A 72,089-nucleotide genomic window follows, 5' to 3' on the forward strand; every position below is an offset into this window, starting at 1 on the left:
TTTCATGTGGCTGATTTTGCAAAATGTAGATTGTTTGGATTATGCTTATAGTCCATGTCTTCTGTACTTGATTGAAGGATCCGAGTCGTCTCTCCCATTCAAACAACGTATCCAAAAATTGTTTCATTCCGATCAAGAATGAAAGAAAACGAATAGGGTCAAGTTATTGGACAGGGTAACTTGTTTTCTACATCACACGGTTAATACAACCAGCTCAAATCTTTCAATTTTGGCATCCATTTGTTGGCTTGCTACACAATTTAGGATGCTTTGATTGGAATGCATCGATCAAGAGTAATCATCAATCAATTTTAAGATTCATGGAATTGTATAAGAGAAATTGAGCCAAAAAATTTTAAAGTTCTTTACAAAGGAGTTTTAAATTTATAGTTTTTTTAATTGATTGTGGCAATAAAAAACTGCTACTATGCTTTTTTATCATAAAGTTTGAACATGGAAGTTTGCTTACGAGATCTTGAGATAATTCTGGACACACATATATATACATTGAGGATTGATGTATAAACTTTTTTTACAGGAAAACAATTAATAACAATCATTAAATTATAATTAAAAATAATAGACTGTTGAGATTATTAAATTATTTAAAATTTTAAATTAAAATCTAATATAATTATTAAATCTCTAAAAGATTTATCAAACAAATTATTTCTTAAAATATCTTAATTATTGTTGACCCATCATCATGACTATCACTACCTTCGTTGACATGATCGTCATCACTGAATTGCAACCACCCCCACTGTTGTCATGACTGTCGTCATCGTTGTTGTCACCACCACTGGTGACAGCGATGACGACAATCATGGTGACAGAGGTAGTGATAGTGGATGACAGTGGTGGTGGCGCCGACAATTATAATGGTGGCTGCAACATTAGTTATGCTGGTGGTGATTGATAATGGTGGTGCTAGCGGCAATTATGGTGATGGTTGTAGTGGTGGTTAAAAATATGTATCACAATTTCTAATTGTTACTTACAATTAGTAAAACCTTTTCCTATATTTTTTTTAAAACAAGCACGTCAATCAGAAAAAGATAAACCTTTACATCGAATTAAAATAAATGCGAATATAAAATAACTTAGTCTTCATGCATGATTAATAATGTCAGTAATGTCACGGGAGAAATAATATAGATACAATCAATAATAGTATGAAAGTAAGCAAAATAAATTTTACATTCTTGTTACAACAAAATACATGCCCTTGGAGAAAACATCTCCTAAGATACATCAAAATCTATAAAAGAAACCTAGGACCAAAGCAGACTAATATCATGCTAGAAGTATTGAACTATCTAAGACTTGTCCTCAAAAGGATCATCACTATCCTCTTTAGATGTTAGCTCTAACTGCCATAGAAGTTCCATATACTCTTCGATTTCCTCGAACGAAATGTCTGAATGGTCTCCTCGATCCGTTCTAACTTCAACTGGGTGTATTGGCTCCACGTTATATCTGAGAACATTTCCCCGTCCATCATACTCCACCAAAGTTCATAGGAATTCCAAATCATGATGAAGCTCTTCCAATCCAAGATGCACACGAAAGTCGTCATAATAACTAAGCTCTAAGTGAGATGTAAATCCCCATGTGATATAGCAGGTTAACATGTGGTCTACAGTAACGAGCACTAGATTCAAAGTTTCTTATGGCACTAAGTGGACTTGGGTATGGCAAGTGTGACACGTAGTCCGCATTACTTGCACGACCATGCCCACTCTCTTTGCAAGCTACGCCAAGCCCATAGATGCCTCAGTGTCCTTGGCATCGTCAGTACTTGAAAGTTATTGGTTGTAGGGGTGAGCCCTCCACTCCTTAAATGCCACAAGCAAACAATAATCCAACAAAGCAAACATACAACCTAACTAACCATTACATGTTGGTTTTTCTAAGTAACCAACACTCTCAAGATCCTAAGCGCGTCACTAACGCACTTGTCACCTATTAAGGCCTAACCTATGCCACCAATCTTTCCGAGTCTTGATGGTCTTATACATTTATGTGGATAATAGTCGGGAGTGATCGCCACATACGGATACAACGTACACCAATCCCCAAGCTTCGAACTAAAAATGCATAGTCTCAGAGCCCGTCAGAAGTAACAAAGTGAGGCTTGTGAGCTACCCGTGCCAAATGAGTGCACCAAATGTCGGATAGTTACCACTCGCTAATTTCTCCAAGTTCTTGAACCTCTTCACCCAATATATCACAGTGTATATCTATCCATCATCCATTTTCTTAATGTAATATCACTTTCTCACAAAAGAAAATAGAATCTTTGATTCCTTACTCTCTCTTCTATCCTCTTGACTTTTGTCAATGCATCGCATTCGTAGCTCTCGTGCCAATACATCAACAAATGCGTACATTCAAACAAACACGAAAGAGAAACAAGGCTCGAGCCTACGTACTACTCTCAGGGAACCAATCATGACCCCTTAGGCGATAGAAACCACTTGTCACACAAACAATCAGACAACATAATGACTACGATCACAATCACATAACAAATAATTTGCCAAGAGTCGGACACCCCCAGACCCAAACCATTGCACATACAGATAAAATAACAATATACAAATATATATATATACATACATACATATACATACATACATATATATATATATATATATATATATATCAGAATGTAAATTCACACACCATATATATAATTTGTTGGAGTTCACACTTTGCCGGTCTTACCATTCTACAAGAATAAAATAGTATACATGCATCTCAGAATTTCTATCAACAGAAGATCAACACAATTCTGGAGCACACATCGGTCATCAGATTTTACAGTTTATTTCAACAATAACATTGCAATTAAATCAAGAGTTCTAGAATAAATAATCCTAAGATAAATTTGTCCAAAGGCACAAATTCCAATGTTAAGCTATTTACTATCTAAATTTACTCTGTCACTCGGTTTTATAAAGTTCTGCTCCTAAACTTATTTTCATGGTTCTCGGTGTTTTGGGAATCGGTTTTTCATGAATCTTATATGCTTCCCTACATTTTGACACCTAACAAACTCATTTTTGAGGTCAAAACTTTAATTAAAACAGTCCATACAGCTATAACAATAAGTTCAATTTTGTGACAGATTTTTATTCTACAAAATGTCCTTAAACTGGTTTTATTCATAACTTTTGCTAGAAAACTCTAATTTAAGTTAAATATAAGACTAACCCCAAGTTCTAACACCCAAAGAACTCATTATTAACCTTAAAACTTCATGAAAACACAATATTACACTATTTCAGTCATGGCAACAGATATGAAATTTTAACCATCAATACAACATGCAATGAACCCTAGCTAACAAGGTTAGGGTTCAAGAAGTGGAAAGACCCCCCCCCCCCCCTTCCCTCCCTTACCTTGAAAGAAGCTTCCACAAAAAGCTCAAAGGAACAAGGGCTCAAATTTTGAAGTCTCAAGCTTTAAAGAATGAAAAAGAAATTTTGGAACAAAAAATAAGAACTTTGCACGAAAATGATGGAGAAATAAGAAGAAAAGAGAGGTTTAAGAGCTTCTTGCCAAAGCTTTGAGAGAAGAAGTCACAAGAACACTAGTATAAAGCTTGGAAGAAGAAGAAAATAGTGGTATCTCCTCCCTTAAAGGTCTCGTGCAAGAGGAAGAAGAATAAGATTTCAAGTTTTTGATTTGTGAAAGAAATGATGAGTTAATGGCCTAAGGCTACTAATAAGCTCAATTGACAAGCATGAATGACCCCTTTGATGGTCAAGGTTAACGTGCAAAAGGGTGTCATAAATGGGTGTTTTTACTTTTGAATTTTTAACCAGAAATGGATAACGTAGACATAAGCAAAAATGGTAAAACCATTTTTCCAAAACTAGTAAATTTTATCTTAAACGTCTATATTAATGTGCTAACTTCCTATATTATTGTGTTAGTTTTTCTAGAAATACGTGTACTTAGAGTAGACCTCACACAAAGTCCACTCACACAGAGACAAATTACACTGCGACTCAGTGCACAATATAATTCTTGCACATATGAAAATCTAACTCAGAGAGTTTTTATTTCTTTGTCAAGCTTCACTAAACCAATCACATATATATGTATATGTGTGTGTGTGCGCGCGTGTGTCTATATATATATATATATATATATATATATATATATAAAGCAAGAAAATGATGATTAAAAAAACATATAATCACTACATTTAAATACATACATGCGATGATGACACAACACAGAGTTTTGTCAAATCGAGTTGTAATTTTTTTGTTAGGGTGTTACATTAGTTCTTTTATTTCTCAAAATTTTAATTAAATAATATTATTGTATTTTATTATTAAAAACTCAAATATAATATAACCATTAAATCTAAAAAATATTCACTAAAAAAATCATATCAATAAAAGATCTTAATCATCAATTCTTAAAATATCTTAATTAATTCATCACCATGACTGTTGCTACCACCGTTACAACCATCACCATGATCATCGCCATCATGACAACCAGCATTGTTTCCTCCACCATTGTCAGTGGTGATGGCTATGGCAACAATGACAGTCATGGCAACAACAATGGTGATGTGGTGACGACGGTCATGGCAACGACAATGGTGATAACAACAATCATGATGGTGGTGGTGGTGGTGATGATGATGTGTTAACGATATTCTTGAATAGTAAAGAAGAGTGATTGACAAGTGAAAGAAGAGAGAAAACTGTAGAAAAAAAAAGATAGGAGAGAAAAAAATTATTTTTTATATTAAACAATAAAGTATGTTAATATCCTTAAATTAAATTTTGAGAAACCAAAGAACTAAAAGTGTGTTTGGATCTCTAAGAATTTCAAATGCTTTAATTGAAATTCTTTTATTTTTAAAATTTTATGTTTGGATAAAGAAATTATTACATCTAAAGGAAGGTGATAGTTGTACATACATAACTCAACCAAAACGTGCTAGCTCTCCGCGCCGCCATCGGAAACTGGTGGAGACTGTGCGTCTCTATCGCTATTAGAGTTGTTATGTGTGTCCTTCGTCGACAGAAGTCGGTGATACGACAGGTTGTTGAATGACACAGTAATCATGAACACCATTCCTATGGCGAGGAGCCTCCTGGCGAAGAGTCCACTGATGATCTGCCCCTACGGTCTGGAAAAGGACATGACAAAGGCGTTTGGGATCACCTTCGGAGAACCGTGGTGGAGGAAGGTGGCAGACATGGAAAGGATATCGAAGTGGTCATGGAAAGTGACAGTGGCGCCGGCAAGAGTGAAAGAAGGTTGATGGAGAGTGACGTTGGCGACAATTTCAAAATCGATTAAAACGCATAGCTAGTGTTCTTTCTGGGACTGAAGCGGGCTAGGGAAGAGAAAGGTACGAGAGAATTTCAATTTCTCATATTTTAGAAGGAAATTAAAATTTCACATTTTTATCTGTTTAAAATTCCAAAAATTTAAATTTATCATAAAAAACATCCAAATAATAAATTAAAGATTAAAAAATTTTAAATTCTCTGATAAGTTACTCTCCTTAGTTAAAATTCTCTATCCAAACACTCTAAAAATAATTTTGGGAAAAACATTTAGTGTTGAGTGCTAATGCTCACCAACTAGGATGAATATTATCAACCCTTATATATATTGAATTTTAATCTCAATTTTTTAATATATATATATATATATATATATATATATATATATATATATATATATATATATAAACGTTGTAACACACATTGTTAATAGGTTATTATTATATTCACTTCCTTTTTAGTAACTACTCTCCCCTTTTCTTTTTTTAAAATCAAATTACTTAAATAACCTTTTACCTTCAAACCTTCTTCTCTTCCTAGCATACTTCCATTTTCAATGCAACAACACACTCTCTTTTTTATATCAACAATACATTTTCTTCTCTTTCATCACACTCTCTCCTCTCTTTCACTCTTCTCATCCCCTTTTATTTGGAAAGTGTAAAAATTTTAACATTTTGAAAAATACTTTCTAAAAGAAAAAAGATATTTTCTTTAAAAAAAATAATACTAAAAGAAAGGTATATTAGTAAAGTTGGGAAAGTGAAAATAACAATTGTCTTTATTGTTTTTATTTTTCATTGGATTGATTCATTTTCAGCTCTAGTTATCGAGGTATAATAAAAAAAAATTCATATTTTTTTGTTTTTATATCTACTTATTATCTATTTTATGTGAATATTTAAATAAAATATATCCTGTTCTTTAATAACTAATTATTTATTTTATTTAATATTAAATTTTTTTTATAGTTATCACTTTATATACATCATTAATTTCTTGATCCAAAATATATTAAAAAAATCATTATTGAAATGAACAAATTAAAATACTTTTGTTTATGAAAGGATAAAAATAGAAGACAAATTTAAGAACTGATAAATTTAAGACAAATTTCTGAATTGATAAATTTGAGAACCAAACTAGTTATATTTGTTTGATTCAGATTTAAAGTGAAAAAGTCAAATTAACAAAATCAAACTAAAATAAATTTAATTGATGATATGACTTGAATTGTAAATAGCTTTGCTACAGAACATGAAATTAGTCTTAAACTTAAATATATTACTTTATCCACATTAGTAAATATATTTAATTATAAAATATAAATAATTATTTATCAACTTTTTTTATTTAATAGCTTCTTCTTATTCAGGATTAATGAATGACTTTGAACCATATATAGAGTTACACAACTCTAGATTCCAATTTGCCATAACCCTACTGATAAGATAGTTTAATTAACATCAAGTACACACTTTATAATTTAGTTTCAACTTGATGTTACAAGCTTGTAACAGTTGGAAAATTCAAGCAACGACGTAACTAATTAAAAAAACCTACTTGCTTGTAAAACAAGATCAGATACTTTCTTAGTTAATCGAACTCATGCCAATAGTCAATTGGATTGACTTCATGAAGTTAGTAATAAAATCATTAAACAAAACCAGGGATTTGACTAGGAAGAATATAGGGAATAATAAATAAAGAGAAATTATCTAAAGATCGTATAATGAGATTGCAAACAAATTCTTCAAAAAAGAAAGATTGCAAACAAGAAGAAACTTTAACATATTTATATTAATGATGATTTATAAACATTCTATTATTGGTAATGTTGATTGAAGAAATTTAAGTATTTGATTAACGAAATTATTGAAAATAAAATTTTTGTTTATTCGAATAACTAATTAATAAATCAATTAATATTGATTTGATTTAAACTCATAATATATTTTTTGGTAATTTTAAAATCATAATATATGTAGCAATATAAAAAAAGGCATGTGATATATTAGAGGAGAAAATATGATATGAATCAAATCATGAAAATAAAAATGAGGTTTGAAATTTAATATATAAATGTGTGAATATTCTTATTTTTAATACATTTTTACCGGATTATTTTGGTTTTTATAATGAAAAAACTGAGTGATGTTTAGTCATGTAGAAAACAAATTGTATTGGGTTTCTATATTGATAGTAGACTTCTACAACAAAAAACAAAATCCACTATTTATAAAAAAATATTAATATTTTATTCAATATATTTCAATTTTGTCATTTTGTTTGTGTTGAGTCATAAAATGAATTAGGACGCTCAATAATTTTGATTAAATATAAATAATTACAAAATTTAAAAGTTGCATCTTATATGTCATTAGGAATGATCACTCAATAGTTATTAAGAAGGTGATGAGATACTTTTAGCATACTAAGGAGTATAGGAGAGTTGTCAACTTAGAGGTTGTGGGGTACACTGATTCAAATCTTGATGGGTGCCCCGATGATAAGATCGACTTCTAGATACATCTTTATAATGGTTGGGGGGTACGTGTTGGAATTTTCTATTCCAAAAATTATTGTGGGCTAATATTATAACACGATTATATTACTTATTTATCATTAGTAGTTTTTATTTTATGTGATCAAATTAAGTGAGTTTGTTAGACAACTAAGTCAGAGGATATAGACTTAAATGAGCACATGTCAGTATTGACCCCCATTAGAGGATAATGGGAACCCTATTGGGTTAATACGCTATAAGAAGGTTATGGTCCCCAATATACCGAGTCGTCACATATAGTTTCTATTCTCCCCATCAGAAGAGTTACGAATGTCCTATTAAGGAATAAAGAGGTTCCGGTTGAGGAAGAACCATGAAGCCACTGGTTACCTACGGATTCAGATTCTGCCGCGTTTGTTGATCAATCATTATGGATCTAGGTATTCCTAAAACTTTTCCTAATCTAACGTAATGTGTTCTTGGTGGTTATTGGTATTTTATAAGGATCTCCTAAAATTCCAACAAGTGGTATCAGAGCCACCAGTATTGTTAGTTTATTGGGATTTAATTTTTTTTTTGCAATAGACTAGTTTGTAGGAATTGGGTTGTTTTTCTGTTTCGTCAAAAAAAAAATGTTATTTTATTGTTTGCCTGATCATGGTTTCTGACGATTGACTTTTAACGTCATCTGATCGTGTATTGATTTGTTTCACTTCCTTTTGGATAAAATTTGTGTTTCACGTTTCTTGTAATACTAATAAATTAAAGGAGAAACATTATTATATATGTTTTATTTATATAACCATGGTTTTCTAACTTGGGAGCAAATTAAAAGTTGAAAGTGAAGTGAAGTTTCTCCGGTCTCCAAGGTGCATTGCACAAACAAGGAAATATTTTTTATGAATAATCTTTTTTTATTTATATAAAATCTCTTAAAGATTTCTTTTAGGAATTTATACATGATTTTTTTAATTCCTTTCATAAATTTGTGATAATGTTATTTACGGATGCAATATTTACTTGAAGTATTTTAAGTATAAATCAATGATAACATTAAATATAATTTAAGGATATGATATTTGCTTGTTGTAATTAATGTTTTATATTTTTTTGTTATCATGATTAAGTGTAAATTTAGCGGTTGTGACACCCTCTACCCCGACATATATATATAAATAAATAAAATATATAAAAATATTGATAAACAAATACATATGGGTAAAAGGTTCACATTCACTTCACTATTACCAAATAAAACTTATTAAAAATATATTAGGCTCAAACAATGCCGTCAAAATTTACAAAATGTTTTGTTAAATCAGTGAGGTAAAATAAAATAGACTAACATCATGCAATTAATATAGAAATTTATGTCTCAATGTCACATCCTATCAGAGCATTGTGTTCCCGTGTCCTCTAGCATGAGGTTCTTCATAGTCATCCACCTAATCATCTGCTATCACGAACACAATGTTCGAGGTCATCACAGGATTCAAACACAAATATCACACAGGGAGTGAGTTATCAGATTCCTAACTAATAGAGAGAAACAAGATAACATGTAGGTATAAATATCATATAAACAAAATAAAACTTACTTAAACATAGCTCACGTCATTTCACCACTTTATTGTCCAACATCACAACACAACACGTCTCATTCATTTTCACAGCATTCACGTACTCAAGGATCAAAACACAATATCACCAAGTCAATCAATATCGATCAATACACAAGCGTTATGTAACATATACACTAAAACTCAATCCTATATGCAATGTGGTACCATGTCAGTGAAAAACCTCATCGGACGCCTAGGAGTACATGACAAGACAAACCACACACTAGCAAGTCAGGTCACTCTCACTAGGTAAAATCATAGGGAGACCAGTCAGGGTCACACTGTTTTGTGAGAATGCTCCAACCATATGGTATCAACATAGGCTTAAAGGAGCACTCAAACCGGGTGTATTTACCCCAAGGCCTACACTCTGAAGAGTCCGTTAGGGCCTCTCTCTCCTGATTCAGGTCCAACCTAGAAATTTTTTTTGCACATAGACTCAATCTATGAACTGTACAAAACACACGACTCCTTAATTATTCTCAAAATAGTTTTAACTCGTCGCCCTTGAAGGGCCTTAGCATTAACTCGTCTCCTTTAAAGGGACTTAGCATTAACTCGTTGCCCTTAAAGGGTCTTATAGTCGTGTGATTGTACAATTCATAGTTCATAACTCAAAGCACACAACATCTCAATCCCATGCATACTCAGTTTATCACATACACTCGATCTCAATCACAATGGTATAATCTCAATTTAACACGTTATCACACTTCATGAATCATATTCACTTTACCTATGAACTATACAATACACACAATTGCTCAATTATTTTTAAAATCATTTTAACTCGTCGGGTTCCCACAGTGGATTTCATCACAATACTCGTCGCCCTTAAAGGGTCTTACAATTGTGTGATTGCACAGTTCATAGCTCACAACTCAATGCACATGTATTTTACCTTTAATCACAGGTTCAATTTATCACATACTCACGATTTACATCACAATTTCATAATCTCAATATAACAATCTATACAAAAGGTTTATCACAACATAGGGAGTAAAACCCCTCAAATAATTTCACACAATTATATCAAAATCATAGGTCAAAACATAAAAACATAAAGAACACTCAAATTTATCAATCAATTCTCATAAGAACATCAATTGGTACGTAAAACATAACAATATTGTATTTGTAATCTTAACGGAAAAATTATAATTCAATAAACATCCCAAAATAAACCTCAATCTAATCTTCTAAGGATCCCTATACATGTTCATTCTAACCCCAATTGCGATAAACTCATCCCTTACCTCTAAGCGGGCTCATGTGTGCATTATGACAACAATAGTGGCATCTAACGGTGACCCCAATGAGAACTTTTATGTTATTTTAAAAGACTCAATTTCATTTGAATTTGGTTGAGACATATATTGAGTTATTTATTAAATCAAACTTTATTTCTAATTTGGACAAATTCAGTTATTTTTGTTCAATTAGAAATAATAAAGTTAGTCTCTCGTGTGATCAAAATGTTGCAAGTTATGAGTTCTTTTATGGTTATTTGAGTGTTCCTATTGCAAACATTTTTTGGGTGGTATAAAACTTAAAATTAAACGAGAATTTCGTTACTTTATAACATAAGCGCTTAAGTCATATTTCTTAATAGAGAATTTGGATGCTTGTGTTATAAGAAATTTTGGATCCTTTATATTGGTTAGACCTTATAGTCTATATTGAGTATATAAAGGGAAAATAAACAAACAAAATGAAATTCAGGGGCCGAAAGAAATAAGGATGTCTTAGAACTAATATATGCATATATTTGTGTTTTATTCCTTATGGATTCATGGAATGAACAAATGTATTTTATTATGTTAATAGATAATTCCTCTTTATTTAAATTATGAGAAGTTTTGGCCTCTAGACATTCAATCTTTCAAAGATAAAGTTGAATTTCAACTAAGAACAAAAAAGAAAATTAAGGTTGTCAAATGTGACTGTGGGGAATACTATGGTATATATGTCATAAGGTACAACGTTTGGAGTTCCTCATGTGTTTTTCTTCAATAATTATGTAATTATTTTACAACATGTAATGTTAGGCAAACCTAGCATGATCAAAGTTGTAGAATGATGAAACTAGACTTGTACAGATATGGTAAGAAGTTTAATTCTTCTCTACCAAAGTCGCTTTGAGGAAACACATTAAAGAATGCAATTTATATCCTTTTAGGATACTAATTAAAGTAGTCACTATCCTATAGGTATGAGTCGGGGAAATTCCAACATTAGGCATATACACATTTAGGGATGTTCAGTCGAAGCAATGTCTTATAGGCTCCATGAAGGTAAGTTGGACTAAAGATAATTAATTATAATTTTTTTTGTTACATTTAAAGCTCTTGCATGTATAAGTTTTACCATCCCACTTTAAGTTCATGTTTGAGACATGCAAGACTCCTTGAGGAAATTGAGTTTGGAGGGGAAGGAAACATAAGAAGTGTTGTCTTTAAAGAATAATTTGTTATTGACAATAGATAAGCCTTTGTACTTACCATTGTTCAAGAAACGGATATGATAATTAAATAATAATGTTACTCCTAACATTATTAAAATACAAAACAACACTAAGATTCCCTCTCAAGATCCACCTAAAGTTCAAACTCAATAACCTCAAGAAGTGTCATTAAGAAGATTCACTTGAGAAAGGAAAAATGTAATTTGATATGATTATGTCACATTTCTTTAAGAATATGAATTTGACATTAGGTTGACTAAGAAGGTCTAGTTGATCTTAGTCAAGTCATGTTGTGCTCTAACTCTCAAGTGGATTGATGCCATAAATGATGTAATAAAACCGATGGTTGAACATGACATCTAGGATATCATCAGATTGCTTGAAAGTGTGAAACCTATAAATTGTAGATAAATATCCCTAGTTGAAAAGGATTCAATGGGTAATTTTGAGATATATAAAGATTGTCTTGTTGCCAAATTTTTTACAAGAAGGAAGACATTGATCACAAAAAGACTTTCTCTCTGATTTCTTAGAAAGATTTTCTTAAGACTATAATGACACTATAGATCATTTTGATAATTGTGTTGCATAGATGAACGTAAAGATTACATTTCTAAATGGAAACATTGATGAAACAATTTATACGGTGCAACCAGAAAACCTTATTTAAGATGATCTAAAGTCTATGGTATGCAAACTAAAGAAATCCATTTATGCTTTTAAACAAGTCTCTCGTCTACGGTATTACAAAATTCATCAAGATTATCTCTTATGGTGTTGAGGTAAATTTGGTTGATGGTTGTGTGTGCTAAAAGTTCAGTGAGAGTAAATTTATTATTTTGGTATTATATGTTGATGACATCCTACTATCATCATATGACTTATTGTTGCAAAACAGTTATATTATAATTTATCATGCATGCTTAAGTTTTTTTTTTATTGTCCTGAAATAATTTTTTGTGGGAGTCCTAAGGTGATATATGAGTAATATTGGTATCCAACACTAGAATGTAGTAAAACGCATTATGCGTTAATTGAAGAGAATAAGAAACTATATGTTTTCATATCAAAAGTCTAGAAGTTTAGAGATTATTGGATATTCTGGCTTCGATTTTTTAAAAATGTCTTAATAGCAGTCACTCCATATAAGGATCCATATTTAACCGTGTTGGTGGAGTTAATATTTTGTTGAGACGTCATACTAGAATTTATGATTGCTAAATTATAATAACGGGCTTGCCTGTTGTCGCCAACATTAAGTAGTCATTGGGTGTTTATTGGGACAATATCTTAGCAGTATCATTAAGGATTCAACCAAGTAAAAATTTGTTAACATAAAGTATTTGGTTATTGAATAAAGAATTTAGAAAATAAAAATTTGTATAGAACATATAGGAACTCATTCCATGCTAGCTGATCCACTTACTAAAGGTATAACACTTAAAAATTTTCACAAGCACACTGCTCATATGGGTGTAATTCTTGATAGTACCTTAGTTTAGTGAGAGTCTTACTCATGTCCTATATCTTACGGTTTACAAACATTTTGTTGTTTGGATTTTCTGCAAAAATAAAGTTGAAGTTTATCATTTCATTATAAGTTTGTTTTGTTTGTAATATTTATGTTGTGTTTGGATTGATCTCTATAAAGAATAAAGTTTGGACTAATTGGAAATAGGAGATCACATTGCATGTAATTTCCATGTTGCTTATCCATATTGACCTATGTTATTGATTGTATTGATGTGGTGGTCATTGAGATCTAGTTACATTTGTTGTAGTGACGAAAGACGCAGTGATTCCACTATTGATACATGAGATGGATCAGGTTGTTAAGGTGGAAGTCTAGAGGTAAATAGCATACAGATGCGCGCTTAAGGATTTTTGATATAATTGTTACAATATGTAGTCCAAGTGGGAGATTGTAGGAATTTTCTATTCCAATAATTAATGTGGCCTAATATTATAAGACAATTATATTATTTATTTATCATTAGTGAGTTTTATTTTATGTGATCAAATTAAGTGAGCCCGTTAGGCAACTAAATAAGAGGATATGGACTTAAATGAGCAGATGACAGTGTTGGCTCATTAGGGGATAATGGGAACCCAATTAGGTTAATAAGCTATAAGAAGGTTATGGTCCCCAATATATCGAGCCATGACCTATAGTTTCTCTTCTCCCCATCTGAAGAGTTACGAAGGTCCTATGAAGGAATAAAGAGATTTCGGTTGAGGAAGAACCATGAAGTCATCGATTACCTACTAATTCAAATTCCGTTGCGTTTGTTGATCAATCATTATGGATCCAGGTATTCCTAAAACTCTTCCTAATAATCTAACGTAATATGTTATTAGTGGTTATTGGTATTTTATAAGGATCCCCTAAAATTCCAATAGTATGATATCCACAAAGAGTAAGAAACAAACTCCTGTTGCCTATTCTACTATGCAAATAGAGTTCATTGCTTGGTTTGCTACCGCTACTCATGTTGTTTAGTTGAGGAACCTTGTGATAGGGCTTCACATTATGGACTCCATTGCCAGGCCATTGGAGATTTTTTGTGATAACAACGCTGCTATGTTTTATACAAAGAATAATAAGACTTCTAGAGGATCTAAGTAATTGGAGTTGAAGTGTCTGACTGTTAGAGATCTTATGAAAGATGGTTCCATAGTGGTGGATCATGTGGACACATATTCCATTTTGGTTTATCCTTTGACCAAGGGACTTAGGCATGTTGTTTTCAAGCAACATGTTGAAAACAAGGGCATTGTGAGTTCTTTTTATATTTTTTGTTATTGGGAACTTTAGATTTATTTTATTTCCCTTTTCATGTTGTTGGATCCTTATTTTGAATTTTGGAAAATGATCTATTGAGGACATTTTACATTGGATTTGATGAATAAATGATGATAAGAATTTCATTATGATACCTTTTGTATGTATATTTCAAATGTGAGATTATTAAAGCTCGGTGTCGTCAAGGCCACAATGTCAGCGGTTGACACAAGATCAGAGTTGAGGCATAACAATATTAAAGCTTGGTGTAGTTAGGATCACTATGTTGGTGATCAATGCTACGATTGGAGTTGAGGCATGATGGTTTTTTGATAAATTATGTAATTTCTCTGGCTTTCAAGCACTTGAGAAAAATTGAGGGCTAACGAAGAAAATGACTATATGGCTTTTTAATCACATTGACATGTCATTTCTTTCTACCGTCCACATTGATGACTAGTAAGAGAAGTTGGTAACATTTGTAACCATGGAAGGTGTTGCATAAATGAGAAATGTAATTTCAGTCATGATTTGGTTTTACATGGCTTTTGTTGGATGGCGTCTTAATTAAGTGTTGTATCTTGGGATCATTTATTTTGTGGCCATAGTAGTTATTACCCTGAGAGTCATTTTTGAAATATTTTTTAAAATTAAAAATGCACAATTAATTTTGCCCAAGTGGAAGAATATTAGAATTTTTCCATATATTCTTGTGGGCTTCAATTAATTGTAATATTTTGGTTTTTCAAAAAATGGGATAATATTACGATCCATTTTATGATACTTAAGCCCACTAATAATGTGATTAATTGTTTACGGGTTTTGGACACCTAATTCTGATAAGTGTGGAAAAATAGTGTGGGCCTAACCACTAGGCCCATAATGGGAGATGCCTAGGGTTAATAACTTGCAAGGCTAGGTCCCCTTTGTTGTCACGTCATCAATTGCTCTATAGAGTTTGCCCCCATTGAAAACTCTAGAATAAGGAGAGCGCAAAGGAAGACTTGGTTTTTGGGTATAGGCAATTCTCATCTTCTTGATCAGGTCTTCAACAAGTAAGTGTTATGTCAGTATTTTAAACTTATATAAATTTATTCTTGGTAAATTCACTTATCTTACATCATATTCACCATCAAAATTAAGAGATAGCTTTAGCATATAAGATCACAAATCATTCATACTCTAGCGTTCAACATTTGCATTGACAAGGAAAAAAGGAATATTATTTACTTAAAAAAGGACAATTGACATACATGAATGTTCAATTCAGTGAAGATTATATCAAATAATTAAAATAATTTATTTTATTTTTATATTGAACATTTGGTGATTCATTAGAGAAAAAAAATGTAACATTTTATTGTACTAACTAAATGAAAAAAATATTTGAAGTGCAACCAATAATAGTTGTAAAATTAATTAACCTGGAACAAAGCTAACATGGGATCATAAATAATTTTTTTGACACTAACACAAAAAAAATCAATGTGAGCATAATCCTCCCTGAATAATACCACAACCTTGTTTGGATCATGATTTTGGAGGTGATTAAGCAAAACATGCACACTCGTTACTTCAGATAGCCTATCTAGCCCTCCATAGCTGAGAAAAATAGGAAATTCATTTGGAATTCTAGTCATGTCATAAAGAAGAGGAGCCGCTTGTCCATGATGTTGAATATTTTGTCCTAGATCACCGTAATCATACTTTGTTATAATTCTTGTTGTGATCACTACTCAAAAGTCATAGGAAGAAACACACAACAATGAGGTTAATAAGAAATTATCTTGAAACCAGTACACCTAATTTGTGAAACATAGATTTTGACACATAATCTAAATATGACACAGGTATGAATATTCTGCTAGCATGATTAATATTCAGAATATAGGACATAAACATTTTGATACGAAGAGACTACTTATGCATGCGTTTATATAAAAAGGCACTTGGTCACACACAAAAATGTTCTTGATTGAGGACCATTCAAAACATAGGATTTAGATTTTGGTTTTATCATTTTGCATGCCGAACATGTTTTCATAGGTGTGGCATTGTATTAGATGATATCAGTTTTAGGCATGGGTGTTTAGATTAGTTTAGTTATCTTTTACATGCTTAGGTGATAATCACAAGTATATGTAATCTATTACAATGTGTTAGAACAAGAGCAAAAGCTTACTTATGTTGAAATATAGTTTTGTACCATCAGGATAATCAATTACAAAGTTATTATAATCAATTACAATGCTTGTTTTGGGAGAAGGAAGTTTATGTGTATAAGAGATAATCGACAACTAGTTTCTTATAATCAATTAAATTTCTTCTAAAACTTGATCAAGTGACTCTCTTAAAGTTGAGATAATCGATTACCAAGTTATTGTAATTGATTACATTGCTTCTAGGAAGTTTAATAACTCTTAATCAAATAATCACTTACCAATTTTCATAATCAATTAGCCTCATTTCTGGAAATGCAAAACAAGGGTATTTTGATCAAATTAATTGATTACAACCTTGTGGTAATAGATTAAATTTGTTTCATTAATTAAATCTATAAATATCCATCCTTGTCCTTTTTCTTGTGTAACTCTTTTACGAATCTTATCTTTCAAAACACTTTATAAAATAGTCTACAAAGAGGTTTCTACAATTCTTCATGATAGTCTAAACATGTCTAAGGATCATGCACTCGAGATCATGGGTTGATTATCTTTGTTAGAGCTTGAATATTTCCTTATTTGCACTCAAGGTGTATTCAATCCAATAACTATTTTTCATCTATTGTAATTTGACCTTGGATAGGGTTTCCAAGGATTAAGTTTATAGGGTTTTTATTTGTAGGGTTCAAGGGAAAGGTTTTATCTATAGAGATTTGTGTGTGCATAGTGTTTGTATGATACAAGTTCTATAATTGAAGGTCTAGTATTGATTAGATCAACTGAATGTAGGTCATTTTGAGGACTGGACCAATATAAATCTTGTCTTTGATTCTCTCTTTTTCAATTCCTTGTTTTGCAATCAATCTTGAACATTGAAATTGATAATTACATTTAATTTGTACTCTGATTTTTATCTGTTTGAATCAACTAACTTCTCTGGTTATTCAACCTTGTTTAAGAAGTTTTTGTGAAAACCTTGATTCAAAAATGAGTTATGTTTTAATTTTAAATTAACAATAATTGGTAAAACAAAATTGGTAATCTATTCAACCCTCTTTCTAGATTCCCACATGAGCCAACAAATGTTTGTTTCTAATAATTAATATATTTACTTTGACTGAGATGGATCAAGTTCATAGTTGATGTTAATTGTAGTCCATGATCAAGAAAGACATATAATATGGAAGAATTTAGGCAACAATTTGGACCAAAGATTTAAAGATAAGTAATATCAAAATGATCAGTACAACACAAAATAAAATTTAATTCCTCATCAAATTCTTCTTATCAATAAAATTTATTGTGCCTGTAAAAAATGACAACAACTTTGAGCAATCCAAGTGCATATTATTGCATATGTCTTCTACAATTTTTCCTACAACATCCCTTCTTATTAGAAGAATTAATATTTCGTTACTATTGAAATTATTTTTACATTCTTTTACCCAAGAAGTTAAACTCTTAACATTTTACATAAAGATAATGTAAAATTCAAGATTAAAGTTTTTATGTTACCAATTAGGAACGAATTCACGAATGCCAAACAAGTATAAATGTTGTTATAGTAGGAATTAGAAAAATATTAACATTGAGTAACATTGTATTCGATAAGAAATCGATATTTAAATGTTTAGCTATATAATATGGCTTCTATCTCACTTCAGTTGTAAATGTGTTAGCAACAAATTTTACTATCGAAAAAAGTAACTAAATTCATATGAGTAATTGGAAAAAGTAATGCGGTTGATCTCAACATGTCCAACACTTGCCCTTGAGAAAAAGTAGTTAAGGCCATTAAGGTTCCCTAAAATTTCACGTCAAAAGTATTCAGTTTAACGGTACCAATTAGAGCATAATGCTTGGATAAATATTTTGAAGTAACATGTACGCATATTAATTGATACATTTTTGTTTAGATACATTACATGCAAGTACACACCAATACTTTTCTAGTTTTCGAGTATCTAGGCTTCATAGTTCCCAATAGTTTTGAAACTATAGGAATTCAAAATTGCATTTTTGACATATAAATGTTAGATATAAAACTGAGTAGAAGTATAGGGACTAAAATTGTTTAATCTAATACAATTAGAAAGAAATTAGGAACATACCAAGGAATGGTCTGCATAGTGCATTCATTGATCAGTATGGCTATACACATACTTGACAAAAGTACGAAGATCATAATTAGCTAATTGATCCCATGGCCAATCCCCATAAGCTTACACATACATAACGAATAAAACCATTATATATCCATTAAAGTAGCTATATATCAACGGACTTACTCAAGGTTAAAATGCATGTATATCTCATAAGTAAAAGAACTGTGTCATTAGGATGAAGTGATTTGTGTCCATGACTATATTTTGTCCCACGAGTATTGGCAAGCCACACATCATAACCATTGTTTGCTAAGATAAATCCCAATGATGCCTTTGGAGAATTTACCAACAATGTTATGACATCTTGAAATCACACAACACAACTTAATTATCTTATTCTACATTTTTAACATGTTAGCTTTCATACCGGATCGCCCTTTTAGCAACCTCTGTAGGCTAAGGAAGTAGTCATCCTCTGTTTCAACCTGGTTACAACAAAAAATGTCTAAGACCCCTTAATCATGATTTTCATAATATTTATGGCATTTTCCAAACAATGGAAATGACAGAAGGTTACACATGTGAATAACATATGGTATGCAATACTATATATTCTCATATTATGTTGAATTCATCTAGCATTGATTCTGAATACATTTTAAGGAATTAATTTTCTGGTGGCTTGTTAGCTTTCATACCGGATCGCCCTTTTAGCAACCTCTGTAGGCTAAGGAAGTAACCATCTTCTGTTTCAACCTGGTTCCAACAGAAAACTAATTCCTTAAAATGTTTTCAGAATCAATGCTAGATGAATTCAACATAATATGAGAATATATAGTATTACATACCATATGTTATTCACATGTGTAACCTTGTGTCATTGCCAGTATTTGGAAAATGTCATCAATATTATGAAAATCATGATTAAGGGGTCTTGGACATTTACAGTTTGGGTGAAAAAAATTCTCCCATGTGCTATTGTAATACAAAGGAGGACTATTGAAAACAGGCTACCAATTGTGTTAACCATTAGTAATGTGGTTAATTATGATCCTTATGTACACAAAAAAATGTTAACATTTTATAGCCTTTTGCATAATAAAGACAAAGAAGAAAGAATTGTAATGTTAATGGTTGTAACATAATTTTTATGATCACATTCTAACATATTTTCAATAATAAATGTCAAATTGTCATTCAAATTAAGACAATTGTAAGCATTTAGATATGTTACTCCTGTTACTATAAAGAGTGTGTTTGATATGACATGAGGTAATTGTTAGGTTCCCATACTAGTTAGAGAACTTTTTTTTTTCTTTTTTGAAAAGCTAGTTAGAGAGCTTATTTGACTCATCTAAATGTGTAAAATATGAGTTTTGGTGTTTGTGTAAGAAATGTTAAGTGTTATGTTAAGTCAAAAGACATTTATGTCTTAAGATGAATTAGAACTCCTAATTATTTTAATTAAATACAAATAAATATAAAAGTTAAAAGTTGTCTTATGCAATATCAGACTATGTTGCATACATCGTGTGTCTAAAATATCAAACAAAAACATGACCAAGTCATGATCTGATAACAACATTAAAAGATGACATTTAAGTTTATTTCACTATGTCTAATATTCGTTTTGCAGAGACATTCTCCTAGGATCTATCGAATTCTATGAAGAATAAATAAAGCTCAAGTTCTGAAAGTGTCAAACAACTTTGACTCAAGGGAAGTGATTTTGTGTTAAAGTGTTCAACACAAAAGCCAAAAAAAAGTGGTTTTGCTACATGAAGAAGGGTGTGCAACATTAAATGCTCCAACGACCACAATTATCATATGCAAGCTTAAGTGAAGAAATCTGTTTATTGAGAGACAATGAATACTTGAAGATGAAGGCCTACAAATACTAAAATCTTTGAAGAAATAGGTTGCGAACCCATGCACTAACATTCAAATTCTTTCTTTGAAATACTCTTTGTAAATTTCTGTATAGTTTGAAAAGACTCTCAAAACACTTTGAACATCTTGAGAGAAAAAACTAAGTGTTGAGATTATATATCCATCTGTAAGACAATTAATAGTCATTGCACAACAAACAAGAAACCTATTCGTTTGGTATAGAGTCAATGGTAGTTTGGTAGGACAAAGAATATTGTGTTGTATCAAGCTTGGGGGTAGATCCAGAAGTGGTCATGACATAATACTTGTAACTTTGAAAAGTTAGTGAAGCTTGGTGGTTAGCCAAGAACTGGACATAGTCTTTAAGGTCGAAACGAACTAATATAATTCTTTGTCTTATATGTGTTTATTTCTCTTCTGCTTTAAACAGACCTAGGCTTTGAGTTTGATTTTATTTTGCAAAGTCTGTTTCTGTTGTCTTAATAAGTGTTTACAAAAATTTGTTATTTGTCTTACAAAGTTTTTCTTCAAACAACATCTTTCAAAATTTCTAAAATCAAAATTCAACCCTCTTCTTGTGATATTTGTCTTTACATGTTATTTCGCATGAGATGTTACATGTTCAAATTGTAGACATTATTGTTATTTATTCTTGATATCATTGCTTGAATTTCTTCTAAAAAACACATTAACTAAATTAGGACAATGAAAGAGTTATAGACACGCTTAAAATCAAATTATTTTTTAGGAGACAAGTCAGTACCCAAAATAACAACTTCAACACTTAGGATCAAACATTTTTTGCTCGTGTAATTGTGTTCCAAAAATATTGTCTCATGTGATTAGGTGACAATGGAAGTTAGACAATGATATATGAACATGCATGGTGCATCTTTTTCTATTTAAATGAATGAATTAGATTAAAAAAATTAATATATTAAGTGGTAAATTCATATTGCCCTTTCACTTAACCAACACATCACTTCCTTATCTAATAATGTGTTTGGAGCTACGTCTATTCTCCATATACACCCATTTAGGCCAATGTTTCATAGTGTACTTTTTGTATCAATGGCTTGAATTAACATAAATTTAACCTTGATGGGCGTGTTTCTTGACTCACATTAAGTATTTTTTTTCTTGTGTACAATGTCCATAAATATAATTATCAAAATCTTCAAATATATAAACATTACTATCACCACAATCCCCATCATCATTATAAGATTAAAACAATTCTAATTTTGTTACATTAGTTGTTGTATTTTAGTGGTATTCTAAAAGTAAAAAGTCCCACATACTTTGGTTTCCTTGTTTATAAATCAACTTATGTCTAAGGGTTTCATAATGACTTGTAGAGGTGTGAGGTTCGTGCACGTGAGATTAGGCTTGTAGTAGGTTTTATTTCTAATGTCTAATATATTTTACTGTTATTTTACCATTTTGATTGATTGTTGTTTTATTACTAACACCTTACTTCACATTTTTAATTTTTAAACATTTTACTCATTAATATTTTAAAGTTACACTTTTTAACATTCTAGATAATGACTCTATATAAACTACTCATTTTTTATTGAGTTACAAATTACAAACTTAAGCCTTTTCTCTCTCTCTCTCTCTCTCTCTCTCTAGAGAGAGAAAGAACATATCATATGAGATGAAGTTATCTTATATGAGAGCAAGATGATTAAATTTGGATTGTACAACCAAACATGGACAATCAAGATTTAATGTCATGTGAGTTTTTTTAAAAATCATATGACTTTTTGAAATTAAATCTCAACCCTCCATGTATGATTATATAACCCAGATTTAATCGTCTCACTCCTATATAAGATATTTCCTCTCATAAGATATGCTCTTTCTCTCTCTCTTTCTTTAATATATATATATATATATATTTGGATTCATAATAGTTCATTCTAGTTATGTTGCCTCTGCTACACCCAGGAAGTTCCTATTGTATCCTAGGCGGACTTGTGTGTCCCACCGCAGATAAGTTCTTTAGGGTAATGCTCTTGCATTCCTTAGGATGATCATTGTTCATATTCTAAGAATTTTTTAGTACATTAATTAACCAAAAAAATTATCCTATCAATCATTTAGATGACATTTTAGGTATACATGACTTTTTTTTAGATCAAGGCACAACCTCAAAGTAACTATTAGGTTGATTAGGCAAGTTGACCCATTATCTAAAGCACATACAACATGTCCAAAGGACACTAACGAAATTTTGAATAATGACCAAGGATTTAAACCTAAAAACTGATAACAACCATTTCTAAATATTTCTAAACTGATAAATGCCAAAGAACATTCATATATTTGAATTTTCCCTCTTGATGTATGTTGTGAATTTATTCTAACATTTGAATTTTAAGTGTACAAAGACATAGACAAAAGGAATGTCATCAGCAACAGAATCATTCATACAAGTAAAGGTGTAGAGAGGCGCAAAAAGCATTGTACCTTTGTCCCCCCTTCTCCTCAACAAGTTGTCACGTAGCAGAAAAGACAAGTTGTTCATAATAAAATTATTTGAAGAAAGCGTAGATCCCAAATGGATAGTTTATTGAAGCCTATAAAAGCAACCTCAAGAAGCAACATAGAGCATGAGAATTCATTTATATCATACAAGTGTTGAGACTCCATCAACAAGTGTTGGATGCTTAAATTTACATAACTTAGAAAGTTTCATCATTTGCTTAGCAAAGTTATTTGTTGTATTCAGACTTAATTGTATATCCTCTCTTTGAGAGATTTGAATCTTATATCCAATCAAAATTTTGTTTGGAAAGCCTGAAGTGTCTCAGTGATCAAAGAATACTTGAATGTTCTTAATTTTAGGAGGAGATTAAGGGTAAGTCAAAAGTGACATAAAAAATACTTGTTGTAATCAAGAGTCACAAAGTAAAAACCGGATTGTAATAAGTTTTGTTTAGTGGAACCCTTTACTCTATCTTATGTTATAACTTGTTTATTTTCAGGTGCTTTAGTCTAATATCTGGATGCACAAGTTTTTATCAAAATCGAGTTTCCCATATCATTTGCTTTCTTTGTCAATATTATAAACAATATTTATGTATCATCAAATTATGAGTTATTAACTTTTTTTATCTAATTATAAAAGCTTATATATTAAATTTTTCTGAGTATTAAAAAGTTAAATTACATAAATTAATATATAAATTATTTACATAAATCATTTTATGTAATTTATACACATTGCGTAAATTTATACTAATATATAAATTATCTAAAATAATTAAATATTGAAATGTTATTAATTTTATAATTATAATAAAATAATTTACATATTAAAATATTTTAAGTAATTTTTATAAACTACATTCAATAATTTATATAAATAATTTACATATTAATTTATGTAACTATATTGATTAATATAATTAGAATAAAAATTATTTATTAAATGAGTTTTTATAGTTAAAAGGTTATGTAAGCTATCTAAAAAGTAAATATTAAAATTTTATTCATTTGTATAATTATAATAAAAATAATTTAAATATTAACATGAATTTATTTAATTTTATGAATTACTTAAAATAATTTATATAAGTAATTTACATATTAATTTTTGTGATTATTCACTTATATAATTAGAATAAAATAATCTATATATTAAAATAAATTATATAATATTTATTAATCATATATGATAAAATTTGTAAATAATTTAAACATTAATTTACGAAATTCAATTAATTTATATAACTAGGATAAAATAAGAACCATGTTTTCATATTCAAATTTTATGAAATTATATTAAAATGAATCATAATTAAGAAAAATGTAAATCATTTGAAATTAAAATATGTATATTTATATAAAATAAAATTAAAAAGAATTTTGTATTAAATAAATTTTATTTTATAATTATTTATAATTAAATAAAAATAATAATAACTCATGATGCCATAATACATAGAAAATATTATTTACAATATAAATAAAAGAAAGTAAATGTCATGATGCTTCATTGTCTCTTCAATGTTTTAAAGGTTATGGGTTTAATTCTCATTAATACATTTTTTCATTTTTCACTTAATTTAAAATTATGGATTGAACATCATATGGTAATCAAAAATTCATTTTAACCTTTTTTTTTTACAAAATTTTCTCTTATATTATTAAAATTTAACAACTAATTGTTTTGTATTTATTAGTGAAAGTCAAGAATATTATTATAGACTCAACTCAACTCATAATAACAAATAATATCTAGATTTTATTTTTAATAAATTTTTTTAAAAAAAAAGAACCATAAAATAATAGAAATAACTGATTTTGTTAGCGAGGGTAAAAAGTTTTTCCTTAGAATAATATTAAAAAAGGTATCTAAAATATAAAAATATTTTATTATTTTCTAGATAAAAAATAATTTGTACTAAAAAAATAAAATTAAAAATAATTCGTAGATGATTTTAAAAATATGCTTAGAATATTAACATAAAATTTTGGAAATTTTTTAAAAAATTATAAAATTCTTAAGAAAATGACCGAAAGTGTTCGTAGTCTTTTTTAATTCCTTAATGCATACCATGCCATTTAGGTATATGTGGTTGTAGTGGATATATACAGGAAAAAAACATATTATTATGTAAAACAGAACAAGAAAAAATTAGAAAGAGTACTCGGTAATTTAATTATAAATTTTGAGGATCAATTATATATATATATATATATATATATATATATATTGCTTATTAATCCTATAATCATAAAGATGAGGCATGTGGATTTTAAAGCAAGTAATTCGTTATTTTTATCAATAACTTTTTTTTTTTGCTGAATCAACAATTAATGTTTTAATTACTGATAAATATTTATTTTAATATCTAAAAATAAATGACTTATTATTTTGAACTTCAAAGAAAATTTCAACAATTTGTGACATCAATTCAATTTTTCAAGTATATATAGTGACATTATAATTCTCTCAATCAATTCAACAAATAAATAATCTCTCAGCCATAGAAAATAATAACAATGTAATCTCTAAATTGTCTTCTTTAATGATGTTCCAAATTCAAACAATCTAATCATAAAAGACTAAATTGTCTTCTTTAAATTCAAGGATGATTTGATATTAATTTATGGTTAAATAAAAGACTAAATTGTTTCAACATCTATGGAAAGATAAAATTAATGTGATACGAATGTTTAGAAAAATATAAAAAACTTTACTGTTAATAATATTTTTTTATTGAATTACTTTCTTTTACTCACTTATTTAACTACCAAACTACTTATAAAAGATGCATGCAGTGATGTGTAAAAAAAAGTACTTTAATAATTCTTGTGGTGATGAAACATATTGAAGTCTCACATCAAATAAAGATAGTGTCAAGATAAATTAAATAAGTGGGGAGTAATCCTCACCGATTTTGTAAGGATGAGTTAAGTTCATGAAAAATCCACTTTCTTATCGAGATAAACTATATAAGTGGGGAATAATCCTCACCTTAGTCAATTTTGTAGGATTGAGCTAAGTTTATGAATCCATTAAATTATAAAAAAAAAAACACTATCTATTAAAGAAGATACAAAAGTAGTATCATTAACTACTTGCTCACTTGTTTTTAAAAAGGAAGACAATTGATAAAATCACAATAGTAAAATGTTGGTCAAATAATTTATAGTTTTTTATCTTATTTTTTTATTTAATTTGGTCTTTAATCTTTTAGAAAATTCATTTCAATGTTTTATAATTTTAAATTGGTTCAAAATAATCTTTTTATTCCTCTAAAATTAATGCTACTAATAAAATAAAGATATTAATAACTAAAAACTGTGATAAAATATAAGTTTTTTTCTTCAGCTTCCTCCTCTCATTCTTTTTTTTTTAGTTTTTTCTTCTTCTCCCCTACAACAACGATAGAGGTTCCCCCAACTAAAGCAACTAATTCCCTTTCTTCTTTTCTCTCTCATTAATTTAATGATCTGTTCATAAAATTGAAGGTGTATTATTTATTGCATAAAACGTGTTTATATTTGTTTGGTCTCAATAATAGAATTATATATATATATATATATATATATGAAATTATTTTGTCAAACTATTTTAAGATAGGTAGATAGATTCTTTTATTCAAATTAATGTTAAGTATGTATAAATTTACTTGACTTTTAAAATAGAGTAAATTATCTTTTCACTCCTCTGTTTTTCCTAAATTTCACTCAATATTTTTCTTTTTCTTTTTGCATTATTTTTACCTCCCTTCTTTTAACGTCCTTAACCAACGCCAATTGAAATATGTGAGCAGATGAAATTGTCCTAACATCTTTATTATACTTGCACTCTTCTGTTTTTATTTTTAAAATTGCACCTGATACTCCTCTTTTTTTTTTTTTTTACCTCCCCTTCTGTTAACGTCATTAACTAACATCAATTAAAATATGTGAGCAGACGAAATTGCCCTAATATTTTTTTAAAATACTTAATAACAAATTAACAATTGATCCTGTGAATGGGTCTTTCTTAAGGCAATAACAATTTTTCCTTTAATATTTAACTCTTATTTCATTATTGCTAACACTTGAATAAAATATAACTCTTGAGACATTAGATCAAATACCTAGCCATCAAAAATAAATATTTCAAAGAAATGAGTTAAAAATATAAATGCAGAAGCAAAACACTAAAATTTGAAGCAAATAATCATATTCAAACAATAGGAATTATTGGGAACACGTTCAACAAAAACACAGCAACCAAATGATCCAACACACAAAAAAATTGAACTAAAAAAAGAATAAGAAGAAGAAGGAAGGGTGTTAATACATGCATACCAACAAAGTAGGTCCACGTCCAATTAGAGAAAAAAGAAAAAGAAGTATTAAAATATTTTCAAGTTGAAAATGATGTCATGTATTTTATTGAATTAACAGGAAGAAGATGAGAGTATTTTAGACATAAATTTTCATTAAAAGTCATGTGACCAACATGCATTTACTTTCTGTTAAATTATTAAATGATGTTTAGGATAGAGGGGGTATGGGTGTAATATGAGCTAAATAATTAAAGAGTTTTTTTGTAGGATGCAAAAAAAGAGAAATGTCAGGTGCAATTAAAAAAAAACAGAGAAAATATGATTGTAATTTACTTAAAAAAAATAAAGAGTCTGAATTCACTCCTCCAAAACAACATGTTTAATATCCTTTCTTTATTTTGGTTTCAAAAGAACTCTTTCTTTCTTGGATCGCAATCATGCTAATTCATTCAGGAAAAGGAATTTCAGCTTGTAGAAATGGTCAATGAATGTTTTCCTTAACTACCTAATTGTCCCTTAAAAAGAAACTACCTAATTGTACATATTCACATAATATTGAAAACAATGATACATATCTAGATTGAGAAATAATTAATAGAATAAAGGGCTTATTGTATTTATATCAAAATATTAGATTGGTTAAAACTCATGTATGGTACTTTCTTTTAGGTCTTTTAGATATCTCTTTTAGAAAAATGTATTTTAAAAATTTACTTAATAATCTCATTAATTTAAAAATTGTATCTAATAAGAGAGATTTTATCAAAATCTATGTATCTATAATTTATAACAATAAATAGAGAAAATGCAGGTTATTGTAATCACTCATTGGTTTTCACTTTTATTTGCCCATTTTACCCTCAATGTTTTTGCATATTTAAAACAAAAATAACAACAACCATGTACAAACAGAGAATACAAAAAAATGAAAAATCTTTTATATGATCTCCACTTTGATCTAGCCAATTTTGTTCCTTTTCTCTCACTTTTACTCTCTTTCTCGCCACCGAAAGTTACCAAATTGTAACTGTCCACCACTTCAAACGTGAAAAACTGCACACTCTTATTTTGATGCACACTATCGGTAAACATAGGATTAAAATATGTTTTTGTCTTATAAAATTAGTAAAATATGATTAACGTCCTTACAAAAAATGTAAAAATAGTAACCAAATATTAGGCCAATGAAAGAGTGACATGTGTGAAGGACATTGCCACATAAGTATGGGAGTCGATCAAGCCTAATTCTGGGCCAAAAATAGTAAATTTTAATTTTACGAGAATGAAAAACAGAAGTAAAAATTTTGCAGGGACAAAATTCATATTTTGATAATTTTATAGGAACGAAAAACATATTTTAGCATAAACATTATTGTTAATGCTCTTCAAAGTTCTCATTCAATTATCGTTGCTTCCAGTTTTCTTTTCTCCCAAGCCACAATTTTGTTCTTTTTTCTTCCTATTATTTGAATGTTGTTGCATTCTCTGTTCTTGTTATAATTTTGGAGATTTTCATACCAATCCTTGTGCTATCCAACCATTTTCGCTCTTTAATTGTATGCAAGTGTTTTTCCTACTTTGGTTATTTGCATTTTTATTTTCATGTTTTTTTCCAATTGCCTTTTTTGTTTTTTCACTTTCTATGGTTATACACATTTTATCTTTTGGAATATTTTATGTGCTATCTTCACGGATATCTCCTATTTCAGTAATGGTTATTTTATTTTTTTTCTTTTTAGTGGCTACTTTTTTTCTCCAGACCGATGTTTCCGATTTGATCGAAGGTGTTCTCCTCAATAACAAAATTTTTGGTATGTACCACATTTTTTCTCCCACTGTTCTTCTCCCCTAGTCCTTCATTCTTACACATCTTTCTAAGTTTTATTTCTTATGTTTGTTACTAATTACTATTTTAATTATTAACAGGCCTTTAATGAAATATGTAGTTGGAAACTGTTATTGTTAACAAGGAGGCAATTTATGAAAAAAGAGGACGGGATAAATTTTTTTCAAAGTCAAGATTATTATGGTTTTTCTATGTCCAATTGATTATTATTATTTTTAGTTGTGTTATTCAGTTTGTTTTTAGTTTTTCATCTGAAGTGTGTCATTCATCAAACAAAATTCAAAAATTGTAATTAGAAATTATTGTAATATACTAATTTTTTATGCAATAACACAATAAAAACGCAGCATTGAGTGCGTATGTTTTCGCTAGTTATTATAGTAATAACGATACCCATTTGGTCATTTTTCATATCCATATATTTTTAAACTAATTTATTCCTTAACTATTATAATAAACTACATCAATACACATAAAAAATTATTCCACCAACTATAAATAAAATTCAATTTCAAAATAATTATACACTCTCATTCATCATCATTGCTATTTCATTTATTTATAAAAATATAGAGAGAACGAATGCCTCTTAATCTCATTGTTTACAAATAGACAACAAAACATAAACTTTTCATAATATAGCCATGTAAAATCTTAGCAACCAATTATACACAAACATTTTGGGTATGTTTGGCTCAGCTTAATCTGGACATTAAAAGTTACTTATAAGTTAAAATTAAAAATAAGAACTTAAAATAAAAAGTAAAATTTATTTATTAATTTTTTTTTAGCTTAAAAGCTCCTTTTAAAATTAAAAGTTGTTTGATAAAAAGAACTAATTGTATCATAAAATGATATATATATATATATATATATATATATATATATATATATATATATATATATTATTAGGTAATTTTTTAGTGATAATAAAAAACTATATATATTTATAAAGTAAAAATAGTATTATGGAAATTTAATTTTATTTGTATAAAATTATTTAATAATAATAAAATACGAAAATATGGATATTTAAAACTATTTTAAAATGTTAAAATTAATTTTTTACAACATCAACATTACTTTTAAAAATTACTTTAATTAATAAAATTTTATAGTCTTATGTCAGAAAAATAAAATTGTTATGGCCTTATGTAAAAAAAATGTAACTATCATCGTTATTCATTAATATATTAGGGGGATTAAATATTTATATACAAATAATTGGTAGTTACGGATCAATATAAGCATAAAAAAAATCATGCTTAAATATATTTTTAATCCCTCAAATATAAAAGTATTCTTGTTTTAGTTTGCCAAATTAAAATTTATTTTTTTTAGTTCCCCAAATTTGTAAAATGTTTTTTTCAGACCCTCTTCGCAATGTGCCAAACAGGGTATAGTAAATTCGCAATATGTAGCAACTTTTGACTATCATAATTTTGATTTTATAATTTAAATTTTGATGTCGATTTTTTTGCGATTTAAAACCACCACAAATTGACAAAAATAAAAACCCTATGTCCATCCCTTTCCTCGTCCCCGTTCCCCAAAACTCAAAAACCCTGACATGTTTTATGGAACTGAACATATTAATTGCGATCTCCATTTTTGTTTTGTTTACAATGACCCTCTATATGATGTCTATGAGGGTCCCAATTCCATATTTTCTTTGTTTACTTGTCCTCTTTCAGCCACCCACCACTACCTACGCAAAATTATTACAATATAAAAATTAAGACAAGGCATTTTAGGAGATTCATCTTTAAGCAATGATACACATACCACTCAATAGTGACAACAACCCAATAAATACTTGCCTACATGGAATTTTTTACTATTAAAAAAGTATTTATTTATTGTTTTAAAAATATATCGGAAAATATAAAATAAAGGGACTAAGTGGGGAAATCGTTTGGGATCTGAATTTGAAATGCAAGGTATCATCTTCTCTCTCATGCCCTAGTTATCATTGTCGTATCGTCATTCTCTCATGCCCTAGTTATCATCGTCGTATTGTCATTCTCTCATGCCCAAACCATCATCGTTGTTCTCCCAATGCATTATTGTCTTTCTCACAAATCATCGTCATCGTTGTTGGACATTTTTTACGCCATTGCACGTCCTAGATGTCGCAGCAAGTAGTGACTCCCTTTCTCTCGCGCATCTTTGTTTTCAAGTTCGTCTCACTTGCATGCACACCTTGATACGATCTTTTGTATCATGGGGCTGAGGTTCTTATACGTTTGTGTCTATCGCTAGTTTAGGTTCATTTCTTTGAGGTTAGGTTTTTCACTTTTTCATATGTGAATTCATTCTCTAATTTGACATAGGGTTTATTGTATGAATTTGTGTTCTAATTTTATTTGAGAACCTTAACTAGCTAGGGAATTTGATTCTCATAGGGTTGGTTCCTTCTCTAACCAAACAGGATTAGGTCGCATACCAAATAAACCTATTAACCAGTTAGTCATCAAAGTTAACCATTTTTTCTAATGTTGTTAACCAACTAATGATAATATTGTATTGAGAGTGAGAGATGATGTTTTGAACTTAAGGGGGTTGTTTCAAAATATGTCAAGTTAATAATTAAGGGAAGGAAGAGGGAGAAGAGTTTAACTTTAGATAGGAAAGGTGGAGGCTAAGGTAAAGGAGGTTGGAGGGAGTTTGAGGCTAAGGATTAAGGTTGGGAAGAACGAGACTATTAGCTTGAGGAAGGTGGCTTTAGTGGTTGAGTGGAGGTGTTTCAAATTGTGCATCAATTGTTGTTGTTGGTGGTGGTGGTGGTTAAAGTTGTGGATGGTGGGCTGAGTTTGGGGAGCTTCATTGAGATTATAGAAAATTGATCTTCAAGAATACACTGTAATGTATAAGACAAAAATGGTTTTAGGGTTTTTGTAATTCCTTTTGAATCAATGACAAGAAAAAATGTCAACTTTTCACTAAGTGCATATTGATGATACAAGATTTGTTGAGACAACAATTTTATTACACCTAATTAAGTTTTCTTTATGTGATTAACCATGAAAAGTATATGGATGATTTAGTTTACTACATGTAAAGAATACATTTATTTAAAATCCAATATGAACAATTATAAAGTTTGGTTATGATATCAACTTGATTTTTTTTTCATTTGAGGAACTTGAGAATTTAGTCTTCAAGATAAATAAACATGATAACATAAAATTATTGATATATGATTGCACATGGTTAATTATATATATATATATATATATATATATATATATATATATATATATATATATATATGATTAACTTTGTTTGATGAGTGAGGGATTAATAGACATGATTATATACAATTTTGATTGTTGCACACGGTTAATTATATATGTAAATATGATTTACTTAGTCTGACAAGTGGTTAAAGATGAATGAACATGATTATATATAATTACTAGTATATAGTTAATGCTATCAATGGGTTATTGAAAATTATAGTTGTGGTTAATTTGATACTGCAAGTGATTACTGATGTTACATTATTTTTAATCATCACACTTGGTTAACTACAATCATAAATATGATTCCCACAAGTGGCTAAGCATTTAGGAAAATATTGATTGTCATAGGTTTTTAACTACATATTTAAATATGATTAAGTTTGTCTCATAAGTGGTTAAATATAGACAATGTTTTGAAATTATTCAAATATCCAACACTTATGTAATCACTTATAAAAATAAAATTAAGCAATTTTACATATATTGTTAACCATATTTATTGGGTGGAAGCTTGTGGATAAAATGGAATGTTGAAGTTTCTTCATTACAATAACCAAATATTGTATATTTGGTAGTGAAATAAAAAGACTATAAATATTTTCATTACAATAAGTTTTAATCCATAAGTTCTACTTGTTTTATATAAGGGTGATTGTTTTCATTTGTCTTTATATTTTTATTCGATAGCTTGACAATTACTTCTTTCATTCTTCTAATCAGTTAATACAAAGGAGAATGTATGCCATTGTGATTTGAAGGCATTAGTTATGACATCTGAGAATGGAATCATATTTATTAGAATGCATGTATTTTATTTTGTGCTATCCGGAGGCCCTCACCTTTTTTAAGGTTTTTTTTTTTGGAATGATTTGAAGTATCAATTTTTGGTATGGCTCTGTGGAGATGTTGTTGAATTTGTTAATTTTTTTTATTGATATTCAATGCTGAGAAAGGAAGCTTGTTGATCACAAAAGTTGGGTTAAAAAACTTGAAATTATGGTTGCTAATGTTAGAGCAACCTTAATTTTTGAACGTGAAAGCCATGAAATAAATGTTGCTATGACATTACTAAGTTAGTTTATCGAGTCAAAGATTCATTAATCATTTGTTATGAAATTAAATGTTTCATTTAAGAATTAATCGTTTAAGAAAGAGTGACTTACTTGACCTAAAATGTAAAACTCAATTTTAGATCTAAGTGGTTAATTGTTTATATTAAATTGGTTAACAACACATAAAAACTAGTTAGAATTCATATTTTGAGAAAATCAGGATGTAGAGAATTGACCGTGTTAATTTTGAACAATAAAGTTTGTTAAGAACTTATATAAAATAATTTTCAAGTAAAGTTTCATTTCGCATAACATGTAAAATTTGATTTCAAATATTAATGGTTAATTTTTTATTGTGAAAATGTCAAATCTTTATACCAATGGGTTAGTTTTTATTTTCATAAATTTATCTCATGGCTAACTTAGGGTATATATGTTATAAACTATTGGTTTATAGTGGTTTACCAAATATTTTTGAAAGACAATTTAATAAATATTGATAAATTTTTATGTCTTTAGTTTAAGTATGAATTTTTTATAAATAAATTAAAAATTCTTATATAAAATAATCAATAAATTAATTTTTGTTTCACATGGCTGTTGGATCAAGTGGCCTCGGAATAATTAAGAAGGGGGGGGGTTTAATTAATTATTAATGAACCTTTACTAATTAAAATTTACCCTTCTTAGACTTTTAATATGTTGTTAAGAAAGTAAAGAATAGAAATATAAACTTAACTAAAAGTAAAAGCGGTAATTAAAGTGCACAGTGGAAATTAAAAGAGTAGGGAAGAAGAAGACAAACACACAAGAGTTTTATACTGGTTCGGCAACAACTAGTGCCTACATCCAGTCCCCAAGAGACTTGCAATCCTTGAGATTTCTTTTCAACCTTGTAAAATCCTTTACAAGCAAAGATCCACAAGGGATGTACCCTCCCTTGTTCTCTTTGAACAACCTAGTGGATGTACCCTCCACTAAAACTGATCCATAAGAGATGTACCCTCTCTTGTTCTCAGTCACAACAACCCAAGTAGATGTACCCTCTACTTGTACCACAAAGGATGTACCCTCCAATGTGTTAAGACAAAGTTCTCAGGCGGTTAGTCCTTTGAAACTTTGTGAATGGGGAAACAAAATAATTCTCAGGCAGTTAGTCCTTTGAAATCTTTTGATTATGGGAAAGAGAAGAATCAAAAGAATTCTCAAACTGTGTCGTTTTGAATTCTTTGACAAAGGAGAAGGGAGACACAAAAGAATTCAGGCGGTTAGTCATTCGTTCTTTTGGAAAAGGGAGAAGAGAGACACAAAAAGAATTCATGCGGTTAGTCCTTGGCGAATTCTTTTTGGCAAAGGGAGAAGGGAATGAAAAAGATGAATAACACAAGTTTTGTTTTCAAGGTTTGGAAAACCAGAAAACTTTGGAAAGCTTTTGGCAAAGGAAGAAGAAGAAGAAGAAATTCAAGAGGATGTTCAAAGAGATTCAAAGGATGTAAAAGATTGTAATCAATGTCTTCAATGTATGTAAAATGCAAGTTAAGGTCTTGCTTTTATAGACTCTTCATGTCTGGTCAAGAAAACCATTAGAAGAGTTATAACTTTTAGAAAGACTTGAAAACCATTGGAAGAGTTACATCTTTTGATTTTTATTCAAAACTTATCATTGGTAATCGATTATCAAATCATTGTAATCAATTACACAAAGCATTTTTGTGAAAGGATGTGACTCTTCACATTTGAATTTGAATTTCAACGTTCAAACACACTGGTAATCGATTACCAAATCATTGTAATCGATTACACCATTTTGAAATCAATTGGAACGTTGTAAATTCAGTTGAAGCTTTTTGAAAACAATCTTTGCTACTGGTAATCGATTACAATAAACTGGTAATCGATTACCAGAGAGTAAAAACTCTTCGGTAAAAAGGTTTTGTGAAAAATTCATGTGCTACTCAATATTTTGAAAAACTTTTTAGTACTTATCTTGATTGAGTCTTTTCTTGATTCTTGAAGCTTGAGTCTTGAATCTTGTTCTTGATTATTCTTGATTCTTGATTCTTGAAAACTTGAAACTTGAAACTTCTCTTGATTCTTGAATTGTTCTTGACTCAATCTTGAAATCATTCTCATGAACTTTTTGTCATCATCTTTGTTATCATCAAAACACATTGAATCAATCTTGATTCATCATCATGAAGCAATGAAGCTTGCTTCTACAATGGCATATATAATTCATTTCAAAATTTTCATGGCTAATTGTTTGTTGTGAAACAATTAAATTTTCATACGGATGAGTTAGGTGTTATTTTTACAAATGTATCTCGTGGTTAACTTAGTATAAATATGTTGTTAATTATCAGTTTAGTATGGTTAATCAAAAGTATTTCAAAGAAATATTTTATTAAATGTTGTTAAATTTTCATGTCTTTAAGTATGATTTTTCTATAAGTGAGAAATTTTTACATAAAACATTCACTGAGTAAGTGTTCATTTCACATGACACACAAACCTTAGTTTCAAATTTTAGTGGTTGACGATTGTTGTGAAACGGTTAAATCTTTACATGAATGAGTTAGGTTTTATTTTCACAAATTTATTTCTTGGTTAAATAAGTGTAAATATGTTCTTAGTTATCAGTTTAGTGTGGTTAACCAAATATTTTTGAAAGACAATTTATTAAATGTTAAATTTTCATTTCTTTAAGCATTATTTTTCCTTAAGTATATTAAAAATTCTTATATAAAACAATCACCATGTAAAATTTCATTTCACATGACATAAAATTCAATTTTAATATTTCATGGCTAATTATTTGTTGTGAAATGGTTAAATCATTATACGAATAAGTTAGGTGTTATTTTCACAAATTTACCTCATGGTTAACTTAGTGTAAATATGTTGTTAATTATTAGTTTAGCGTGATTAATTGAATATTTTTTAAAGACAATTTATTAAATGTTATTGATTTTTCATGCCTTTAAGCATGAATTTTCTATAAAAATTATAAATTCTTACATAGAACAATCATCAAGTAAAGTTTCATTTCACATGACATATAAAATTAAGTTCCAAATTTAGTGCTTAAGAGCATCCAAACTCATGTTATTTGAATTAATCACATGATATAGATGATTAACTAAATTTTTTACATTCAATGAGATATGACATGAAAGATTTATTTGTCCCAATTGTAAATATCTTTATGTCTCTCACAATATGGACATTAACCAAGTTTTCGGTTAACCACTTTTATAAATATAGTTATTCACTAACCTATAAAACTCGATTTTAATTATGGGAGTTAAAAAGGTTTTTTATATAAAAAACACTTATGAAATTAAGCATTTAACTTAATTTTTGTACCAAATTAGTAAAGATTGTTAGTTAAGACCATCTAAATTCATGCATATTTTAATTAACCATGCATAACATATTTAACCACATATTTACTTTCAGTTAACCACATTTGTGAATCAACACTAGAAAGTAGATGGCCTTAATTTGTGAACAACCATATATTCTCATAGATGAGATATGCTTGTCCATTGTCAATGTCTTTCAAAATATGCATATTATTCACACACACACACCCATATATATAGTTAACCATATATGTGATGCTGACAATTTTTATGAAATTAATCATAATGACTTCATTTTAAACTAAATTAGCCAACATTTTTTGGGCACTTAACCATAGTTATGTATAATGAACTCTCAAATACATTTGAACATCACTTTACTTCCAACAAAGGACTACAAAATCAAGTTAAGTATCTTGTTGGATCAAAATAACAAAAACAACACATGTTATCACAATCTCCCAACATCACAATTTATTTCCAAGTAAAATTGGAACAAACTATCTATAGGCAGGGCAAAAGAGATGTCCAAGTAACGGAAGAAGCGGTGTAAGCATGGTGGGCACGACTGGTCTCATTGTGAACAACCTTCGTGTTGGTGCAAATATGAGATCAAAGAAATGGAGGAAGCAACAAAAGAGGAATCACACAAGAGAGGTTCAAGCGGGAGAATTGATTTGGGTTTTTTGGAATGTTATGGCGGGTTCAGTGGACCTCCTTGTGAACCACCTCCATGCAGGTGCAAAGATGAGTTAGAGAAACAAAGGGAGTAGGGAAAGAGGTAGGGTCGCGCTAGAGAGGGTTAAAGCAGGAGAATCAATTTGTGTTTTGGAACTTTGCCCCATTTTTCTTTCTTTCTTTCTTTTTTATTTCATTTTTTAATTAAATTAATATTTTATTTTATTAAAATTATTATATAATAAAATAATGTTTTTATAATCCACCTCACGGGTGGTTGATGGAGGTCGAATATTGTTGAGTGGTTTGCGTAACATTTTTCTTCATCTTTTATGTACATGCATCAAAATTCATAAACATTAATGAAAAAATGACAAGGGTTATTAGTCAATGTTTGGAAACTATTGGATTCTAAAATTTATATCAACACAATTCATCCCAATTTCACCCAACACAATTCATCGAATTGCTTCATCCACTTTATCAACACCCATGAACCTACGAAGGGCGACAAATATTGGTTCATTGACAAGTCCCACTCTCGATGACCTTTAGTCAAGCATCTAGTGTTGTTATTGAAAATACTGTAATTTTTCAAGGATGTTGTTGTAGAATTTAATACATATCTTATTTGTTTTTCATAAACTTCATGTTCAATTGCGCCCACACAACCCTCGTAGAACTTATTAGAGTCGTCGACTTTGTCATGATTCTGATTTCAGTTCTTGTTACGAGATCAAGATGGAGTGCAAACACAACACATATGTGGTTACTATTTTCGGTAGGGGGATTGAGATGGAGTAGTTTGGGAGAAGTCATCACAACTGCATCACGATGTTGACAATGGGCACAAATTTATTTTCTGATTTATTTGCATCAATAAGGAGGAGTTTGTGGAACAAAGTTCTTTTTTATTTTCGCAATTTGTGACAATTTCAAATCGACAGAAAATGTATTTTAAACTTTTGATTATAAAACCAAATTTTGGCAGTCAAAAGTCATCACAAATTGCATATCCAATATTCCTTGTTTAGTGTACACTAATGGTATATGGAGAAAGGGACTAAAACATATTTTCTAAATTTGAGGGACTAAAAGATTCTAATTTTAATTTAAAGGACTAAGAAAAACAAACTCCTAACTTAAGGGACCAAAAATATATTTAAGCAAAAAAATATAAGCACTACAATTTTTTTCCCAATATGCTCCACTTAGGGATGATAATGGGTAGAGCAGAGTTTAGGTAGAGTCCTGTAGTACATGTCTCATATCCACGTTTAACAAAAATCCTCGTACTAGTTGGGTACCTATATATCATTACCCCCACTTTATTATGTATAAATTTAATAAATTAATTAAAAAAATTAACCAAAACAATTACATCACATAAATTAAACATGCATTCTTAAATTAAAAAAATACTCGTGTCATAAATATTAAAAATAAACAAACATAAACTTATTTGTCCAAAATCAAATAATAAATAAATAACATTACAAAAGATTCTTAAAGTTAATATTCTAATTGTTTAACAAAAATTCTATATATATCTTTGTTATTGTTGGAGTATTAGTCATAAACTTAAAAGAAAATACATAATTATTTTTTCACAAAAAATTATATATATAATATTACGAGTGAGTAAAAAAAGGAACCAAGAACAAATTTAAAAAAAGCCGACCAAACATTTGATTGAAGGGTGAATAACATAAAAAAAAAAACTAAGAAACAAAGAGCGTGGAATGCTGGTGTGCTATTGAAAACAAAACGAAGTAAAGTGAAATATGCTGTAACACGAATCGAAGAGAGTCGCTGACAAAATAAGCTCGGCTTAAGCTATGTAAAAAGCTCCTCTGACCAACTTTTTAATAAGCTCCTATGCTTAAATCTTTTATTCATTATAAGAAAAAATTGTCACTAATTTAGAGTTCAATCAAAAGTTAAATAAAATTTGATCAAAAATTGTTTTTAACAAAGATTAAATTTAATTATTTTTATAAAATAAGTTACTTAAAATTTAAGAACTTTTGTGTAAATATTTGTTTGGCCCAACTTCTAATTTTAAGGAGAAAAATAAGCTGAAATTAAGTCAGGCTAAAATATCTTTATATTTTATTTTTTATTTCATGTTTTTTCCTTTTTTTTACCACAATATTTATGGCTTTCTCTTTTTATCTTTTCCTTCGTAGTTACAAATTGCAATCCATCTTTCTTAACTTGCATCTCTAATCCACCAAATATGGAATGGACCTTGATATTTTTCCAATCCGGGCAAGGCAATTCACGGTAAAAAAGTCGTTTAAACGGAAAAGGGAACGAATGAATGCAGTAAGTAAAAAAGAACAAACAATGAATGATGGTAATATGAGTTTAACCCATTGGATAGCGCAGTCGTATAAGATTTTTTTTTATTCACATATATTAAATGGTTAATATTTTGTTAATTAGGAAAATTGAATTCACTAACTTTCTCCTTTTTTCTTCCTCTTTTCACCTCAAACTTATCTTACATTAAACACAATGTTAGCCAATGATAATAATGTAATATAAGATTAATTTCTAAATGAATGAATGAAAGGAATATCTTACCCATCAGATTGAAAAACACTTATGATCTGACAGAGGATAAAGAAAGACGAGTTTAAAAGAGACAGGTGGCAGGAGCTATAAAGCTGAGAACCGCAATCCATATTTACCTCCCACATCGCCGCCTTTCTTGCCCAGAGTAAACGAACCCAACCCACAAATCAAAATCAATCTCATTTTTTTTCCAATTTCCAAACTACCCTTCTTCCACACCACATCACAACACACTCAGATTTCAGAATTCTTCAGATTCTCACAAAATTCTCTCCCCACCGCAATGGAGTCCACGCCGGTGAATTGGGAAGCCCTCGACGCTCTGCTCATCGATTTCGCCAAATCGGAAAACCTAATCGAAGACTCCTCCGCGCCGTCGTCGTCGCCGTCCCCGTCCCCGTCCCCGTCGTCGTCTTCGTATCACTCCCGCCTCGTCATCCGCCAGATCAGACGCGCCGTCGAGACCGGCGCCATTGACGCCGCCGTCGCTCTCCTCCGCCTCCACGCCCCCTCCATCCTCACCGACCACAAGATTCTCTTCCGCTTGCACAAACAGGTCCCCCCCCTCTCTCTATCTAATTTTTGTTTTCCTCTTTTTTCCGTCACAAAAAAAAAAAGTCTCACATAGGTTAGGAATTGAATCGAGGGAAAAGGTAATTTAAGTTCATAATTACGAACCAAAGCGGACAATACCTCGGATTCAGTATTAGGTCAGAACAAATTATTGTTCTGATTTTTTTATTGTTTTGTAGAAATTTATTGAGCTTCTGCGGAAGGGGACAGCGGAGGATCGAGACTCTGCTATCGAGTGTCTGAGGACGGCTCTCGCTCCTTGCGCGCTCGATGCTTATCCGGTATCTGAATCGTGAATTCGAATTAGCGCTATTGTTTGTTGTTTCTGTTTTGTTTTGATTTGGTTTTGAAGGTTGGTTTTGTATTTAAGGAAGCGTATGAGGAATTCAAGCATGTTCTGCTCGCGTTTATATATGACAAGGATGATAAGAATTCTCCGGTGGCGAATGAGGTATTGGTTTTAATTCTCTGCTTTTGCTAGCTCTTGGGGCTGTTTTTTGTGGCTAGTTTTGTTGAGAAGATAGTGTGTTGAATGAGATGCTCATTGATGTGTGTTAAGCAAAGCACATTGATTAGCACTTATTGCACTCCATGTTGTGGTGTTCTTTCGCACTCGTAGGGTATAAATTGTTGAGTTACCCATTAAGTATGTTGATTCTACTTATAAATGTTCAATTAAATGCAATTATTTTAGCAGACAAATCCTTCCGCTGATTAACTCTGTAACAGTGAGTTTAATAATTCAATTATACTAAATCAGGACCGTATCTATCATAAAAAAAATATTCAATTTTTTAAGCATGCTATGCTAACCCATTAGAGTCTCTGCCTAGGAAACACAACAATTGAATCAGATTGCATGGAAAAACATGGTTTGCTTTTCATCCCTGTGTTCCATGCTAAGCAGGTCTTAGAATCCTGGGAGGCAACAATGACACGGTTATTGGCTTGCAATGTTAGAGTGGATTTGCAGGTCAAATTTGAATTTAGAATGAGAAAATGAAATAACTATAGAGAAGTTATGAGTGAAGGGGATGGGCATGCTTTATAGTCTTCCGTGTAGTCATTGCAAAGCTGCAGAACCCTTTTGTGACCCATGACTGCAACTCAAGAGGGAGAGACTGTAAGAGAATGACTGTATACAGACCACTCTTTTTTTCGTTTATAGCATAGTGCATTGTAGTGACTGCAACTCAAGAAGTAGAGATTGTGAGATTTTGACTGTCACAACCAAAATAGTGTCCAAATCATGGTAATAACATGCTATAATGATGCAATGCCCATGGGTAGCAACCCCCCTTGGTTTTACCCCTGTGCTGGTGCGGGTGGCATTTTGGGGTAAATGTAAAAAGTATATTCCATCCCCAATTCAAACATCAATTTCCCTCTCTCTGTTTCAAAACATGGCCATTCTATCTGAATTCTGAAACCCAGCTACTCATTATCGCCAAACACCTTCTATTCTCAAGCAGTCTTCTGGGAACTTTGACCCTTTTCCATCAACTACAACATTCTTTTCTGTTTCTGGCAACATTTTGTTTCCTTAACTTTTGATGTTAGTTGCTTGTATATTACTTCTTATTGTTAATTTTGAATGTGTCATAAACTCAGTAATATTCTTTTAAAAAAAAATTGGCCATGTATATGTATATACTAGAATCCTGCCTAGGGTAGCTCTGCTATTCTTAGCCGGTCCCAAGCCCGGATAAAAGGAGAGGGTTGTGTTAGGCTTTCGACAGCCAACGTTAAACTTTGTCGAATCTCTATGACATGGATCAATTACGTAATAATGTGAATGCTAGGTCGTTGCCCGGAAGCAACGCGCTGTATGGCTCGAGTACAGTGTCAAAAGAGCAAGAGCCGCTGCATCGTTGCCCGGATGTAGTGAAAAGTAAGTAAGGGTTCCCACATTTTCGTGAACGGGTGTGGGTAAAGAAGCTAGTTCATGACAGGAGGATTCGCTTTGGTACATGGAATATAGGCACACTTACTGGAAAATCTATGGAAATAGTGGATGTTATGGTGAGGAGGAAGATCAATTTTATGTGCCTACAAGAAACTAAGTGGACAGGTGAAAAAGCGAAAGAATTAGACAACTCGGGATTTAAGCTGTGGTATACGGGAAAAATCAGATCAAGAAATGGGATAGGGATTATTGTGGACAAGGAGTGGAAGAAGGATGTCGTGGATGTAAGAAGAGTAGGAGATCGTATCATAGTCTTAAAATTGGTAGTGGGACAGGACACCTTTAATGTTATTAGTGGGTACGCACCTCAGGTTGGGTTAGCAGAACACTTTAAGGTAAAATTTTGGGAGGATCTAGAAGGGGTACTTCAGGATATACCCCAAGGAGAGAAAGTTTTCCTAGGAGGGGATCTCAATGGACATGTAGGTAGCGTGGCTAGAGGTTTTGAGGGGGTGCATGGGGGTTTTGGCCTAGGGGAGATGAATGGGGAGGGTAAATCCATCTTGGAGTTTTCGGAGGCTTTGGATCTTTCTATAGCCAATACATGGTTTAAGAAAAGAGAGGAACATCTTATCACTTACAAAAGTGGAGGGACATGTTCTCAGATAGATTTCTTCCTTATCAGGAAGTCTGATAGGAAGTATTGCTTGAACTGTAAAGTTATCCCGGGAGAGAGCTTGACTACCCAACATAGAGTTTTGGTTATGGATGTAAGAATTAGAGATAGGGCAAAGAGAAGAAGTCCTCTGGTAGCACCAAGGATCAAATGGTGGCACTTGAAGGGTGAGAAACAAGGAATCTTCCAACAAAAGATATGGGAGGGTTGGTGTGGACAATCACAAGGAAGTGCAAATGATATGTGGAACAAGATGTCCCAAGAGATTATTAAAGTGGCTAAAGAGACGTTGGGTGAATCTAGAGGTTTTGGACCTAGGGGTAAAGAATCGTGGTGGTGGAATGAAAATGTTCAGAGCAAAGTTAGAGTAAAAAAGGAGTGTTTCAAGGAGTGGTCTAGGTGTAGAAATTCTGAAACTTGGGATAAGTATAAGATAGCTAGAAATGAAACCAAGAAGGCGGTGAGTGAGGCAAGAGCCCAAGCTTTTGACGGACTATACCAAGCTCTAGGAACCAGGGACGGAGAAAGATCTATATATAGGCTTGCTAAGGGTAGAGAGAGGAAGACTAGAGATTTGGATCAAGTAAAGTGTGTTAAGGATGAAGAAGGCAAAGTCTTAGTGCATGAAAAAGATATCAAGGAAAGGTGGAAGGCGTATTTCCACAACTTATTTAATGATGGATATGGATATGACTCTAGCAGTCTAGACACAAGAGAAGAGGACCGGAACTATAAGTACTATCGTCGGATTCAGAAACAGGAAGTAAAGGAAGCGTTGAAAAGAATGAGTAATGGTAAGGCGGTGGGGCCAGACAACATACCTATTGAAGTGTGGAAAACTCTTGGAGATAGAGGTCTTGAGTGGCTCACCGAACTCTTTAACGAAATTATGAGGTCAAAACGCATGCCGGAGGAATGGAGGAGAAGCACGTTAGTGCCAATCTATAAGAACAAGGGGGATATACAAAATTGTGTAAATTATAGGGGAGTCAAGCTCATGAGTCATACCATGAAATTATGGGAAAGAGTGATCGAACGGAGATTAAGAAAGGAGACTCAAGTTACTGAGAATCAATTTGGTTTCATGCCGGGAAGGTCGACCATGGAAGCGATTTATTTATTACGGCGGGTGATGGAGCAATATCGCATGGCCCAACAAGACTTGCACTTGATTTTTATTGACTTGGAGAAAGCGTATGATAGAGTGCCTAGAGAGATTTTGTGGAAAGTTCTAGAGAAGAAAGGGGTTAGGGTTGCATATATTCGAGCTATCCAAGATATGTATGATAGGGTATCGACTAGTGTTAGGACACAGGGTGGAGAGTCAGACGATTTTCCCATCACAATTGGTTTACATCAAGGGTCAACCCTTAGCCCCTACCTTTTTACCTTAATTCTGGATGTCCTCACGGAACAAATCCAAGAGATAGCGCCGAGATGCATGTTTTTTGCAGATGACATAGTCCTCCTTGGAGAGTCGAGGGAGGAGTTGAATGAGAGGTTGGAAACTTGGAGACGAGCTCTAGAAACACATGGCTTTCGCCTAAGCAGAAGCAAATCGGAGTATATGGAATGTAAGTTCAACAAAAGAAGGAGGGTTTCTAACTCAGAGGTGAAAATAGGAGACCATATTATCCCTCAAGTCACACGGTTTAAATATCTTGGGTCTGTAATACAGGATGATGGGGAAATTGAAGGGGATGTGAATCATCGCATTCAAGCAGGATGGATGAAATGGAGAAAAGCATCGGGGGTGTTATGTGATGCAAAGGTACCGATCAAGCTAAAGGGAAAGTTTTATCGGACTGCGGTAAGACCGGCGATTTTGTACGGAACAGAATGTTGGGCGGTCAAGAGCCAACATGAGAATAAAGTCGGTGTAGCGGAGATGAGGATGTTGCGGTGGATGTGTGGTAAGACTCGACAGGATAAAATTAGAAATGAAGCTATTAGAGAGAGGGTTGGAGTAGTGCCTATTGTAGAGAAGATGGTGGAAAATAGACTTAGGTGGTTTGGGCATGTAGAGAGAAGACCGGTAGACTCTGTAGTGAGGAGAGTAGACCAGATGGAGAGAAGACAAATAATTCGAGGCAGAGGAAGACCCAAAAAGACTATAAGAGAGGTTATAAAAAAGAATCTCGAAATTAATGGTTTGGATAGAAGTATGGTACTTGATAGAACATTATGGCGGAAGTTGATCCATGTAGCCGACCCCACCTAGTGGGATAAGGCGTTGTTGTTGTTGTTGTTGTATATGTATATACTAGAAACTATATTTTACAATTGTGAGTTATTCATGTTTTGGTTTTTGACAAGTTTTATGTTGACTGCTGAGGCCATAACACAACACTTCTCCTTTATCCGTGCTTGGGTTCGGCTATAGACCATAGACGGAGTTAATAGAAATTATACAATATGTACATAAAAGTTTAGAATAGCTGCCATTAGTCTATCAAGTTTTTGTGGTTGGCCGCTACACACCACTATATGAGATTTATAACTATGGTTCCTAGGTGAATAAGTATGACATGGGTCTTACAGCAGAGAAGCCAAGTATCATCAAATGCTGCGCAGAGAAGCAAAATATTGAATTTCTTTTATTTTTTTCTCTTTATTTAGCATATTTGTGAAAAATAACTTAATCAAGGGTCTGTCTAGATTTAGTATAGAATATTGATGGACAATTAAGATTAACTGTGATAGTGCATTAATGGTGTATCGATGTAAGAATCTAAAATGGCTACTTGATGAAAGAATCTATGGGACATTAGTTAAAGTTTAGGGATTAATTGGCACAACTTTAGACTTGAGAGTTGAGACAAATGGTCTAGAGTTTAACGAGGCTTAGTGCAATTTTCCCTTCATATAGATAGTAAAATTTAATTCAAGAGAAATTAAAATGTTGCATACAAAAGGTATAGGTTTAATTACTTCTATTACTTCTTAAATTGTAATTCTATTTTTAATTCATTCTTGTGTAAAAATACCAAATTATTAAACTTACGAAATACTTTTAAGGAGAGATTTGATAAAGGGAAAGAAAATAATCAAGCTATATACCATACTAAACAAGTTGAACTCAAGCTTCATTTAAGCAAGTCATACACAAGCTTTAACTTTGACTCTATTAAACGAATGAGCCAAGCTTGAGTAGTGTGTTAATTTTTCACAAGCCACGCTTGAGCTTTAAGGAAACAACTTGGTTCAACTTGTTTTACACCCTTATTCAACACCCTTTGTTCAAAAAATAAATATATGGACCTTACTTTTTGTACTGTTCCCACACCATTTTTCTTTGTAAATACCAAGGTGCAATATTCCAAAAATAGGGTGTTATATGTAATAGGAATTTACCTTGGGGGATGTCAATACCCTATTTTTTCAAAAAAAATAATGAATTATGTGCTCCACCCCAGACATGGTATCTGGTTGCGGCTTTTGCAAGTAAATAAATGTTGCAATGGTTTTCTATGGAAAGTTTACACAATTAAGAATGCAAAATGTTCTTTCAGTAGTGTTGTTGTGCATGGACCATAGGTTAATAGTATAAATTGTCATGCCTGGAATAAATCCTTAAGCTTTTCTAATGTGTAAACATGAGCACATGTTAAGAAGCTGTAAATATACTACATTAAATAAATGTTTCTAATTACTTAAAAAATAACATAGAATGACTTTATGTTTTTTATATATTAGATGCTTTATTTTTCAATAGAAGACTTTGTAATTTTGTCTTCTTAAGATGTGCCCTTGGACACACTTTAGAAAAACCATTAATCATTTATCTATTTTGTATGATGGTTAGTAGATGCCTGACTTTTGTGGTAATGTATGTTATGTTATGTCCTTAACTTACTGTTAATGGCAGAAAGTAGAAACACTTGTTGGATGGTTTTTATTTGATTTTTAGGGCACCCTTATATGTGTCAGAGAGGCATCTTCACCTGGCAGCATCTTGCCAACTGTTTTCTAAGGATATGTCCATGCTCTTACAAAAACTCATTTCTTTCTTGGGAAAATAATATTATAGAAGACAGAACATGTTATCTCCCATTAGTTTTTTATTTTTAAAAGTTTTTCAGATGGACTGATTTTCATTTGATAATAATGATGGAAATTGAGGGCGAGTCCTGGTGCAGCGGTAAAGTTGTGCCTTGGTGACTTGTTGGTCATGGGTTCGAATCCGGAAACAGCCTCTTTGCATATGCAAGGGTAAGGCTGCGTACAATATCCCTCCCCCATACCTTCGCATAGCGAAGAGCCTCTGGGCAATGGGGTACGAAGTTTTTTTTTTTTTAATAATGATGGAAATTGTATTGACCCTTTTTGAATTCTGTTAGTGAGGTTTGTGTTTGATGTTATACTTTTGTTTGTATTTTTCTATGAATAGGAATTTGTTAAGCTCATGATCATGCTTGCTTAATGCTTATTTTATGCAGTGGTCAGAACACAGGAGGCTTGACTTAGCCGGATTTATGTCCTCTATGTTAAGGGCTCATTTAAATGCCTATGACCCAATTTTTTCAATGGCTCTGAGATATTTAATAAGGTTATCTATCAGCTTCTTCTCATAAAGTTTATAGTAATTGGTCAAACTAGGCTGTTTTTATTGCGATGCATTTTGCAGTTTATTGGAATTCTTTTGCCAAATTTGACATTTTATTGTACTTTTGTATTTCCTGTCTTTTTACAGCATACACAGGGTATATTGTTTACGTCAAGGTATTACATCACCCATCTCTGATCTGACTGAAAGATTGCTCCTTGAAGAGCGTGACCCTCCTGCAACACCACAAGACATTTTATATGAAGTACCACCTTTTGATGAGGTGAGATATCTATGCCGACAATTTTAGAAATCCTTGTGAAGTTGTTAGAGACTGGATCAGTTAAATGAAAGAAAATGGTATGTACGGTGTATATTATCACTCAAGTTATCATGATACGATATCAGTGCCATATGAGCACCAGTACATGGTTTTACTGGGGAAATGTCTTAAGTTAAAAAATATGGAAAAGCTGTAGTCATTCAAAAGGCCTTGATCTTGTACTCTGAATCTCTTCCTCAGATTTTTTCTTACCCTGCTCTCTCTCTTTTTCTTACCTTGTTCTGTCTTGTCTCCTCTCTTATTTCATTTCCTTTACCCAATTTTGCACTTGATCCACACTTCCGCCTGCCACATAATCAGGTATTATGAAACCAACAGCGTACTGATCCCACACCTTTCAGAAATGCTCTTGTGGGTCTTAATCCTCTGCTATTATTCCTTCTCCACTGTTGTATATCTTATGGAAGGATGTCTTATCAGAAGTCAAGTGCATGTTAATGGTGAATGTTATATTCTTTGAGAAGAAATTGATGAATCTGCCTTCACATATTTGTATAAATGGCACATCTTCCCCCATTTTCTATTTGTATTTGTACATGCATCACTTTTCAGCTGAAGCTATATGTTTTAATCTGCAATCCAGGTTGACATACAGGCTCTTGCACATGCTGTAGAGCTTACAAGACAAGGGGCAATTGATAGCTTGAGATTCACTAAGGGTGATGTGTTCCTGGCATTTCAGGTTACATATAATTTACAAAATTCATCTGCTTTTGCTTCAATTTAAATATTAGCAATGAATTGCTCCTGTTACATATAAATTACTTTTAGGATTAATTTTTTAAAATATAATCCGGTCTAGTGTAGATTACCTTTTTTTATATAATAAAAGACTTTAAAATCTCAATTTCTAGCTTATTATCTCTTTTTTATGCTGGGCTTATATCTTTTAATTCTACTTTGAGTATTCCTTTCTTCAGGTTAATATATTTTCTTGCACTATTACCCATAAAAACAATCCACTATTGACTTACTAATACTATTACATAACATATGCAACTAACAGAGACATATTAAAGCACATATTCATGATGGATAACTAAACTCTTGGAGCTTTAGATGCATGAGTTCTGCTAAAATATGTTATAATAGAATAATATTAAAATTTATAATAAGTATTCCATTTTTTTATAAAATTCTATTATTAAAATTACTATATATTAAATTATATGATGAATATTCTGCTATTAAATTTATTATATATTAATTAAATATTTGTATTTGAAATTTTATAACAGATTTTACTGTTTTATAATAGATTTTATGATAAAAAGGTATCTAACAGTCATTGAAATAAAAAAAAAAATTATGACATCTATTAATTATTTTTAATTTGATACTATACAAACATTAATTGTTAAAAGTTAAACCACATATTCTCAAAACAAAAAAAAGTCAAAACACGGTGCAACTGAAAACGAAAGCAGTTAAAGTTAAAAAAAAAAGTTGTCATTTAGGATTAGGGTTGTGAATGGCCATCTCTCTTCTCTGACCCAAGATGCAAGCGCAGCCATGAATGGAAGTTAGAGGAGGCAATGAAGTTAGAGGGTTGTGAATTGTATCGTATCACAAACAGCCGATACTAACTACCGTGGGTCTAACTTCTGCTCCGCCGATGGCTGTGCACTTGCATCTAGCGGGTCAGAGAAAAGAAATGACCCGATTCACAACCCTAATGGACCTAACCCTGAACGACAGTGTATTGTAGTTTTTTTTCTTTCTTACTTCAGCAACTTTTGTGTTTTAGTTGCAAGACAGACCATGTTTTGACTACTTACTTTGGACCGTCAGTTTTAAACTTTAACTATTGACTTTGGACCGTCAGCAACTTTGGCCTAACCTTTAACAGGTATTAAATAAAAAATATTTTAATTACCAAAAAAATTAAAAATATTTAATTGATATGATAATTGCTTTTATTTCAATTACTGTTTAATATCTTTTTATTATAAAATCTATTATAAAACATAATGAAATCTATTATAGTTTTTCAAATACAAATATTTTAAATAAATTTAATAGCAGAATATTTATTATAAATTGTAATATATAATAATTTTAATAACTGAATATTTATTATAAATTTTAATATTACATCATAACAAATTTTAGCTAAACTCATTCATATCATACTTTTAGATATTATTTTAGTTATTGATTATGAATAATGCTTTAATATGTCTTTGTTAGTTTGCATATGCTATGTTTTATTATTGATTGTGAATCTTACAATTCACAATGCAATTCAATTCGTGATTCGGAAAATGGGCCTTCCAATTCAAGATTTGTATCCCGATTCAACTTCCTTGATTTCATTTTCTTTCATTATTAACTTTTGGTGACTTTCAAAAAATAAAATTATTAACTTTTGGATGCATTGATGACCTTTAATTTTTTTAACCAATGTTACCTTCATAGCTTTATTGTTGTATTCTTTTTGTTGCAGAATGAGTTATGCCGGATGAGGTTGGATGCTCCCCTTCTCGATCAGCTTGTTAGAGAGTATTGTGTTTACAGAGGCATTGTTGACTCTGGTATAACATCTCTGCTGAATCCTTGCTCTTTGTGTGTGTGATATGTGTATACTTCCATGCTACTTTTATTTTTCATGGCATTTTCTCACATCATTAATCTTCATTGGATTTTTAGTATCACCAAAAATTTTAAATTCAAATTTAAAGTTGATTGTTTTATCTATATGCATTGTAATCTAATAATATGGGTGTTGTGCAGTATAGAGTTCTATTCCAAGTTACAACATATCATTATACTATTTTGATTGTTTCTTGTCAATTTATGATGAACTTAGCATCTGGGAAGCAACCTATTCCAGAAACTGTGAAATTCAACCCACAAGACCCTGGGTATTGCTCATCAAGGGATTGTTCTCTTGAGCTAGACTGTAATGCCAGCAAGCATTCTGATGGTGAAACTTCTGTTACCAATGCTCAGATGGATGGTTCCCCTGAAAATAACACTGATGTGACAAGCATGAGACGAATTGATTTTGAAGTACGATATGCTTCTGAACTCGCAAGCATTCATGAAGACTGTAGTACCAGTGGATCACAGCAACATGAAGATGCAAGTGTTTTGCAGCGAAGCAGATTGCCTGGGAATGGAGAAAGGAGCAAGCGCAAGCGGTGGAGAGGACGATATGATGACAATAGTTACATGCCCAATGCTTCTTTGGAAGAGAACAGCAAGCAAGAGCATAGCATTAGTACTATTGTTTCAACTATATCAAAGGAGAAACAGGTATCTGTTTGACAATTTTGATGGTAATCTGTCAAGGAGATTAATTATTGACAGAATATTGTTTTGCAGGGCTCTGAAAAGCTTTCTGTACATGATATTAGTAATGTGGAAGATAGATATGAGATTCTGTTGGGAATGAAGGAATTAGCTAGCAAAGGAATGGCTGCTGAAGCGGTTGAGGAGGTCAATGCAATTGATCCTAATTTCTTTGCCCAGAACTCAGTTTTGCTCTTCCAACTCAAGCAGGCAAGTGGCTTCTATTTATTAAGTTTATAGGAGAGTGCCAGGGAATGTCATAGGGCTCTGCATAATTGTGTTGGGAATGTTATCTTTTAATGAGGATTCCTGGTCCTGTCTATAGGTTGAATTCCTCAAGTTGGTCAGCTCTGGCGATTATAATACTGCTTTAAAGGTTGCTTGCACCCATTTGGGTCCTTTAGCTGCTTGTGATCCTGCTTTATTAAAGCCGTTGAAGGAAACTCTTTTGGCTTTACTACGACCTAATGAAGATGCTCTTGGAAATGCATTACCTCTACATGCTCTAGCTGCTTCTCTCCAGGTGTTGTGCATTTTAGCCAATCTAATATATCATCAATTAATGCCATTTCTTCGTATTTTGTTGATAATGGGATTTTCTTGTTCATGTTGCTTGTCTTGAAATGGAATTTTCTTGTTCATGGTTCTTTATAGTGTGATATTTCATGTGTTAATGTGGTTTCATGTATTATTCTGCATCTGAAAGCTTTTCCATTGCTATCTACGGTGAAGGATTTTGTTCTATTATTTTCTAATTTCTTTAATACCATATGAATGTTTTTACTTCGTTATCTTTTTTTGAATGTGAAATGCTGTTTTATACTGAATAGGTTGCAGTTGGTCGAAGGCTTGGTGTTGAAGAACCTCAGCTCATGAAAATAATGCGAGCCACTCTTTATACTCATAATGAGTGGTTTAAACTTCAAATGTGCAAAGATCGTTTTGAAGGTCTTTTGAGGCTTGATTCCTTGAAAGAAGCCAACACTCCCTTCCTTGCACCAGTCTCTACATCCAAGTCGTATGCTGATAGCTGCACAAATGGATCTTCTCAGGCTACAGTATCTTCAGGCACCAGGATGTCAGAAGATGGTAGCAGTCCAACTCAAGCATCTTCAAGGGATGTCATCTGTGACGAAGGTGCAATACTTAAAGTAATGGTAAGTTATGGATTCTTTCCATTAATTTTTTATGCAAAATAAAAATTAAAAATTCAGTTATTGTGCCACGATGCTCTGACCTCTGAAGCTTTCCATGCGTTTTGATATCTCCCATTCGTTTCTTGTTCGGCTACTTGTAATGAAAAATTTTCATTAAATATATTTCAAAAATTGTGGTTTCACTGTCATAATTTTTTAATGTAAATTTGCGTTTGTCATCAAAGCAATTCATCGGTGAATTTCTTTTGCAACTTCAAAGGCATTAATATTCAATATCTCTACCATTGTCTCAATGGGTGTCTGCACTGATTTTTTTTCCCTTCCTTTTTCTTAGTATTCTGTCCGATTTTATTTCAGTTTGTTTGACCCCATTCATGGATATGCCATCAAATATTATTTCTTTTACAAGGTAGTAAAAACAAATGCATTCAGTTTGTTTGAATCTTTCAGTTTTTCTTGTAAGTTAACTTGGGTGTCTACCTGTACATTAACTCTATAATAAGTATTTTTTCTCTTATGGCTACTAAATAATATTGATGTCTTGAATATTGTTTGATGTTGTTTAGCTTTGAAACTCATTCTACACTCCTCCATACAACTCATTTGGCATAATAGGGTTTCTTCTAATGATTTGAGTTTTTGTGGAATGCAGGAGTTTTTGGCTTTGCCTAGGGCTGATGCCATACATCTGCTTGCACAATACAACGGAAATGCAGAGACAGTCATTCAGCAGATATTTCCCTAGGCGTTGTGCAGGAAAATCGGGTTTGTTATTTATAAGAAAGGCCAAATTATTTTTTTAAATATTATTTGATTCAAATTTGTGAATTTTTTTTATACCCCTTGTACATATAGCTGCAAAGAGGGAAGTCACTGCAACGTTTGGAATCCGGATTGACGGAAATACTCTGTACAGAATCTCTTGATTATTGCCTCTCAGTTTTAATATGAGATAAGTTGTAATTAATAAAATAATTATTGGCGTAATTCAAGGGGATTCAGGAGAAGATATTGGTACTTGCGTATACTTTTTATTAGGGCTGCTAAAAAAACCAAACTGAATTAAGGAGATGAATTCTATTAGGATTTTAAAAGATTTTTATATATTAAAAAAGTCTTCTGGGATTTAATCAAAACTTTTAATTGATGAAAATAATTCTTTAATTAAAATTATCATGATTTTTTAAGAAGTAAAATAAATTACGTTGATATTTAAAATTATGCAAATGGTAATGAATGATTGTAAAATTCTTAAAGTATAATTTTTTTCTTTTTTTTCTGAGTTTAATAATTATGCATTACGCTTCATCTAATTACAAAAGACTGTCGATATATTTTTAAAGTAATTATCATAAAAATTAGCATGTATATATAATGAGATGAGTTGTAATTTGATGATGATATAAAATATTTTTAGAATGAATTTGTGCATAATTTTTTTCTCTTTTTAAAATGAATTTGTGTCCAATTGAATTGAACTGCACTAAAAAGAATTGAACTGTTTTGAATTAAAAACTGAACAGAGATTGTCTTTAGTTTAGTTTTAAAAAATTGAATTGTTCCTATATCGAAGTGTATAAACTAAATTGAAGTGTAACTTTGTGAGATTGAAAAATATGTTTCGAAATAAGATGTGTATTCAATTCAGATAGTTTGAAGCAATACGGTCTGAATTATGCAGTTCATTTTGGTTCGCTTGTTTTTACAGCAATACAACGGTAGTTTGGTTCAATTTATCAATTTTGTTCATCCCTACTTTTATTTTTTATTTTTTATCGATCCCTACTTTTTAAATGAGTTGTTCTATTCACGTATTATTCGTGAAGGTGGTACTGTTTTGTGCTTTTGTTGTGTAATTAAAGAGTTAATAAAATGCTAGAGATTGACGGCTGTTTAATTTCTTTCTCATTTTCTTTTAGTTTTAAAAGCTTTTCTGAAGTAGTTTTATATTATTTTAACAATCAAATTTTTATATAAAAATAGTTAAGTTTTATATAACTTCAAAATAAGTATTTTAAAAAATTAAAAATAGAACAGGCGAGAGATAATTTTTTTTCATTCTTATTGTGATTCTTGCTTAACGGTAAGTTTTGGTCAAACTAGAATATAAGTTACCAAAGTTCCTTACAAAACAGACTCGATGTTTTATGTGGTGAGGTTGATGAGCTTACAAAACCTTTTGAAAATTTATTTTAAATGCTTCCTTGCTTATCTTCTCATAGGTTCACTCCTTGTCATGTTTATATTCGTTAGGTCCTAAATATTTTGATTTGACTGTTTTTTAGAATAAATTTTGTCTTAAAAAATACTTATTAGTTAATGTGTATAGGATTTATACTCTGTTGGGTAGAAAAGAAGGAAATGAAATGAGCGAAAGTAATAGGTTTTTTGGTGAGAAAAGAAAAAAAAATAGAGTAAAAATAAAAGTTGTTCGGATGAAAAGAAACATAAGAGAGAAAAGTACAAATAAATTTGGTAGGGTGTTTGGTTTGAAAGAAAAATATATGAAAATAAATCAGATTATTAATAAAATGTAGTTTTATCCATACATTCATAATATAAAATTTTGTTTTCTTCTTCATATCTCCACACATTGACTAACTGAAATGTATAATTGATTATGTTAGAAAAAAAATATTATGATTGTATAATAAATTTTTACTTTTAACTAAATTGATTGGTTTGGCACAAACCCCATAATCAATTTTGGCCTCCAAGATAGTTCATTTGATTTTATCACCGCAACATACAAAATTGATCACAGGTTGTGCAAAATTGATTTGCTCATCAGGTACACGACACACAAAAACTCAATGACAGGATTGAGGACAATTGATTTGTTAATATGAAACACAACCTATGGGCGAAGAAAATCAATTAAGAATTGACTACAAAATGGTGTAGTCAATTTTGTCATGACCACAAACCCAGAAATTAGATGGATTTGAGCTATAAATGATCGTGACGAGAGGATTACTTATGTCAACTATTAAACTCAACGAATATTTCTTACCAAATCTTTGCATGTGAAAGTGGATATTTTAGCGGTGAGATCCACTATTTTAAAAAATATATATATTTCTTTCCTATTTTGTGCTATTAAGCAAGCATGATTTTCGTAATTCTTCTTTCTTTCTTCCTTCCCCTCCCCTCTTCATTCATGTTATTTCCAACATACCAAATAAAGTGTTCAGGAAGAGATTGAATTAACTTGAGTGGAAACATTTTAGTAGATACGTTAATGGTGATATACTTGTAAAAACATTCTAACATTCAAATTAGCACAACTCTAAACACGAGGCAAACATTAATAAATATGCATATCTATAACATAACACTAATACTATCATATTTGTAAGAATAAAGATGGGCTAGATATTTATGTGTATGGCTCATAGTGTGTAAGGAGAGAAATTACTCCCGCTATCTATAATAATTGTCATGTGAGAAAGAAAAATAAATTGTTTCAAAATAATTATCATTTTAATTTTTTAATGTATATTTTTTTTACTTATATTTTTTATTAATTTGCTAACCCAAAGAGTTGGTGCAATGGTGTAAGGTCATATTACACATAAGTAAAAATGATCTATTTAACGGGAGAATATGTGTTTGATTCACATCATGTGTAAAATTTTCTTGGATAAGCGACAGTCATGTTTTGCAAACTGAATTAGTTTTTAACTTAGTGGGTTGGAAGATACTCATGACCTCTGACATAGGTTAGAAAAATATTAATGATATGGTCTACTAAAACAAAAAAAGAATTAATGATTATAAGAGTTATGTTCGGTAAGATATTTCAGTTAACTTCTAGTTTTTACTAGCTGAAAAACTTATTTGGTTGTTCGATAAGTAAGTTTTTTTAGTAACTTCTTCCATTTTTTGAAAAGCTACTTTAAATAACATTTTTTAAAACATTAGTTTCTAGCTTTCTATATCTTTTTCACTTTTATCCTCAATATATTTATTTATTTTTCTTATTACATTTTAAAAATAAATCATGATTTTATTATTTTTCTATCGTTTTATATTTTTTAGTCATTTCAACAATTAATTTTATCGAATATTTATAATTTAATAAGCTAACTTTTCAACTTTCAGATAACATTTCAATTAATTTTGTCAAACATAGTCAAAGTTGATTTCATAAAAATGTTATTCATTTTCATCATATATTTTTTTTTTAAAACAACATATTTCAAAATTATAATATGATATATGTTATTTTTGGATAAGTGTGAGGTGATTTAAATGATAAGAATAGTTAGTTATGAATTTGATCAAAAAGCGAACCCTGAATCAGGTTAGGTCTTAAACCTGATCCAAAATATATATTTTGAAGGATTTAATTATGCTAATAAAATATGTAATTTTATCTTATTATTACTTTTAAATAAATAAATGATAACTAATAGGATTTAGTTTAATTAGTTAAACAATATACATGAATTATTATAAATTTCATAATATCTGAATTATATTTCTATTGATAAAAAAGTATGTAATTAGATTAAAGAAATGATAAAAAAATTCAATTTATTTTTTGAAGAAAAAAAAATCAATTTAAAAACTTTATAATGTTGTATTCATTCATTTATTAATAACAGAAAAACCCGTATAATTATCATTGACTCATGATTAATTTAAATGCAATAACTCTCGTTACTTAAACTTTTCTTGGACCCTTTAAAAAAAAAAACTTTTCTTGTACAAGAAACGTTAATAAATTTAGTCAAAACTATTATATTTAAACAGAAAAAAAAATGTTAGTGAAATTGATCGAAGGAGCTTTGTACATCATCGTGGTGTCTTTTTCTTTGTATAAATAAATAGCAGTCTATGTTAGGTACAACTACAATCTATTCAAAACGCTCTTAAGCTCCGTCAAATTATAACATGTTTGAGCCAGCTTTTAATACCGCCTAAGAGGGGAATGCCCCGTAAAATACTAAATTAAATTAAGTAAAATTGTTATAAGCGAAAAATATCCTCTCTTTTTTTTATAAAGCGAAAAATATATTTTAAGCTTGTAACATGAGAAAAAAAAATGCAAAAATAATTTTATGTTGTCATTCAATCATAAATCATCAATTCATCATGTATGATAAATTTGTTGACTTTTATAATAATAATTTGATTAACTTATAATTTTAAATATATGATTTTGATCCTCTTATTTCTAAATTGACACATTTAATATCTCTATTTATCATAATCAATTTTGATTTTTTCATCAATTGACCATTTAAAGTCAAATATTGATTTTAAGTTACCATATTGGTATGAGTGAATAGACAATTTAGTCCCTGACATTGTACTCATTTTTCATATTAGTCCCTAACTTAATATTAAATTCAAAATAGTCCATATCTTTGCATAAGTGTTGCAAAATAGTCATTCCATTAAATTTTAAAGTAACACCATTAGTGAGGTCAATTTTAGTGTCACGTGGACTATCTAACGTGGCACTAAAGGATGATGTGGCATGACACGTGGACGTGCCTCTTAAAAGATGTCACGTCATTTGATGATAACAAAACGAGTAAATAGACAATTTAGTCCCTAACTTTGTACCCCTGTTACATATTAGTCCCTAACTTAATGAAAAATTCAAAATAATCCCTATCTTTTGCATAAGTATTGCAAAATAGTCCTTCTGTTAAATTTTAAAGTAACGTTGTTAGTGAGGTCAATTTTAGTGCCACATCATTTGATGATGATAGAATGAGTGACATTTTCAAATTTGATGGTTCCGAACCAATTGAGGCATATATACAAAAAAGAACCCATACACACTTGCACAAATAAAAAGAACCAAAAATCTATAGCAACAAACTTATCTATGTAGCCGTCAACACCAATGGGCGAGGTCTGCATAACCATTCTCTTTTCCTCTTTTTTTTTTCTTCAATTACCATCAATGTATCATTCTGGGTTTTGATTTTTTTTTTTTGTGTGTTTTGAATAGGAAGAGAAAAACCCAGAGGAAAACAAAGTGGAGGAGAAAAAAGCAGAGGAAGAAGAAAAGAAAGAAGAAGAGAAAAAACCAGAGGAATCGAAAGATGACAAGGAATCCAAGGAGGAATCTACGCTGCCAAAAATCATGCAAGACACAACCTTTGCAATGCATGGACACTTTAAGCACGATTTCTGACATCTTTTAAGTTAGGGACTATTTTGCAACACTTATGCAAAAGATATGGACTATTTTAAATTTTTCATTAAGTTAGGGACTAATATGCAACAGGGGTACAAAGTTAGGGACTAAATTGCCTATTTACTCGTTTTGTTATCATCAAATGACGTGGCATCTTTTAGGAGGCACGTCCATGTGTCATGCCACGTCATCCTTTAGTGCCACGTTGGATAGTCCACGTGGCACTAAAATTAACCTCACTAACGGTGTTACTTTAAAATTTAACGGAAGGACTATTTTGCAACACTTATGCAAAGATAGGAACTATTTTGAATTTAACATTAAGTTAGGGACTAATATGCAAAATGGGTACAATCTCAGGGACTAAATTGCCTATTCACTCTATTGGTATTGATATAAGCTTATTTAAACTCTTGACATGACACTTAACTCGTAAAAGATTAAATAAAGTGAAAAATAAAAAAAATGTCTTGATAGGAATTAAACTCATGAAATGAAATGTTATACAATGATAAAACAATAGATCATTATACTACTTGCTTTGATTTGACATATTGGTGCTGACATGATGTTTATATAGATGGTTGACATAACACTTATGTAGCAAGAAGTTAAACAAAATAAAAAATAAATAAAAGTGTTTTGGTAGAAATTAAACTCATGAAATGTTATACAATGACAAAACAATAAACCAACTATACTACTTGTCTTGGTTGGACATATTGGTGTTGATATGAAGCTTATATAAACTGTTGACATAATACTTATGTGGCAAGCAATTAAATAAAGTAAAAAAAATAAAAAAGTGTCTTGATAAAAATTGAACGCATAACATATTATACAATGACAAGACAATAAATCACTACACTACTTGCTTTGATATTAGTTAATTTTATAAGAATTATTTTATGTGTATCACTATATCAAAAGATATTAATTATTTTTTTAATTATAAAAATTTATAACTATACAAATTTATTTAATATATAACTATTTCTACTTTTATTTCATTAATTTTACATATTTGTATTTAGAATATTTTTTTTTTAATTTTACCAATTTATAATTAAATTTCATAAATTAATATGTAAATTATTTACATAAAAGCTATAATACACCAAAGCTCCCCTATTTAAATATTCCAAAAAAAATACTAAAATTTTATTATTTTTATAATTACAATAAAAAATTGTATAATTTTTATCAAAATAAATTTACATAATAAATTACATATTAATTAATTTAATTTTCATTATTTATATAATTAGAATAAAAAATTATTTATTAAATCAATTTTTATGGTTAAAACGAAAACATTAACATGTAAATTTTCTAAAAAATATAAGTATTAAATTTTTTAATTTATATAATTATAATAAAATTAATTTAATTATTAAAATCAATTTATGTAATTTGTGTAAATTATTAAATAATTTACACATTAATTGATGCAACTATATTGATTTATATAATTAGAGTACCAATAATTTATCTAATAAAATCAATTTACAAAATTTGTATAAATTATATAAATCATTTAATATTAACTTATGAAATTCAATATAAATTGGTAAAATTAAAATTAAAATATGTAAACTATTCACAATAAAAATATGTAAAATGATTTAAAATAAAATTAAAAAAATATATTAAATAAATTAGTTTCAATCTATAATTTTTTATAATTAGAAAAAATTAATAACTCTAGACCTAATGATGCAAATAAAATATCATTTTTAAAGTTAACTAAGCAAAGGAAGTGGCATAGTGTTTTATTGTCTTGTCATTTTATAAAAGGTTATGGTTTCAATTCTTACTTAAACAATTTTTTATTTTTCACTTTATTTAACCTATTGTCATATAAGCGCTATGTCACAACCTAGATAAGCGTCACATTGGCAATAATATGTCACATCAAAATCAAAAGATGGTTATTTGACAAAATGACTGAAATTGATGGTTTTGAAAAATAAGGAGATTAAATGTTTCAATTTAAAAATAGGAGGACCAAAATCATGGATTCAAATTATAGGGGACCAAAATGACAATTTAGCTTAATTATTTTGAAGTCATATTAATAGTAATTTGTGATTATTAATAGTACATAATTGGTTTACACTATCATTAAGCTCTTTGGGAAGTTTAGAAGGCTCATAATGAGTCTATTTTTCAAGAAAAGATGATTTTCAACCATGAGATTGTGGCTCGGGTCCAATCTTTATTTGACTTGGTGACTATGACATTTGGTCATTAGCCTAGTGGTGTGGCTTCTGATGTGACCCAACAACAGAGGTGGGTATCTTGTATCCTTTCTTTAGGGGATCAACTTTCTATTCATGTTGATCGAAGTTGTGTTGGGAACCCTTGCATTGTGGGTTTTGGTGGTCTGATTCGAGACTCCAATGGAGATTGGGTTAAATGTTATCGTGGGAAACATTGGTCATGTAGATATTCTTAAGGACAAGCTTTTGGGGTTGCTTTTGTTAGAAAAATAGAAGAGGAGACTAGAAAGAATGGAGAAGATTATCTTTATTTGGTACACTTGGCTATATGGTTTGGTGCTCTATTTATAGTAGAGCAACCCATAGGCATTACATAACACTTCAATTAAGATACTAAATGGGCATAATGTCATAACCCTTCAAATACATAGTGGTTACAAAAATAATGTTCCTTAATTCTTATTAACTCACACCCTTTCATTATATAACACTACTGGAAAAAAGGTCTTTTATGACGGTTGTAACGTACATTCAAAGATGGTTTTGAATTATCTTTGAAACTAACGTCGTTGAAAGTCTTGACTTTCGACGACGGTTCCATAAAAAATTGTCTTAGAAAATTATACTCTTCTAAGACGATTAGCAAAAAAAAACCATTTTAGAAAGTACACTTTCCAAAAACCATCTTAGAATCATTTAAAAAAATTAAAAATGACTGAGGATTCTAAGATGGTTTTTTTGAATTTCTTTTTTTAAAATAAAAAATAAAAAATTTGGGTATTCTAAGACGATTTTCCTAAAAATCGTTTTAGAAGGTACTCTTTTAAGATGATTTTTTCAAGAATTGTTTTAGAATGTATTTTTTTAAAAAAAATTGAAATAATAAAAATATTATCATTAAAAAATTGAACATCTTACTTTTATTCATAACACCAGCAAAGACCTGGTTAGAAATAAATTACAAAATTCACTTATAGTGGTTCAAAGCACATGCCGCATCATGTATGAATGCAACATCTCCTAGCCCTAATCAATCATAAAATAAATAGTAGGTCGTGAAGAAATACACACTGCAACACATGTATATGAAAAAAACTTTCTATTAAGGTCCTATTTGAATAAACTTCTCTATGTACACTTATAGGAGAAGAAATAGCAAGGTAAATTGAACTAAACTTTTCACATAAGCTAAAATCAACTTATATAATTAACTTTTTTTTATAAACATAGGCTAACAACAAAAAAGTAGAACCACTAATAAAATTAACACAATCAATTAATCAGGCTTAAGGCACGAAAGAAGCATTCCATTTCAAGCTCAAGCACGGAAGAAACAAGTTAAATTAGATCGAAGAAATCAAGAAAAGAAAAGAAAGTGTTATATTCCTTGCAATATTTTTGGACCTTATGTTTTCATTCATTGTTAATGATACACGTATTAATTTAAATTAATTAAAAATTTACCAACAAGGTTGAGTGACACACTAAAATTCTTCTCACTCCACTTTTCCTTGTTCTTTATCAAAATGAATATAAATATATGGAAAAGTGAAAGCTGAGATGAGAATGACTATATCTTCCAATAGAGTACTCACCATGTGCTTGGTAAATTGCAAGAAAGCAACAAAGATCACGTCAAGAACTGTAGGTTCTCATCTAATATGTTAAATAATTAAAAAGAGAAGCTCACTCATGTTATTTCCAAAATATATATAGAAATAAAAATTTTCTTTTTCTAAAAAATGAATTATCATAAGGTCTATTTTGATGAAACTAATGAAACAAGTGAAGATAAGAAAAAAAATTAAAAAGGAAAAGTAGAATGAAAAATTGGGCAAGTCTTTATACAAGAGCAATGCATGTAAATGTATTCTATACCAATTGTTGTGTCCTAGGATCACTAGGCTTGATTAAATATATAAAGACAAAATAAGTTTATTAAAAGGTTTCTGGTTTTATTTCCTTTTTAAAATAAGGAGTGCCCTTAGTGATTCAATTAATTACTTATGCATTATAATTAAACTAAAAACTAGTGGTGAAGATAAAATATATATAAATCAATAATTGTAAATAAATAAATAAAAACAACTACTCCTATAAAAAATGATGGGCACATGTGCGTGTAGGCAAGTAATGTTTTCGTTTGCTACATAGTTAACTCTTCGGCCAACGGGAAGGTCCTCTTATGTCTACTGTATTATTAGCCCTTTTTTTTGTTTAAACATACTAATAAAAGAGGTTTATGCTTAAGTACAATAATGACTAATGAGACATACTTGGGTGTAAACTGTGAGATTAAATGATTAATAAAGAATTAGGCCACATGAGCAACAAAGAAAAACACAAGGTGTAAAATAAGAAACTTGAGGAGCTACATCAAACAATGAACAAAATAACAAGAGGTTCAAATTTGAAACATCATTAATATAAATATTATTTTTAAATATATATATATATATATATATATATATATATATATATATATTTAAATAATATTACCTTTTATAAAAATATACGAATTTCATCATTTTTTAAAAGATTCAAAAACTAAGCAAATATAAACCACAAATCTTATCCATTTACTTGAGCAAATTAAAGCCTTACTGCTGACTTGGCCTCTGCCAACTACACCCTGTTGGACCAGTGGCCTCAGAAATCTTAAGAAGGGATGAATTAATTTCTCACTAACAAACTTTTAATCCCCTTCTAAAAGAGATAGGCTCAGAATGCAGAAGAAGCAACAATCAATTTAATAATATTCTTTAAACATGAAAGATAAAGTTGATTGCAACAAAATAAATGAGATAAGGGAAGAGAGAATGCAAACACAGTTTTATACTGGTTCGGCAAAGTTCGTGCCTACGTTCAGTACTCAAGCAACCCACTTGAGATTTTTCACTCCCTTTGTAAAAATCCGTTTACAAAGTCTGAACCACACAGGGACAACCCATCCTTTGTGTTCAGGAATCCTTACAACTTAAGAGACCCTCAGTCCCTTAATCAATCTCTTTGAATGAGAAGAAAGAAAGAAGAATTCTCTCTTGAAGAGAATGATATTACAACTGAAGTCCATAGAAAAACTCTTAATGGATTTGCAAGTGTTTGCCCAAGAGTTTCTTTTGAGAGAGTATTTGGCAATGAAGTTCTCTTGGAATATCTCTCTCATACATTTTGTGTCCCAAGTCATCTATTTATAAGCCTTTGATGACCATTCAAAAATCTCTTGAACAGATCTGACTCTCAAGAGTTATTTTCTGAAGAGTTGTGACTCTTTGGGAGTTATTTTCTGAATTTCTGAATTGTTGACTTGGATCAAACTTGAGAAGCATTTTTCTTTGGCATCATCAAAATCATATATACATACATTCACATTCTCTCCCTTTTTTATGATGACAATCAATTGATTTCTTTTCAACATCATCAAAACAATGCATGATCTACATTCTCCCTCTTTTTGATGATGGCGCTTATCTGAATTCTTGACTTGGATCAAACTTGAGAAGCGCTTATCTTTGGCATCATCAAAATCATGTATACATACATTCACATTCTCTCCCTTTTTGATGATGACAATCAAGTGATTTCTTTTCGACATCATCAAAACAATGCATGATCCACATTCTCCCCCTTTTTGATGATGACGCTCATTATCCAAGGCCTAATCTTTTTGACATCATCAAAATCTTTATGATTTACATTCTCCCCCTTTTTGATGATGACAACCACCTGTAGGTTAGGAGCAACAACAACAAAAAATATCCATTTTTATATAGTTTTACTCCCCCTTTGTTTTGCAATGATTGCTTATATGAGACAGTTGAAGATTTCATATATAAAAAGCTGTCTCATAAAGATTTCATATATCTTTTATCTATCTCTCCCCCTTTGTCAACATAAAAAACAAATTATGAATAGAGAGGAGAAAAATGTTACCACTTATTGCAATGTATGAGAATCAAGTGATACCAAAAGGCATTAAAACAATCATTCAATATTAATCAAGCAAAAACAAGTACAATAACACATCAATCAAACACAATCAAATACAATCAATCATCAAACATTTCAAATCAAATTAATTAAATTAACAATCAACTAACTATGCACAATAATTTCTATTAAAAAAAACATTCAAATTTCAATTTTCATATTTGAAATTTCAAATTTTAAATTTTAAATTTCAAATTCCAACTTCCAACTTTCAACTTCAACTTCCAGTAACTTCCCCTTCCAACTTCCAACTTCCAACTTCCATTTTCAACTTTCAACTTCCAATAACTTCCATTTCCAACTTCCAACTTCCATTTTCAACTTTCAACTTCCAATAACTTCCAACTTCCAAATTTTAATTTCAAATTTCAATTTCAAAATTTCCTTTTCTAAATTTGAAATAGTTTTCTTAAAATATGAAACTAATTTGAAAAGTTTAATAGATTCTTTAAAGACAATAAAAAACTCAATCAGGAACAACCATCAAAGACAATCAAAACTCAATCAAGAACAATCATCAAACACAATTAATCAAATATAAAATATAATCAATCAATCAAACTAACAAACATTGAATATCAGTCAAGCAAAGACAAACACATCAATCAAAAAATACAATCAATCAATCATCAAATACAATCAATCAAATTCAATCACAATCATCAAGAACAGTCTAAACTCAAGTAGAAAACAAGCATCAAAAGTAATCAATCAAAGACAAGTGACCTGTTGGTATCATTTGATATCACTTGTTGGACTTGTTGATCAAGTGGCATTTGTTGTCTCCATAAATCACATATTCACTTTTCTTGAGATTCACTTTTCTTGGGAAGAAATGTGGCCTTTGTTTGTTGTCTTCATAAATCACATATCCACTTATCTTGGGGAGAAATATGAATAAACTTTGATTCATGCCATGTGTTTGGAGAAATTGCTATCAATGTATCGACTTTACTGTTCTCTGTTTTCATAGTCTTTCATCATGATACCCAGACTTATGATTTTATTCTCTGAATCACTGAAGAATTTATGACATTATCTTCCCAAGTGATGTATCCTTTCTTTTCTTTCTTCTCTTTGAAATTCCTCTTGTTATATTTTTCATTCTTCTTTTGAAAACAGGACAATTGAATCTCATGTGTCCAGATTGATCGCATTCAGCATTTTGGGGCTAAGGAGAAATCTTCTTCTTTCTTTCATCATCATCTTCTTTCTTCTCTAGTGGAATCAAATTTAATGGCTTCCCATATCTTTAAATCTATGGCTTCTTTAAAGATCTGCATTCGAGTTTTCCAATAATGATAACCCTCACCATTGAACATAAGAGCCTATTGATAGAATTTCCTCAGGAAATGAAAAGTTGGATGAGGCCATATCTATTCTTGAAGTTTTTAAACTTTATATAAGAATCCTGCTCTGATACCACTTGTTGGACCAGTGGCCTCAGAAATCTTAAGAAGGGGTGAATTAATTTCCCACTAACAAACTTTTAATCCCCTTCTAAAAGAGATAGGCTCAGAATGCAGAAGAAGCAATAATTAATTTAATAATGTTCTTTAAACATGAAAGACAAAATCGATTGCAACAAAATAAATGAGATAAGGGAAGAGAGAATGCAAACACAATTTTATACTGGTTCGGAAAAGTCTGTGCCTATGTCCAATACTCAAGCAACCCACTTGAGATTTTCCACTCCTTTTGTAAAAATCCGTTTACAAAGTCTGAACCACACAGGGAGAACCCATCCCTTGTGTTCAGGAATCCTTACAACTTAAGAGACCCTCAGTCCCTTAATCAATCTCTTTGAATGAGAAGAAAGAAAAAAGAATTCTCTCTTGAAGAGAATGATATTACAACTAAAGTCCATGGAGAAACTCTTAATGGATTTGCAAGTGTTTGCCCAAGAGTTTCTTTTGAGAGAGCATTTGACAATGAAGTTCTCTTGGAATATCTCTCTCATACATTCTGTGTCCCAAGTCACTTATTTATAGGCCTTTGATGACCATTCAAAAATCTCTTGAACAGATGTGACTGTTAAGAGTTATTTTCTGAAGAGTTGTGACTCTTTGGGAGTTATTTTCTGAATTTCTGAATTCTTGACTTGGATCAAACTTGAGAAGCGCTTATCTTTGGCATCATCAAAATCATGTATACATACATTCATATTCTCTCCCTTTTTGATGATGACAATCAAGTGATTTATTTTCGACATCATCAAAACAATGCATGATCCACACACCCAAAGAGTCAAACACCAACCCACCAGTTAATCCTTCCTTCAAGCATCATCTCACAATGTCAAAAAACCTCACCATCGAACAAAGGCCCGAGCAGCTGCAAAAGGCAAAGGAAATAGCACAACCCCAACCACCCAAAAAGGCCAAAATCCAACAGGTAGCACATAATCTTCGAGATCGAAAGCATTTCACCAAGCATTACGTGCCGAAACTGATCTCATTTGGTCCCATCCATCAAAAAGGCTACTGACTATTGACACAAGTTTTAGTGGAGCTTGAGTATTGCCTCTGAGTTCATAGACTCTCCTGCATGCACAAAAACTCAAAGCTTAAGTATGAAATTGATTAACAAGTACATATCAATAGCCTCTGATGATAAGTCACCTATGAACTTTCTTAGACCTACCTCTAACTGTAATTCTATGATGTATCTCTGTCGAATTTGGGTCAAGGGCTGGTTGAGATATCTCCAATCCTTCTCCCTTAAAAATTCCAATGTATCAGGGGAAAAACACATGTGCCCATGTTAACTCATGCTCTTTCATGAGAGCACAAGTTTGTCATGAGGTGATTGACTTGTCTTTAAGAGAAGAACAAGATAATGACTAAATATGTGTTTGGTTCAACTTGTTTTAGAGAAATAATCCCTTTTGTTAGCTTTTTAAGAGAGCATTGAAAAACAAAAGTATTTCTTAGAAGAAAGTTGTTCTAAAAAATAATCTAAGAGGTAGTTATAGGTAAATAATCTATTAACGCATAGGAACAGACCAAATTTTATTTTTCACTTATTAACAGCTACAATAAAATACTTTTTTAAAATTACTAATAATGAGTTAGTCTTTTTTGGGGAACACACTAACCATTACCATTTACCACGTGTAGATAAGAAAAGGCTTTACACTAATAGTAAATTTATAGACTATTTCACTTATCTTCCAGAGAAACATATATTATATTAATATCTACAGTAAAGAACTTTTCCCACTTACTTTTCAATCCTGCTAAGCTAATACATGTTGATATCTCCATCTCTAGGTTGCAGACAGAGAAGGTATCTTTTACCATGCTGGATGATTTTTAGGGCTAGAGGATGTTGAAACCAAGTAAAAGTTTTTCATGTACAAGACCGAATTCACAAGCAAGTGAAGTTATTAAGTTTGAAGTTGTTCAAAAGTGAAAGCAATTTGTAAGATTCAAAAGCTAGCTTCCACTGTATCATTGATCATTCAATCAACTCAGTGCAGAGTGACTGATCTTTCTGGCAAAAATATTGTAGTACAAGTCAAATTCTTGGTAACTAAGTTCACATTGACTTCAACTGAGTAATTCATAAGTTAATGAGGTAATTTATATTTTCCTGTTAACATAATTGAAAGTTCCATGTATAGGGTTAGATAAATTAATTTTAACTAATGAGAGGAATATATTTTATTTTCTTAATTTTTTTCTCCCATAAATATTTTTGAATAACTTTGTTACTTGGAGGTTTGTTACTAACATTAGGTGTGAAATATGTACAATATAAAACAATCTATCAAATTCAAAAAATATAAATTGAATATCTAGCTGATAAGGGATTATGCATCATGAAAGTTTAGTAATTAAACATCTAAATTGCCAATTTTTTTTCATAGTATTACCTGGGATAGCATGAATGGCTTGAATTAACGGCCCATAAGTACCTTGAGCTAGTATGCAACAAGTACCTTTTCCAGTCCAAAAGAGATGAATCTGAAGATAGTTTTCTATCACTACATATTCATAGTACAAATGTTGCTAGAAATTTGTTAGTATTTATGTGAATGTATGAATACATGATTTTGATGATGACAAAGAAGAATCAAACAAGGTTGCTTCAAAGCATAAACATTGCTTCAAGATTAATACAAGGTTGCTTCAACAAACAAACTCTTGCTTCAAGATTAACTCAAGATCAAGTCTTGCCTCAAAATAAAGTGTTTCCAAGATATCCAAGGCTCTGGTAATCGATTACTAGGCAGTGTAATCGATTACCAGAAGACAAGTCTGAAAAAATAGTTTTTTAAAAGGGTTTTTAAATTTGAATTTAAAAGTTGTAATCAATTACCATTGATGTGTAATCGATTACCAGCAACGAAACTCTTGAAATTTAATTTGAAAAGTCATGACCCTTCAAAATATAATTGTGTAATCGATTACCAGTGAAGAATTTCAGAAAAAGCTTTTTGAAAAGACACATCTCTTCAAACCATTTTGAAAAGGCAGGAAGGGCAATTTGAAAAAGCACGAAGCGCCTATATATATATGTGTGTATGACTTCGAAAAGCAAGAGAGAGATATTCCAAGAGAACTTCATTGTCAAATGCTCTCTCAATAACTCTTGGGCAAACACTTGCAAATCTATTGAGAGTTCATCCAGGAACTTCAAATTGTATTATCCACTCTAAAGGAGGAAAATCTTTATGTTCTTCTCAGAAAGTCAATTGTAATCAAGAGACCGGTTGTCTCTTGAATTGTGAGTTTCCTGAACACAAGGAAAAAGGATTCCTTGGGTGTTCAGAAGTTGTAAAAAAGATTTTTACAAAGATAGTGGAAAATCTCAAGTGAGTTGCTTGACAACTGAACGTAGGCATAGGAAGTGGCCGAACCAGTATAAATCGAGTTTGCATTTCTCTCTTCCCTTATCTTATTTATTTTATTGCAATCAATTTTGTCTTGCACGTTTAAAGAACATTATTAAATTGATTGATGTTTCTTCTTCTGTATTCTGAGCCTATCATTTAGAAGGGGGTTAAAAGTTTGTTAGTGGGAATTTAGAAACTTAATTCACCCCCCTCTTAAGTTATTGAGACCACTTGTCCAACAATTTATTACCAATAATGCACTTTTTTGACAACTAATAACATATCATCGTTCATCATTGAACACATTTTATTACTGTCAGACCTTAATTTCGTCCGGGGAATATCGTTTGATATGATATTTTGATCATTGCTAGTCGAATTACAGTGTTTGGCACCGGTTACAGCGCAAAGCCAGGGATCACTCTGGGTTTTGATCAAGAAAACAAAAAGATACAAGGGAAAGGGGGCAAAAGGGTCATTTTGTGGATTTTTCTAGACCCAAGCTCGCCCAGACTAGCATCTGGCTGGCTCACCTGGGCCACGAAATGCCTTTAGGCCTAAGCAACCAGCTTGCTTGGGTGAGCTAATTCCTTCAACCATAAGTAACTAGCTCGCCTGGGCGAGCTTCCCCTGCCCCAAATGGTCTTTTCCTATAAATAGCCATGCTGGGGAAAGGTTTAGGGGTTCAAAAAGTCTGTGGAGGAAGAAAAACGAAGGAAGAGGAAGAAAAAAGGAAATAAGCGAAGCCAAGGCGCTGCCGAATCGCAACTGTGGATCATTCCCTATATCGCTTCTCTTGCTAGCCTTGTACCCTGTGCAACAGTCAGTTAGTCTTTCTTCCTTTTCTATTCTTTTCTTAAGAGTTGAATATAATCCATGTACCCTTATGGGTCCTCTCTGACATTATGTAAGTATTCATCTTCTCCCTTTTATCGTTGGTAATTTCATCTTATTTGTAAGGCCTAATTCTAGCTGATCAATAGTGTCGTGAAATCGTTTTCTTTTCCTTTGTGAGACTAGAAACTAATAAACACAAAAACCAAATGAAAAAAAAAATCAATTCACAACCAAACTTCTTTTCGTCAAATATCCCTCGAGATCGTTTCAAGGTCCAACGCATTAATGACTTTTCATTTGTATTTAAAATGAACCAAAATAAACATAAACATTCTTATTAAAGAATTACGTAGGTCTGATTTCTTCATCGCACTTGGGGATACATAGGAGCAAGGGCAACACCCTTGTCAACTAAAAAAAATAATAAAAAAGGGAAAATACATAATTTTGAAGTCACGTTTTGCACACTAGATTAAAGGTTGTCGTCCCTTGTGACGGGCGCGTAGGGTGCTAATACCTTCCCTATACGTAAACAACTCTTGAATCCTTCTTTTCGAAATTCGTAGACCTCCTTTTGGTTTTGCTAACATTTTCCTTAAATAAACGTTGTGGCGACTCCCATGCGTTTTCTTTTTTGAAGAAGTGCTTGAACTATTTTTCTTCGTCATCCCGTCGTGAGGTAGGTTGCAACAATTACAAGCCAAACTCTTGCAGAAAAATAGTAATTACTATGTATTATATCTTGAAATAGTGGTATACCCAACTTTTGCTTTTGGACTTGACCTGCAGGGGTTATATGGCTCCAGAGTACCAAGCACATGGCCAATTAACAGAAAAAGCATATGTATATAGCTTTGGAGTGTTACTACTAGAAATAATTACTGGAAGACTGAACAACAAAACATCATAATATTTGGACAGTCTAGTTACAATATTAAGTTGCACAATATAAGTTAATTTGTCCTAATTGTTTTTCAACTAGTTAAGACAAGATTGCATGATGAACTGACTTGTACCTTTCTTTCATTAATCATGCATTGAAGCATTTTCAGTCAAATATTTTAATACATCTTGTAATGATTAGTGATAGAATTAATCTAGAAATCGACTTTTTTTGC

General features: G+C 30.7%; 1 protein-coding gene across 2 annotated transcripts; it reads left to right on the plus strand.

The window, feature by feature from the left end:
• Positions 1-40,503: 40,503 nt before the first annotated feature.
• On the plus strand, positions 40,504-53,929 carry LOC114393973. 2 transcript variants are annotated; one of them, XM_028355503.1, is made up of 13 exons: positions 40,504-40,983; positions 41,180-41,281; positions 41,371-41,451; positions 48,022-48,131; positions 48,276-48,411; positions 49,055-49,153; positions 50,918-51,005; positions 51,281-51,729; positions 51,799-51,975; positions 52,091-52,288; positions 52,596-52,922; positions 53,575-53,687; positions 53,778-53,929. In XM_028355503.1, exons 1-12 carry the CDS (start codon positions 40,711-40,713, stop codon positions 53,665-53,667), a joined length of 2,133 nt encoding a protein of 710 aa, XP_028211304.1. In that variant the 5' UTR covers positions 40,504-40,710; the 3' UTR covers positions 53,668-53,687; positions 53,778-53,929. The 2 variants fall into 2 exon arrangements, with proteins under 2 accessions (XP_028211304.1, XP_028211303.1); XM_028355502.1 differs by having other exon boundaries at positions 40,505-40,983; positions 53,575-53,929.
• The last annotated feature ends 18,160 nt before the right edge of the window (positions 53,930-72,089 follow it).

The sequence above is a fragment of the Glycine soja genome, chromosome 17 (genome assembly GCF_004193775.1).
Source record: "Glycine soja cultivar W05 chromosome 17, ASM419377v2, whole genome shotgun sequence".
In the NCBI taxonomy this organism is placed as follows: Eukaryota; Viridiplantae; Streptophyta; class Magnoliopsida; order Fabales; family Fabaceae; genus Glycine; species Glycine soja.

Excerpts from the sequence above, each read along its gene's own strand:
- LOC114393973 (XM_028355503.1), top strand. The coding sequence starts at position 40,711 with ATGGAGTCCACGCCGGTGAATTGGGAAGCCCTCGACGCTCTGCTCATC. Across the intron at positions 48,132-48,275 it reads GCTCTGAGATATTTAATAAG|CATACACAGGGTATATTGTT; the intron begins GTTATCTATCAG and ends GTCTTTTTACAG. Across the intron at positions 49,154-50,917 it reads ATGTGTTCCTGGCATTTCAG|AATGAGTTATGCCGGATGAG; the intron begins GTTACATATAAT and ends TTTTTGTTGCAG.